General features: G+C 40.2%; 2 protein-coding genes and 1 pseudogene across 2 annotated transcripts; 1 reads left to right on the top strand and 2 right to left on the bottom strand.

Moving 5' to 3' along the window:
* Positions 1-12,835: 12,835 nt before the first annotated feature.
* Positions 12,836-15,783, bottom strand: LOC146641756 (uncharacterized). Its single transcript, XM_085397498.1, has 4 exons — positions 15,420-15,783; positions 14,470-14,604; positions 13,030-13,127; positions 12,836-12,934 (listed from the first exon to the last, which is right to left on the bottom strand). Exons 1-4 carry the CDS (start codon positions 15,781-15,783, stop codon positions 12,836-12,838), a joined length of 696 nt encoding a protein of 231 aa, XP_085253624.1.
* Positions 15,784-28,218: 12,435 nt separating this feature from the next.
* Positions 28,219-36,359, top strand: LOC146641755 (uncharacterized). Its single transcript, XM_085397998.1, has 5 exons — positions 28,219-28,577; positions 28,765-31,225; positions 32,153-32,954; positions 33,045-36,041; positions 36,229-36,359. Exons 2-4 carry the CDS (start codon positions 29,581-29,583, stop codon positions 35,617-35,619), a joined length of 5,022 nt encoding a protein of 1,673 aa, XP_085254124.1. The 5' UTR covers positions 28,219-28,577; positions 28,765-29,580; the 3' UTR covers positions 35,620-36,041; positions 36,229-36,359.
* Positions 36,360-58,233: 21,874 nt separating this feature from the next.
* Positions 58,234-64,401, bottom strand: LOC146641754 (uncharacterized; annotated as a pseudogene).
* Positions 64,402-65,187: the final 786 nt, after the last annotated feature.

The following is a 65,187-nucleotide window of genomic DNA, read 5'->3' as shown; positions in this document are numbered from 1 at the left end:
AGTGTCCTTGTTTGAATCGGGGGGGGATAAAGCAATTTGTGTAAAGTGCTTTGAGTGCTCAGAGTAGAAAGTGCCATAAAAGAATCAGTCCACTTACCATTATTTTCTGTTTAGTTAGTTTGAAAGTCATGTTTTCTTACATTAGTTGAATTTTATTGTTTGTTTCGGTTTGTTAAAAAAAACCTCAGGGTTAGTTTACTTCGGGCAGGAGCACTGGGGAGGCCCTATAGTATCTGCTCCATTTCTTTTTCTTCTTCTTCTTATTGCAGCAAATTAATCACTGTTTTGAATAGTGAACATCCTTAAAAACTGCTGAAATTTTGCACGTGTCAAGTTGGGTTTTTTACACATATGTTATGCAAAAAGGATCTACAGCACTACCGACACATATTTTGAGGAAAGGAAAAATCAAAAAATGTCCATTTTCTAACACTGGAAAATAACTCAAAATGTTAGAAATATTCCAGTGTTAGAAAATCAGCACTGCTCAGTGTTAGTCTTTGTTAATCTTCAAAACTGACTAGGTTACTTTTATCATCATCATCATCATCATCATCATTGTTTATTTGTATAGCACTTTAAGAACACACCAGGCAGACCAAAGTGCTGAACAACACAGATCAAAACAACAACCAAATTAAAAATACCATAAAATCATTACAAACAATAAAATAAATAAGAAGGTGTCAGTTTCCTACAGAGTTAAAAGCCAGGGAATAAAAATAGGTTTTCAATCTGGACTTAAAGACCTGCACTGATGACGCTTGTCTAATTTGGAGGGGAAGGTTATTCCAGAGCATCGGAGCCGCAATTGAAAAGGCACGGTCTCCTCTGCATTTCAGCCGCGACTTAGGGACCGACAGCAGCAGCTGCTCAGCTGAACGGAGCGAGCGAGGAGGAACATGTGGCTTCAGCAAGTCAGATAAGTACACAGGAGCCAGACCATTTAAAGATTTAAAAACCAATAAAAGGACCTTAAAACGAACCCTAAAATCAATGGGAAGCCAATGCAAGGAAGCCAGAACCGGAGTGATGTGATCGAATTTCCTACTACCGGTTAAAAATCGCGCCGCCGCGTTTTGCACTAACTGCAGGCGTGACAAGGTGCCCGACCCGACCCCTATTAAAAGGGAATTACAATAGTCCAGACGTGAGGTGATAAAAGCATGAATAAGAGTTTCCAAATTGGGTTTGGAAAGGAAAGGCTTAACCTTCGACAGGCGTCTGAGGTGATAAAAAGCTGATTTTACCACCCCACTTACATGACCTTCAAAAGTAAGCGCAGAATCAAGTTTAACACCAAGATTAGTGACTGAACTTTTCAGATGAGAGGTCAAATCACCAAAATCAACATCTGGAGAATCAGTAGAGCGATGTGGGCGACCATTAAAATTCAAAAAATTATTTGCCATCCATAATTTAATATCGCTGAGACAGTCAAGCAGTGATTGACATGGGGAGGTATCCAAATGACTAAAAGGTAAGTAAAGCTGACAGTCATCGGCATACAAATGAAATGACACTCCGTGTTTACGAAAAATCGCACCAAGGGGGAGTAAATACAGCGAGAAAAGTAATGGCCCAAGGATAGATCCCTGGGGCACACCCCAAAGCAGAGGGGCCACAGAGGAAGCGGCCAGCCCCAGCTTGACACAAAGACTCCTTTCGGAAAGATATGATTTTATCCATGACAATGCCAGATCAGAAATTCCCACACAGTGATGTAAGCGGGAGATCAGCAGGTCGTGGTCCACTGTGTCAAATGCAGCTGTCATATCCAATAAGACAAGCACAGCATATTTACCACGATCAGTAGCAACAAGAATGTCATTCATAACTTTAACAAGAGCTGTCTCCGTACTGTGAAAGGGCTTTAAACCAGATTGGAAAATTTCAGACAATTGCGAGTCGCTCAAATAATCCAACAGTTGGGTATGTACAATCCTCTCCAAGATCTTGCTTAAAAAGGGAAGTTTGGAGATAGGTCTAAAATTTGACATAGTAGAACTATCAAGGCCAGGTTTCTTAAGTAAGGGGTGTATGACTGCATGTTTAAACCCACTAGGAACTTGACCGGTTAACAGACTAGTATTGATAATTTTCAGGATATAAGGTCCAATGATGGGAAATACTTTTTGGAGAAAGCGGGGAGTAACAACATCATTTGGGGAGCCACAGGGCTTAGCATGCAGCACCAACTCCTCTAAGTCACGCAGAGAAATCGGTGCAAAAGCAGGGAATAAGCTTGAGCAAGGAGCATGCATGGCCGGATCAACAATAGGTGGAATCAGAGGCCTCAGGCTAGCAATCTTGTCCACAAAAAAGGTGATAAACTTATTGCACATAGCCTCAGAGGATGGCAAAAGGTTGTAACCCTCCAAGTTAAGTACAGAATTAATCGTATTGTATAAAACACGAGGGTTATGAGAGTTGGCCGAAATAAGTTGAGAAAAGTAGGAGTGTTTATCGGCCTTAACTGCCCTCTGATAAGTTTTCCAACTAATCTTTAGGGCTTCCAGGGAGACATGCAATCTGTCTTTTTTCCACTGTCTTTCACATTTCCTACATTGTCTTCTAATAGCTCGGGTATGATCTGTTAACCAAGGACTAGTCTTAGATTTACATTTTCTTACTCTCAAAGGGGCAACAACATCAAGCACAGATTTACAAGCAAAGTAAATCACATTTAAATTTAAACACATAACACTGTCAAAGGTGTTAATTTAACACTCAACAGTGTTGTATTTAACACTCAGAGGTGTGGACCCATATAGACACTCTCCAGTGTTAATTTAACACTGGAGATTTTGCTGTGTACCGTGTACATTATAACACACCATAATAGACCCATTTCTGTAATATACTCACATATCTATATTATTGCTAATATATATTGTAATATATCTATATCACTAAAGCACTTCTGGATGGATGCAAACTGCATTTCGTTGCCCTGTACCTGTGCATGTGCAATGACAATAAAGTTGAATTCTATTCTATTCTTTTCTATCTGTGCAGTCTGCAATTTTGTTGAAGAAAGATGTTGAATCTATTTAATATTTCTTGAAAAATAATTGATTTCTGTGCATTTTTTTTCACACTGCATCAAATTAAGGTTGATTACGTCGATTAAGCATCATGAGGTGGAGCGTGAGGGGTGGTTCCCTATTTTTTATTTATTTATTTTTGTTGTTGCTGGGAGTTGGAACCCTATTAGTTAGGTTGCTTAATATTTACGCTAAGTACTCTTTACTCTTTAAAGTAATAGCTTTAGTGTAGTTGTTTTAAACTTGAGTATGAACTTTTACAAAATGCAGCAAGATATTAAAAAAAAAACAGTTAAAAAACACTATATCGGATTCATATCGGTATCGGCAGATATCCAAATTTATGATATCGGACATAAAAAAGTGGTATCGTGCCATCTCTAGTTAGTAATAGAGGTTTGCTTTCCAAGAGCCTCTTTAGCTTGTGGCACCATGTTAGCATTAGCCAACTCCTTCCAACAAGTTACATGGACACACTGTGAACTGTTGACTACCCTGATCCAGCTGAAGTCTTAGGACAGTTAAGTTCAGTGCTAGTTTTTACTGAGCTTTCAAGCCCCTTTTTTGCTTACGGTTAAATTGGTGGTTTGAGCTACATAAGTAAGAAAAATAAGTTTTCCTTAAAAGTTCCACGAAGTCCTGCTGCTCTTAGCATTCAGTCAGGTTGTTTGTGGGAATTGTTACGTGAAGCATCAAATTGGCAACTACTAGATGTGTTTCACAGTTTTCACATTTTTAGGCTAAGGTTAAAGAATTTGTCTCTGCATTTGTTAATAAAGTAAAAAAGAGATCAAATGAATTACTTCAAATATTTCCAACCTGGGTGTGCTCAGAGTTAGGGATGCAGAATTTTTGGTTACAGTTGGTAAAATAAAAGCGGGAAGTAACATGTGTACATGGATGATTTTGTCAAAGTGACATCAGATTTTAGCAGTGTTGGGTGTTATGCCTTACTGCAATCAGATTATGTCTCATGCAGTAACTGTGGTGCTCAGGGGGTCAGTGCCAGGGAGAGAGGTGAGGCCAGGTGACGATCTGGTTAATGAGGCGTCCCTTTTCATATAGTGAAGCCGGAGACGGAGACTGGAGCAGGAGGTGTCTGTGCTGAGACCAGCTGTAAATGGAGAGACACTACCTGTGAGAAGTGGCAATAAAAGTCATAAACGTGACAGTGTGTTGGGTCCAGTTTTACAGTTTTTGAAGAGAGAGAGAACCGTCCGCCTCCTCATCTTTGAAGGGGCCCACAGACAACTTTAAATTAGTGTACTAATGTTAAAAAAACTATTCATTCCAAGGTGAATGAATAGTTTTCTACGTACTGTATAATGGACTCTTGGTTTATGTTTATAAAAAGCTCAGACTGTTACTAGACAACCCCAATCCCCACCTAGAAACTTCAGTTAAGGAGGTGATTAAATGGATGAAAATGAGACATTGGGCAATAAAAGTAGTGTGTGTATTTAGTTAGACAACATATGACATTCATATGACAGTCTGCCCGTGTAATTGGACCAAGGCTGTACAGGCAAAACTAAGTCTCCATCTGAGGATTTAGGAGGATTCAGTTGCATGATGACATCTCTCACCTCTGGGTTAAAAAGCAGACGCAAGTTTTCTCACCTCATGTCAGCGATGACACCTGCTGATTCATGCATGAAAAAAACAAAGTGAAGAGTATTTGGCTTTAAATTTTCAGCCACTTTGAATTAATTACACTAAAGAAACCCCCAAAACAATAAAACCAAACCTAGAATTTAGTAAAAAACATGACCACATACAGATTAAAAATGAAGATTAAATGAGTTCAGTGCCAACGCTAACCAGTTTAGAACAGATTGCATCTGTCAGTAGCCTCCTTCAGGGCTGAGGGGGAAAGAGGATGTGGTTTCACAATGTTTCTTGTGAAGTCACACTCGGCTCTCTGTCAGATGTTTTTTTTTTTCTTTTTTTAAATGCCAACTGTGTATAAAAAAATGACCCTCAGTTCACTCACAAAGATGTTTGCTGACTTTTAGCACTCAGTGATTATCATAGTCTATCTATGAAATGCTGCTTTTCCTGGTTGGAACGCTTCACAATCAAATGATAGTATTAGAAGAACCACCTCCTTATTTTACTAAAACAATTTTTTTAATGTTTTAATATTATTACCGTTATCAGTATCACTATTATTAATACTTCTACTAGCATGCCAAGTAAAACTCCCGTTAGGATCCTGTTTGAGCATTTCAGTAAATATTTCACTTGCACAAAATTACTTTTAAAGTCCTTTATGGTGCACTGTGTTTATGCTGTATACTCATTTTTAGAGCTGCATTTGCATATTTCAAATAGTTACATTTAAATGTGATAAGTTTAAAAAAACAGATCATTTTAAGAAGATTTTTATCAGCTTTAGTCAAAGAAATGCTGTGAAAACAAAGTGCTCTGCAGCTTTATTCTATGATGTTGAAGTCATTGTATATTTTCATCAGTGTGACCACAGTGTTGATTCACAGCTCTCTGAAATAAGAACACAAAAGCATTACTGCAGTCAAAGGCTGAAAAATCCCACCTGGTAACTATTAAACCGTCTATCACCTGACCGCACCGCAGCTTTTGTAACTCACACTCATACAGTGCAGGTCAAAGGTGGCACAACAATGTCTGCTGTTCGTCACATGAAAACCTCTCCATCTTTGCTGCTGTGATGTTTTCTTTTTCCATCCAGTTTGCAGTAAACGTGTAATAATGCCAAACTCATGGACTCGGTTTATATGCAGATGACAATGCTGTTGATATTTGGGTTTTAACAAGGATACAATAAATGAAACACACATTTTTAACATTGCATCCTTTACACGATATATCCATTATCTCTGCACAGCCTTTGTATATGGAAAGTAGAATATAATGCTGTAAAAACATGCAGTCTTTCCGTCTCAGCAAAAATATCACACAACTGCTGGAATGCTTGAAGTCTGTGAGGGCTTACATGTTAATTTTATTTTAGGTGATTTTATTTTTGTCAACAGAACAGGCAGTTCATCCTCCCACCACTTGACCACAATGTTGCTCTCATCGAAACATCAAAGCACTTTCCTTCACAGTTTAACTGAAGAAATAAGTGAAAACTTATTTATCCAGAGATGAGCTTTTTACTCCCACCGCCTGACCACAGCACAATCAGTATTAAATACCCTCCTACAGCAAATAAAGTCATCATAAATAAAGGAACCACTGTAGAAAAGAACCCGGGCTCCAACAACTGAGAAGTCTAAAATTAGTCACATCTTCAATCATTTTGGCTTAGCTGGTAATGCATCACCATGCACTACCAGCTAGTATAATAGAAACATAAAACTTTTGACCCTGTTTAGTATAGCATACAAACTTCCCACTTATGAAATGCAGAAGTGTCTACACAGACATGTGTTTCACAGCAAAGAAACACATCTTCAGCATGAACATCATGGTAATTTCGGGCTTTTATTGACTTAAATGACTGAAAAGATTTAAGTGAGCGTATGCATAGATTTGAAATTGTGTACACCGAGGCCCAGATTTCCAGTAATGTAAATTAAAATTAACATTAACACTAGGCCTGCCACGATTAGTTGACTGGACACGATTACATCGACGACTAATTCAATAGTCGACGATCAGAGGTGGGTTGAGTATCCAAAAATTGTACTCAAGTAAGAGTAGCATTACTTTAAAATATCATTACTCAAGTAAAAGTGAAAAGTAGACGTTTTTGGAGACGTCTGTTACCCACCAGCTCGATAGTTAGCCGGGGTTCGAGGCTCACTAGAGCCGGTGAGAACAGTGAACTCCCAGCATATCTTTATCAGATCCCCGCAGTCTTTCGCTACTCAGGTTAAACATGATATCTAAGTCACTTAGATAACTTTAATAAAAAAATTTATTGTTTGGCTTTTTTCAGTGATTTATTTGTTCCTGAGTAAATCAGGTTGACTGAGATTAAAGTTTTAGTTTTCACACAGCTGAGTAAATGTCAAACAGAAAACGGATTAAACAGAAGTGTGAGATGGTAGAGAACTTACTCCAGTGTCCTGTAATATTTTAGATAGCAAGGAGCAGACGGCTGAGTTTATTAAACTCCACTGAGACAATCTGCAAATTTCATTCAAAGTTTAATAAACTATCATCTTGTCTTTATTTTTAGTTACCTTAAACACTAAGCTAATGATAGTTATATAAGAGCACATGCATGCTGGTGCAATAAGCTGTACATTTTATGGCCAATGGACAATGGATCTGATCAGTCGACTAATTACAAGAATAATCGGTGACTAGTCGACTATCAAAATAATCGTTTGTTTCAGCCCTAATTAACAGCGAAAAAGACGGTGGCAGAAGCAATGCAAAGATCATGACAAGCCACAGTTACATACCAAGTGCTCAATTCTCAGAGTTATCGGCCAGTAGGAGCGTTCTGTAGCTACAGCCTCTGTACCCGTTCACATGGGGAGCAAAATAACAATGTCCAAGTAATCGATGGAGGGAAGGCTTCTAAGAAAATAATCTGCAGGTGATCCATACAAAGCACGACTAGCATCAATCAATATAGCCAATTAAGACCAAGGAGCACCAGGTATGTGACTCTTACCAGTGAAAGCTAGGGAAGTCAGGTGACCTGAGACATGGATGTGTACGGCAACAGGTAAGCAAGTGAGGGTGCTTAGATAGCCTAACAACATGACCAAATAATACCACTGGGCACCAACCAGCAATTACCTCTGGGTGTTTGTTCTTAGCAAAGCTGAACAACATTTTTGTGAGGTGGGGGTGTAATTTTTAACAATTTTTGAACAAAGTTGAACATGAGAAAAGCAAATTAAACTCTCAAAGTTTAAAATATTAAATTTACTAAAGAGGAAAATATATTGGTTTCCTATCTAGGACTTTTGAAGCTTGATCGTAAAGACTTTTTGTTAGATTTTAATGTTGTAGTACTCACCTGGGACCAGCAGGAGATAGAAATAGTTTATATATGATAGTATTCAGGCACATGAATAGTCTTTCTTAGTGAAGTCAATGACGAAATTGCAGAAAGGTAACTATTACATTTAAGTGTATTACCCATCTTTTTAATGTGTCTCTTGAAGTTCAGCATAAGATCTAAAGCAGCACTTAAATATTTAACTTGATCAACATAGTTGATTGATTGATTGATTGATTGAATCTTTATTTTGAACATGTTGAAAAAGTATAAAAAAAATAGAATTAAAAGAGACAAATGAACAAAGCAAACAAAAGGAAAACGAGCAACCACAACTCCAAATAACGTCCATGTTCAAAAAGGAGCAGGAAGAAGCATAAGCTTATTTAATCCCACCCCTTTTCCACTATCTAGTATCAATAGACTACAGAAATACCTCCTTGCAATTACATTATATGTTATGTGTAATTTTTTTTTTTTTTTTTTTTTTTAAATATATACACATATATGTTTCTATCTATCCATACATACGTATATACACACATACGCACATATACACATTTTCAATAACCCCATTAACACCTCAAGGATACACAGCCTACAATTATATATATATATCCATACCAACAAACCCGTGCATGCGCGCACACATGAAAATATTAGACAAGAACACCCTATCAAATCTCTACCTTTTCCCTGTACCCTGTAAAAACCATATCCTTAAACCGCTTTTTAAACTGCGCCATGCTTGGACATTGCTTCATATCTTTACTTAGTCTGTTCCACAGCTTCACTCCACACACAGAGATGCAAAAACTTTTTAATGTTGTACAGATACGAGGATGTTTTAAATTTAATTCCCCCCTCAAATTGTATCCCCGTTCCTTTTTAGAAAACATTTTTAGAATATTGTCAGGAAGCAGGTTATTTATTGCTTTATATATAATTTGTGCTGTGAGAAAATGAACCAGATCTGTGAATTTTAGAATTTTTGATTTTAAGAATAGTGGATTTGTATGATCTCTGTAACCAGTTTTATGGATTATCCTTTTTTGTAATATAAAGATTGATGATAGCGAACATTTGTAAGTATTGCCCCAAACCTCTGCACAGTAATTCAAATACGGTGCAATCAGGGAACAATAGAGAATGTGGAGTGATTTGTGGTCCAGAATGTGTTTTACTTTACTCAAGATTGAGACACTTCTTGAAATTTTGTTATGTATATGATTTATATGAGACTTCCAGTTTAATTTATCATCTATAATCACACCAAGAAACTTATGTTCAAGTACTCTTTCAATTTCCACACCATCTACATGAATCTGCACTTGTGCATTTCTAAGGGAATTCCCAAATAAGATAATTTTAGTTTTACTTAGATTTAGCGAGTTTATTTTATAATTGTTTACATTGATGTTTTGGAAAGACCTGTGCTGATGTCCTCTTGTATGTGTGTGAATCAAGGATAAGCCAAGATGAAACCTTTTCTACAATATGAGTTTCCTGGCTACTTATTCACCATCACACGTTAAGATGACTGTGTCATCAGCATACAAGCTAATTTCCTCACACACCATTGGAAGGTGTTTAATACTCAGTACAAGGCAATCCAGTTGTACAGACTCAGTGCCATCAGCTAAATATGATTGAAATATATGATATACTGCCTAGACACACACAGCCCCTGCTCCCCAAAGGATGGAGTGGCTCCCACATTAAGATGGTAGAATCTGGAAAACATGGACACAGACAACCACATCGCAGCTGAACAAATGGCTGAGAGGGAAGCACTCCTCTGTAAAGCCCATGAAGTGGCCAACCAATCTCTCAAAACTGAAGTTTCCCAGTTTTGAAAGAAAATCATTTCATATCACCATCGTTGATACCTCAAAGGGGGGATGCTAAAGTGCACCAAGAACTAAATTAAATACCCATGGAAGAAATGAGGGCGCAGACCTGCAAATTTTAAGCCACTGGCTTGACTCATGCATAATTCACCCCACCAGCCCAGGTAAACCTGGGGAAAAGAGCATTTTCGTTTTAGGGGCCAAGCCATTAGTCCAAAATCTGTAGGGAAGGGGTGGAACAGCCTCTAACTTGCTAGAGACAGGAGATCCCTTTGACTTCAAGAGTTCCAACAACATTTCATCCCACTGGGATTACTGAAAACCATAGCATGTGCAGCCAAAGAGGAAAAGTCAAGATCAGCCTCATCTCTTTTGTCTGGATGTGGAGGAGGCCCAGCTGTAGGAGAGTGAATGGAGGGAAAATGTAGAGGAGAGAGAATAAAGACGAGGGAAACAGTTAGTAAGCTAACCCACTCATAGCTTAATAATAGATGTTTCTCTCTGCATAGGAATGTGTAACAAAGTGGATAAATAGTCTCAATATGATAAATAATTAAACATGTTAAATGTTAAAGTTATCACAGTAGAGAGACTCAGCAAACATGGTTTATTTGGAAGGATTAGAAAAGAATTAACGGTTCACAGACTGCAGAATTTCCTTTATTATTATTATTTATTTATATCCGCATTATTTATATATATTTTTTTTATCTTGGAAGCGTGGCAAGGAGAAAGTCTCTGCTCTCTAAAAGGAGCACAGCAGTAGGGTGTAGGTTTGCAAAGTAGCATCTGAACAAACCACCTGCATGTTTTCGCCTCATCTCTTCTCATATAGGTGAACAAGGACACCTCTGGTTGTTCCACTCAGCAGACACTAGGGGTTTCTTGTGAGTTTTTCACTGGTGGGAGGTGGGAAGGGATTAACATAGTCATAATATCTGAAAACAGGAAATTGGTTTTCTACAGAGGAGCAACAATGAAAACGTTTTTTGCAGTTTATCACCTGTGGTCATTTTCAGAAAGTGTGATTAAAGTTCTGATTCGTTTTTAAGTCAAGTCTGACCAACAAACACCCACACAGCCCCCAAGAAGCAGAACTTTATGAAACTATTTGAAAAAAAAAAAAAACACCAAACGGATTTGGTTTCTCTTTATTGGTGTTGTTACGTTTAATGTGTTAACACTAAACTTGACAGTACATGTAATTAAAGTACATTAAAGTACACTTTCTACTCCAAAACAAGAAAACACTGAATGTAAGAAAAACAAAGGAAAAGCAACCTGACAGTCACAGTGTTGTTTTAAAACACTTCTAACACTGGAGGGAACTTCCACTTGAGGCTACAACTTCTGAATGCCTAAACTGAAGACAAACGCGTCAATCAAACAAAAAATCTTCACAGTTACTGGAATACATGTTCATTCCTCAACAGTGTAGTTTCACAGATCAAATGAATAATGCCACACATATGTAGAAATGTATTTTAAATGTTCTGAAGCAAACAAAGCACCATTCTGAAAAAGGTTTGGAAGCTGGGTCTGTCACGGCTGAGCAGCTGGTGTGTTTGCAGTGTGGACCTAAACACACCGGCTGCTCAGCCATGAAAGTGAAAAATGTAAATAACAACAGGATGCAATGATTTGCAAAGACCTCAAAGTCAATTTATTGTTAACAATACTCTAAAAATAACACAAGCAGAGATGCTCAGACCTCCCACCTCTCCTGGCCACCTAGCTCTTTTGGGTTCAGGAGCCTCAGCACACCTCGAAGGTGTCCAGGAGCAATCCTTGTTAGATGCTCAAACTACTACTAGGGGCAGGGATAGCTCAGTAGGTAAAGTGGTCACCCCATGATCGGAAGGTCGGCGGTTCGAATCCATTTAACGGCTACCCTGAGGTACCCCTGAGCAAGGTACCGTCCCTGCACACTGCTCCCCGGGCGCCTGCTTAGTGGGCTGCCCACTGCTTCACTGAGTGAATGGGTCAAATGCAGAGAAAAACAAGTAATTTCCCCATGGGGATCAATAAAGTATCCATTATTATTATTATTACCTCAGACAGCTCAGTGCAATGTGGAGGAGCAGCATCTCTACTCCGAGTCATTCACTGACTGTATCTTGAAGGGAAACCCTGACACCCTCTGAAGGAAGACTATTTGGGTCTTGTCAATCTCTTGGTTACCACCTGGAGCTTGTGAGGGTAGAAATGTAAAACTTAACATTTTTTTAAATTGGTTTTACAATTCCCACACTTACATAAAGAGCCCTAAATGAATGATCTCCAGGCCGTTCATCTCAACTTCTTGTTAAACACTCAGCTGCTTGCAGTCTTCAATACCAAGCTCAAAATGTATTAATCGCCCCTCACAGACTAAATGGGGGCACAGAGGCTTTGGAGCTGGGACTCTTTTGTTATGATTGTTTTTGAGTTCAGTTTTTTTCTATTCTGAACATGCAGTTTTGTTTGTTTGGTGCAATTAGCTCAGTTTTTTAAATTATATTTTATAGATATTTTCATAATTTTTACTTTTTTCCAGCTTGCTGTTTCATGATGCCTGTTAAAGCCAATCTTTAAATAAACTTGACTTACTTAAGCTTTGAATGTGTTCAGAATAGCATAAACAACCAGACAGCTAAAAAAAAAAAACCTGTTAAACAGATGCAAACAGAGACAGAACAAATAAATATTTAAAGGTTTTAACAACAGCTTTGAATTCTGGCATATCCACCTTAAATACTAAACCACCTTAAAGCAGGTTTGGCTAAAGGTTGTCACATCTTTGGGTCCATCTGAGCTCAGAAGCAGGGCAGATTGTTTCTGACTGAAATTAATCTCACTGCATTTCTGATGTTTGTCAAGTTTGTGGATTTTTGCGACAGGAAGAAAGAAATCCTCCCACAAGCAGAGGAGCAGAAAGTCCTGAGACATCAGACTGACCTCTGTCCACAAAATCTGAATCCACCAGGTATCATCCACCTGTCCAGGTGTGTCCATCAGCTTTGAGGCAGTGACAGCTGAGGAACCTGCAGTTTGTAGTAAATGCTCTCTGTAGCAGGAGCAGCAGACAGAGGGGGGAGCTTGATCTCCTCGTACTGAAACACAACAGCAGCACTGAGTACAGGACAAAGTAGCACTGAAGGAGAACAATGAGCATGAGCTGCAGGGTCACCTGTACACTTTGAGTTACCTGTGGAGCCTCCAGCCTCTCACTGGTCCCAGCTGGAGGGAGGTTTGCCTGATACTTGCTGATTCTCCTCTTCAGAGACAGTGATACACAACTCAGACCTGCCAACAGACCATCAGAGGAGTCACTTCACCATCACATTCACATCAGCACTCATCACATACAACACATTTCTCCACTGTGCAGAGAAACCTTTCAACATCTGGCACAGCAGAAGCACAGCTGAAACATCTGGGAGAACACAAAGAGAGGAAGTTGAGTTTTTAAACTGTGACTGGAAGCTGCTGCAGGTCTGAACTACACTCTGATCAGAAACAAGTATGAGCTCTAATTCACAGTAACACTGATCTCTTTCTACACAAACAGCAAACTGCTGCTCTGCTTGGAAGGTGAAACTCTAAAAGAACATGAGCTTATATCTCACACTCTAAATAAAAGACAAGAAAAACATTCAAAAGTTAAACTTTCAGCCTTCAGGAAGTCCAGTTAGCTCCTCCTCCCCCAATATGTGACACCTGTCTGTAAAAGCTCCTTCCTCTGACTCTCTGTCAGCCAGCAGGCTCTGCAGGGCCTCAGTGTCCCCACACACATTATTACTTCTTTCATCCATTGTTATTAAAATATTTAAACCTTATTTTTTGATTTTTATGAGATCTCTGCAGCTCCACCTTTAATATGAACATGTGGTCATGCATTTAAGAACAATAAGAAAAGCATAATAAGTATTTCACTAGCTGGGCCCACGACCGCATTTTAGGTTTGACAGCGTTTTACTAGGTAAAGCAGGTGAATGCTTGGACATGAATTGAGCTGCGGTTCGGGGAACACCTCGAAGGGGACGGGCGACGGCTCCCGGGCCTGGCAGGTTCCCAATGTAATAAATAAAAGTGAAGAAGTTAAAGAATTGAAAAGAAGAAGGAGGGTGGGAGACGTAAACGAGAATGACAGCTTGCAGAACTGGGGGAACCTATGAGAACCGGAAGAAGCGTGTTTGGAGGCGTGGTCCCGCTCCTGAAATTCTGATACACTCCATTACAACAGGTCTTTAATTTAGGCCCCACAAAACTACCACTAAAGAACAATTTTAGATGATTGTGGTTTATATTAGTTTGTACTAATCATCAGAGCTGCAGCTGTGAAATACTGATACTACTGTAATTTTTTCACTAATTCATTTTTTTACATAACACATCGGCATCCATACATCAAGGACACTACTGATTATGAGTGATGACAATAATAGTCTAGCTAAATCTTTTGCAGATCTTTAACTTGAGCTCAAACATGTTTCAAAAAATAGCTTCATTACTTCTCTGAAACGCGATCTGATGGTCACACGTCTGCACCTCTAAATGCACCACGATGTTGCACGCTGTGGAGGTGTGCTGATATTAATAGAAGAGCAGAGAGACCACAAAGATTTAGAGAAAGAAACAGACTCACAGATTACCACAAGAACGAGTGCAGCATTCAGGCTCAGAGAGATGAAAACGACACGATCACTCTGCAATGCATTCTTGTTAGATTGCTGGTCTGGGCGGTTACTGTCAGTGACTGTGACAGATGTTGCAGACACAGCTGGAGAGAGAGACAGATTGCCAAAGAAATGAATGAGTGTATGAAGAAACTCTTAAAGAAGCAAACTGAGCTGACATCTGAGGCTTTTTCAGATGATTAGTTTAAGATGTTTGTGATCTGCATTTTAAAAGTTTGAGATTAAGTTGTGAACTGGCCCAGCCATCAACACCTTTTAACAAATTGGTTCCTTTGAAGCCTCAAAGTGTGGACGATTGTCGGGCTGTGTGTTACACAAAGGTACAAAGTTACTGTAAGAAGCTGCCTTGAGTTTCAGTGACGACCTCTCAGACACTGACTAAAGGAACAAAATTGACCTGGTTGTAAGAACACAGAGTTCTGCATAACATTTGAAGCCTGTTTATTTTCAAAGGTCTAGACCGATCTGACACTTAAAACAGTCGGGGTGGCTGTAGCTCAGCAGGTCACCTGCTGATTATAAGGTTGGTTCGATCCCTGAAACTGAAACACAGAATGTAACTAGGAAAACACGAGGAAGACACTTGTTTTTAGGAACTACATGATGTTGTCTTTCAGTCTCAGACATGCTTGTTAGTCTCACAGTTGTTCTTGTGTAAGATTTTTTTTCAGGTTTACAAGACAGAGCATGATCACAGGAAATAAGATCCTGGCCTTAACGGGTCAAAAATGGACAATTTGTTGTTATCCAGACACACTGATTCTATTTAATGACGTCTTCCTTTAGCTGACAGATGTATGTAGCCAAACTATGTGAAACTTCAGGTGTGAAATTTGGACATATTTCTGCTTCTGTAGTTTTCAGCATTACAGTAAAAACCCCCAAAACTTTTACTAACCTGAGACGAGGCTGAAAGTCTCCACAAACTGAGTGCTGCCTCCTCTCTTGATGCCACAGAAGTAAAGCCTGCAGTCCTCTGCTGTCAAGTTTTTAATCACGAGTTTGTTTTGCAGGATTGAAAATTTAGTTTCAAAATCAGGAGAGCAGTAGGTAGAGCCTGCTGAGGAAAAACTGCGGCTGATACATGCTCTGAACTGACTGTGGATCTCCATGTACCAGTGGATCTCTGATGTCTGATTGGAGCAGGTTAGAGTGACATTGGTCCCCAGCTCGTCTCTGACCTCGGTCACGTTCTCGGCCTCTGCACAGAGCAGAACCACCAACAGGATCATCCACAGGAGAACCATGATCAGCTTCAGCATTCACAACAAGATGGAGTCGTCTGAAAGCAGCTCAGCTCTGATGGACTCTGACACAGAAGTGCTCTACACTTCCTACTTGACATGGTGACTTTGGGCAGTGGCATGTCTGATAAAGAAAACCCACAAACACCTTACATCTCTCACAGGATGTTAAACTTTATCGCCTCTGGCTAGCACTTTGCCCTTTGGGTTAAAAGAGACTTTAAATTTAAACAGGTTGTAACAGGTTCTAACAGCTTCCTTCTGCTGTTCTGGTTTAATAACAAGAGCGAGGCTATTTTATTTTCAATATATCTGTGCAAGAAATGAACCAACAAATCATAAAACCATCCTAATAGGTTTCAGCTTCTTATTACTGCTGTGAAGAAGAAACGCTCAGTGCATCGTGGAAATCCCACAGCAGCCTGGGCCTATTGCAGAGTAGGGGAGGGTTCAGGGTCACCTGATCCAGCCTTACATGCTATAGATCCATATAAAAAGGAACGTTTTAAGCCTATCTTTAATAGGTGTTTGTCTCCTCTATCCAAACTGTAAACTGCTAGTGAGAAAGAAAAGTGTGAAGAACACTGAAGGGTCCTTAATCACCAGAAACGATTAACACTTTCCTGTGACTATTTTCCTGCTTGAAATCCAATATCTCCCTCTGCTGGTACTGATGTTACCAGTACCAGCAGTACCAGCAGATTACTGTAACTTCAGCATGTGTGTGTATTTGATGTTTTGTGGAGGCTAACCTTGAAATGCACATGGTAGATTGGTATGTCTGGTGCACCTCTTGCCCTGATACTGATTTGAATAAACATTTAATCAGAAGTTCACTGGGGGTCAATTCTTGACTCGTCAATTTTTTCATTGCTCTAAATTGATACTGTCAAGAAGAATCAAAATAAAGCCTGCCACTCTAATGCAGAAGATACACAGTTGTATTCATATTTGCTGATCCAAACAGTCAGAGAGATTCATATTAATCATCCCTGTCTCAGAAGCACAGTGAGCAAGTCAGGAATCTTGGCCTTATTTTGGACTAAGATCTGGATTTTTACAAAAAACATCAACAAAGTTACCAGAACTGTTTTCTATAATGTACAAGTCTGATCTGAAAAGGGCTCTGAGAAATTGGGAAAACTGTGATGCTCTATTTCAGGATTCAGCAGCAGCAGCAGTATGTGTAGGCACTAAGAAAGAGCTTCCACAAACATGGAAATCTGACCATACTACTCCAGCTGTCTGCTGACCTGAGTCCACACATCTACTCATACACTTAGAAACAGACTCAAAACCCTTTAGTTATCATAGGCTTACACATAATAACTGTCTGCTTTTGTGCGCGCATGTGTGTGTGTGTGTATGCTAATTTGTATTGCTTTTACTTCTTTGTTTTTTATTTACAGTGAGACACTGTGGACCTATATAGTTTCTTATGTTTTTATCTCTTGGTGCAGACATTACATGTAATTCAATTTGCTCTGTAAATAAATTTGGCATGTGCATTTTTTTGGTTGGTTTAAACTTGGTTTAGCTGATATAAAGGGTTAATGGAGAGAATTTTGTAAAGGAGCTACGGTGCATCGCTATCCAGTGCAGATGTACTCAGCAGGAGAACTCAAGACAAGACTGCTCAATGAAGTTCCACCATTAATTAATGCTTCAATCATAAATACTATATCTATTAAGGGGCTATGTGCCACGGTAGTTAAAGCTGGCAATAATTAAATAATTTCTTAAAATGCCATCACTTTGAAACAGCCATCTTGGCTAATTACAGGCCAATCTTTAACCTTACTTTCATCTCAAAATGTCTTGAAAGAGTAGTTATAAAACTGCTTACTGAGTTTTAATCAGGTTTCAGAGCTCATCACAGTACACAAACAGCTTTAGTGAAGGTTAACAACTAGTGGCAAGCCATCGCTGTCCCTCGTTGCTTTGGAGAAGCTCAGGGGGAAGAGATGGAGGAAGGTGTAAGGTCTCTGGTACAGGACTTGCGCTTGGCTAATTTTGCAAAACTCTTCACACAAATAAGAAAACCTGTCACCCAATAATCAAAACATTGTAGTTCTCTTGCAAAAGCAAACACAGCTAGATTAACTCTTCACACCTTCGTAAAAATGGTGTTTCCGTATCAAACAGTACACACAAGCCATCATCTACTAAGCACACAATGCGCCAACTGCACACTGATGGTATGAATACAAAACACATCTGGCTTTTGCTTTCTCTGTGCACAAGGTAGGCTATGTCAGTTTGAGCTCATACTTCTGTCATAGATCCATAAGCATAGAGGGATCCAAACTTCAAGTTCTGGTGTTTATTCAAACACATCAAAACAAAAACAAGTGTTTATTTCCAAGTCTAGGATTATTTGCAATCACCATAATGACTATATGGGTTACTTGGTCTGCAGTGAACATGCTTCCTCTGCCCCCAGCATCTGGTCATCTAGCAATTCTGTAAAGTAACAATTTCAGTATTTTTACATCAATGGTATCGGTGTGTTTCTCATTGGCATATGGAAGTGCTACAAATCTTTGTGACTGTACTAACCGATTCTCATTTCAAGATGTCCTTATGGTGCTTGCTACAGTGTAGCGGCTCGAGTTAGGCTGGACCCGTTGGCCAGCTACCCTCAGGGTCATTCCACGGTTGATTACATGGTCCACTATCGTAGCTCTGATGTCATCAGCAATTCTATTTCTTACTCTTCCTACCCTTCCTCTCCCCCCTCCTCATCTTCCTCTCCCCCCTCCTCGTCTTCCTCTTGCTCCTCCTTGTCCTTGTCGTCCTCTTCGTCCTACTTCTTCACCTCCACGTCCTCTTCTTCGGCCTCCTCTACTTCTCACTCTTTCTGCTCCCTCCATTGTACTCCGCACACACAGCTTACCTGTATTATAGTGCTTAGGCTGATTGCAAAGTGAACTAATTATCTAAAAAAGTTTTCACATGTGAAAGTGTGCCAGACAGTTGGCAAATTAGTGTTAATGATAGCCATACATGTGTATACTTTTGCTAGGAGTGTGTTGGAAATTTGGTAATTGAGTGTTGTGCAGTGAATTGTGCCTACAGTTTTGCAAAGTGTGTGTTACAAAATTGCAAACTGAGTGCAAAGCAGTTTTTGTGCTTTTAGTTTTGCAAACTCAGTGAGTAGTTTTGCTATAAGTCTGAATAGTTTTAGAGATTGTGCTACAGGAATCACAGTTAGGGTTTAAGCATTCAGAAAAAACTGTAACTGCACAAGTAGTGCTGGTCATAGCTGCTGGCTACCTGTGTAAGGCTGTCATGGGTCTGTAGCTCTGTCACCGTTTTAGTGAACATATTTAGTTTTAAAGTACGTTTCCGGGCTTTTCCTGCCTTTCTGGGGGGATTATATTTCACTAAAAAACGATCTAATATGCATGTCCACATAATTATGCATTATTATAATATTTTAAAAAACACACGCTGTATTTTAAAAAACATACATTCCCATACGGAAAAGAAATAGTAAAAACTTATATGTGATTACTCATGAAAGTGGCCACTTTCATGAGTAAATCATATAAGGCTTACATGATTTACGCATGAAAGTGGCCACTTTCGCATTACTTTCATACATTGTTTTAGTAAGTATCCAAAACATACAAGTTTCATTATATAATTTTTCAAGGGATCTTATATGTGTTTTCACTCTTGTATGTTTTTCATACAAGTTTCACACAAGACAGATACAAACTTTATAAGATTTATATATATCTTTTCCATATGGGTTAAGAAGCAGATTATATTAGATTTATATTTTAAATAAGACAAAATTTGGATTTTACAGCAGTAAAATTATTGTATCTGTTTAAAAATGTAATAAGCTTTGCCCCTGCACAGAGTGGATAGTGAAACAAATGGAATCACCATAATGACATTATTTCATATTTATTACTTCCCCCTCCTCATTGCTTTATTATTGTAGCTCTAGTAATAAATAATAATGTAAGGATTCTGGATCAGCACAGTGATGCCCATAGTATATACAGTATTCTGAAGAAGGTCTAAAATGTCCCTGTGTGTGCATGTGTGTGTTTTATGTATATGGTATATTTTAAATTATTACTCATGATATAACATTGTCCAGACATGCCTGGTAAGGACATGAGCAGGAAACAGTAGGAGCTGTGTGAGGCTACTAAAGGCTACTAAATGTCATCATTTTATTATAGATTAAGTGCAAGAGTTGTTAGGTGTGGATAATTAGATTATAGTTTATTGCAATAGCAAGTTGTGCCTTGTTCTCAGATAGACAGCAAGTGGAGAGTGATATATGAAATGATGGGATGGAAGGAAGAAGAGAAGCAAAGAGTGATTCACAGGCAGAGCTTAAATTATTTCTCACAGTTTTTTGTGTCCTTATGGTTCCAAGCGCTGTCACCAATCTTTGCATTTTGTTATTAATCTCATGACACTTGTTTAATCAGCTACCATCTCTCCTATGGACTTTTTAATGTCTACAGTCTCAGATCAGCACAGCCCTCCAGCACTATCAGCAGCAGGAGCAGCAGGAGCAGCAGCAACCCCTCAACAGCAACGTTGTACTGTGGCTGTAGCTCAGGTGGCAGAGCAGGTCAGCCACTAATCAGAAGGTCGGTGGTTCGATCCCAGGCTGCCTCCTGGCAGCATGCCAAATATCCTTGGGCAAGATACTAACCCCATGTTTGGCTACTGGTGGTGGTCAGAGGGCCCGGTGGCGCCAATGTCCGGCAGCCTTGCCTCTGTCAGTGCGCCCCAGGGTGGCTGTGGCTACAATGTAGCTTGCTATCGCCTGTGTGTGAATGGGTGAATGACTGAATGTAGTGTAAAGCGCTTTGGGGTCCTTAAGGACTAGAAAAGCGCTACACAAATGCAGGCCATTTACCCACTTACCCATCAGGTAAAACATTGGCTATGTTTGCTTTGCCTTGTTGCCCATATTAGATTCTTGGTGAATGTGTGTTGTTGTTATTCAGCCTGGTTCAATGTGCCCCTTTTTAACTTTGAGCACCCGCCCCTTTAAACCTCTCTGCACGGCCCTGATCCTGAAGTGAATTTTAAACAGGATGAAGAACACGAATATATGTTAATTCTTTTGGTTATGTGATAAGAGAATTTCTTATTATTTCTTTCCTGATTTTAGGACATACATGTAACTGCTCACAGGTGCTGGAATATCTTACCTCTCATATAACCTGAGGCAATTTCTAACACTGAGATGGTGCAAAACATTATTATAAATATGACGGAGAACTTTACAGTCATTAATTTTTCAAAGTTGAGTTCAGGCCCTGATGCTGTCAGGAGGTTTTTATGGCATGTTTTTGGAGTGAGCGGATTCTGATGAGCTGTTTTTTTCTTGGAAACTTTGTATGTTTACCACATGAAACCTTTTCCTTTATTTCCCACCTTGGTTTTTACATTTTGTAGCTTTGAATCTTTCCAGTTCTTAGCAAACTTAACCAAGACATGCATCACACTTTTTAGAGCAATTTTCCAAAATTAAAAACTTTTACTTACCTGAGACGAGGAAGAAAGTCTCCAAAAACTGAATGCTGCCTCCTCTCTTGATGCCACAAAAGTAAAGCCTGCAGTCCTCTGCTGTATAGTTTTTAATCACAAGTTTGTTTCCCAGGATTGAAAATTTGGTTTCAAAACCAGGAGAGTAGTAGATAGAGCCTGCTGAAGAAAAACTGCGGCCGATACCTGCTCTGAACCGACTGTGGATCTCCATGTACCAGTATGGGTCTGCTGTCTGATTGGAGCAGGTTAGCGTGACATTAGTCCCCAGCTCTCCTCTGACCTTGGTCACGTTCTCGGCCTCTGCACAGAGCAGAACCACCAACAGGATCATCCACAGGAGAACCATGATCAGCTTCAGGATCCACAACAAGACGGAGTCGTCTGAAAGCAGCTCAGCTCTGATGGGACTGACGATAAAATGTTCTACACTTCCTGTTTCACATGGTTCCCCTTTAGCTGATGTGATGTCTAATAAGATACCACAAATACCAAGAAACTTACAGGAAGTAAAACTTGTTCATGTCCAATCTGCAGATTGAGTTCATACACTTTCGTTCATACACTTCCAGCTGCTTTCTGTTGATGATTGATGAATTTTAATCACAGTCCTGCGGTAGTAAAGAGCTGTTTTTGTTTGGCTGTAACCAGTGTTGGGGAAGTTACTTTGAAAAAGTAATTAATTAGAGCTACTAGTTATTTCTTCAAAAAAGTAACTGAGTTAGTAACTGAGTTACAATATTCTAAAAGTAATTAATTACTTGAAAAGTAACTATTCAATTCAATTCAATAAAACTTTATTGATCCTGAAGGTTGACCCGGAAGGAAATTGTTTGTTTTTTTAAAGTATTGCGTTACTTTAAAAAAATGTTTAACCCTCTGGGGTCCAGGGTATAATTGGCCATTTTTAACTACTTTTGATTTTCCCTCCATATTTTACCTTTAAAAACTATTTACTTTGCCTTGTTTGTTATCATCCTTTTCAGCACAACCTCACGTGTCTGAATTTACAGTTACATTTTCATTTTGACATATCTTTATTAACACAATTGATCTGAAATCAGACAAAAAACATAAAATCAGAGTAGAAAAAGTGATATTTTTTACTGTAACAACCACAAACATGTTTAATGAATCATATTTCATAACTTTAAATGCAAATATAAATTGTCAATTTTAAAATCCTATGCACAAGTTTTGCAAACAACAAAGTTATTTGCATCCATTTACCTTTTACCTTGATTTTTTAAATAATCATTTCAAACCATTTACAGAACAATCAGCTGTTCTGCATTCAATAAGATGGCACACAAAAAATTTGTGCCACTCCAAAAAAAACTTTTTGTCCACTATATGTCACAGTCTGGCGAGGGCAGACTGTAGGTGTTAGCAAAAGGACCCAAACGCAACTCCATAAACTGAACGTGGCGTAGATTTAACAGAAAATAAGCCGTTTATTGAGGCCAGCAAAAGGGGAGTACAAACAGCAGGACACAGGTGAACACTAAGCCATAGCCTAAACTGGGTGAACTAAAGCTAAACATGAAAAACCTTAAACATAGTGAACTGACATAGAATGCTGAAGTGAGGGCATGGATGAGCAGACGACCTGACAAATGACATGCAAAAACAGAGGACTTAAATACACACATGAGGTGATCAGGGGAAGTGGAGACACATGAGGAAACAGCTGACTAACATGAACCTAATGACAGGAGCAGTGAAGCTAAATACAAAGAACCAAGAACACACGACTCCTTCCAAAATAAAACAGGAAACATAATGAAACGCAGACATGACAACCAGAATTTGACAACGTAAGACACAGACATGAAACACATGAAGAGCAGGGGAGACTTAACATGGGTTGGAAACACGAGGGGGAATTAATAAGAACTAAAATCACCTAGGCATGGTAACAAATGAACTTAGAAAACCTGAAGGGCTTAACATAAACTATAAACATCAAAATGAACTAAAACTCAAAACACTGGGTCATAAGACCCAGGACCGTGACACTATAAAGGAGAACATCACAGCCTGATACCTGCAGGTCTGACAGCAGCAGGTGTATCACTCCTGTTTCTACCAGCAGTCGCCTCATTGTTCTGACACACAACACAAAACTATCCACAACACTACACACTAACTACACACTACAAACACGCTAAACGTCACAAATCTCTCACATCTCAAAACTCGCTCTCTCTTTTTCTGCTGTCTTTCTCTCTCTCTCTCTCTCTCTCTCTCACCATCACTCCTAAAACTTCCCCTGTTTTTTTGGGGGGGATTTTTTTGCTCATAAGCAGAGAGTGTGCACTAGCTCTGTCCTTAGACAGTAAACGTGACGAAACTATTGGGGAAAAAACGCCGCGTATATATTGTTTATCATGACTCTGGTTTTACGTGGCCTATCAACACAATTTAAAAACTGGTATATATCACCTTGTTGCTTTGTCTTTAAGTGGTCATGTGATTGGCTTACCACGACTCAGTCAAAAAGCAGCACTCATGCGATTGTTTTGCCCCCTCAGCTCCAGGTGTTGCGCCAAAAAGGGATCGTATTACCGTCCGCGGGAGCGCGCGCAGCTGCTTAAAGCTGTAGCGTCCAGATTACTTACAGCTACTTCCGCGCAACTGATATAAGATGTGGTAAACTGAACACAGCTTCAACTGTCTGTTTGTTGAAAAATAGTAACAGACCGCATTTTCTTGTTAGTAACTGTAACGGCGTTGTAATGATAGGAATAGTAATTTATTAGATTACTCGTTACTGAAAAAAGTAACGCCATTAGTAACGCCGTTACTTGTAATGCCGTTATTCCCATCACTAGCTGTAACACTCTACAGCAGGGGTGTCAAACTAGTGCGCATGCGCCAACCAGCGTGCAGCCTGTTACAGTCGCTCCTGCTTTTCTCTTAGTTTAGCTCTTTTTTCTTACGTATTCTTTTTTTTTTCTGACTTGTATTTTCCTCCGTTTTCTATCTCTTACTCAATCATGTGGATTGAGAGAGTTTTTGTTCTTCTGGTGGCCGTGGAACTGTTACTTTTATCATGGAACGGGACCGCGGCACATCTCCTACACGCACGGACTGTTTACTCCAGAGATCAGCTGATCGCCCTGATGCCGGCCGGCTCGCTGGCCAGGCCCGCAGAAGTGCCCGCAGAAGTACCAGCTGAAATTTGGAGGAAAACACATCGGGGATGCAGAGGTCAAGGACAGAAGAGAAGAAAAAAGGTGACGGTGAGACAGCGGAGGCTCGAAGCGAGGAGGAGGTTTAAACCGTGTCTGCCGTCTATCGTGATGGGAAATGTGCGATCGTTGGCAAGTAAAATCGACGAGCTCTCAGCACTGGTACGGAGTCAGAGGGAATACCGAGAGTGTAGCCTGATGTGTTTCACCGAATCATGGCTGCACCAGGTCATTCCCGATGAGAATGCTTCCGTGGAAGGCTTCCACACTGTTCGGGCGGACAGGGACAGCATCGCTAGCGGTAAGCGTAAAGGAGGTGGTCTTGCTGTTTTAGTTAACAACCGGTGGTGTAACCCTGCCAACATAACAATCAAAGAAAGGATTTGTTGCCCGGACACTGAACTGTGTGCTGTTGGACTCAGGCCGTATTATTTACCCAGGGAATTCTCTCACGTCATCTTGGTGGCTGTTTATGTTCCCCCCTCTGCTAACCCCACAGCTGCATGTGACACTATCCACTCTGCCATAGCTCGGCTACAGACTCAGCACCCGAGTGCCTTTATTGTGATCTCGGGTGACTTCAACCATGTATCACTGGACAATACACTACCAACATTCAAACAATATGTGGACTGTCCCACCAGGGGAGAGAAAACTTTAGACTTACTGTATGCTAACGTCAAGGATGCATACAGCTCCTCCTCCCTCCCCCCACTTGGTAGGTCAGATCATAACCTGATTCACCTCACCCCCCGCTATGTGCCAATTGTGAGGAGGGAACCTGTGACCACCAGGACTGTCAGGAGGTGGTCAGAGGAGGCAATAGCGGAACTACAGGGCTGTTTCGAGGTGACCGACTGGGAAACACTCTGTGAGCCTCACGCCGAGGACATCAATGGGCTTACTGAGTGTATCACAGACTACATAACTTTCTGCACCGACTCCATTGTTCCAGCTCAGACTGTTCATTGTTACCCAAATAACAAGCCGTGGGTGACTAAGGACATCAAAGCCCTCCTCAACAACAAGAAGAGGGCTTTCAGAGGGGGCAACAAAGAGGAGGTGAGGAAGGTCCAGGTGTTACTAAAGGACAAGATCAGAGAGGCTAAGGACAATTACAGGAGGAAGCTGGAGTGGAAACTCCAGCAGAACAGCATGAGAGAGGTGTGGAGGGGCATGAAGACCATCACTGGATTCAGGCCAACCAACAGCAGGGGAGCTGAGGGAGGTGAGAATAGAGCCGACGAGTTGAATCTGTTTTTCAATAGATTCGACACCACAGTGTCTGCTCCCACCCCCACAACCTCACCTGCAGTCAGCCTGGAATCCAGAACCACACCACTGTGCCAGCCTCTCTCTTCACATGTTGCCTCCTGTGAGATTCCTGACACCCCTCCCCCACCCATCACCTTCACTCAATACCAGGTTGAGATGCAAATGAGGAGACTTCACTCAGGCAAGTCTGCTGGACCAGATGGAGTGAGTCCCCTTGTCCTCAAGGCCTGTGCCCCCCAGCTGTGTGGAGTCTTTCATAAACTGTTTATGCTGAGTCTGAGTCTGCAGAGGGTCCCGGTGATGTGGAAGACATCATGCCTCGTCCCTGTACCAAAGACGCCTCGTCCCAGTGGCCCCCAGGATTACAGGCCCGTGGCACTGACCTCCCACATCATGAAGACCCTGGAAAGGCTCATCCTGGACCAGCTGCGACCCATAGTAAGACCACATCTGGATCCCCTTCAGTTCGCTTATCAGCCTCGTCTCGGAACAGAGGACGCCATCATCTACCTGCTCAATCGTGTCTACACCCATCTGGACCAGCCGGCGAGCACTGTGAGGGTCATGTTTTTTGACTTTTCCAGTGCTTTCAACACCATCAGGCCGACCCTCCTGGGTGATAAGTTAGCAGCGATGCAGGTGGATGCTTCTCTGGTGTCCTGGATTGTTGATTACCTGACAGGAAGACCACAATATGTACGTCTCCCACAGTGTGTGTCTGACAAGGTGATTAGCAACACAGGGGACTGTCCTCTCCCCCTTCCTCTTCACCCTCTACACCACAGACTTCAGCCACTGCACAGAGACCTGCCATCTTCAGAAGTTTTCTGATGACTCTGCGGTGGTTGGATGCATCAGCAGGGATGATGAGACAGAGTACCGGGCTGTGGTCGACTCCTTTGTCACGTGGTGTGAGCAGAATCATCTGCAGCTCAACGTGGCAAAGACCAAGGAACTGATCGTGGACTTCAGGAAGACCAGGAAACACTTGACCCCTGTTTCAATCCAGGGGGTCAGTGTTGACATTGTGGAGGACTATAAATACCTTGGAGTACACATTGACAATAAACTGGACTGGGCTAAAAACACCACAGCACTTTACAGGAAGGGCCAGAGTCGTCTCTATTTTTTGAGGCGACTGAGGTCCTTCAACATCTGCCAGAAAATGCTGAGGATTTTCTATGAGTCTGTGGTGGCCAGTGCGATCCTCTATGCTGTTGCATGCTGGGGGAGCAGGCTGAGGGTCGCAGATGCCAACAGACTTAATAAACTGATCCGTAAGGCCAGCAATGTTGTGGGGATGGAGCTGGACTCCCTCAAGGTGGTGTCGGAGAGGCGGATGCTGTCCAAGATAAAGACAATGTTGGATAACACCTCCCACCCACTCCATGACATGTTGGTCAGTCACAGGAGCTCGTTCAGTGAGAGACTGAGATTACCGAAAAGCACCACTGAACGACACAGGAAATCATTCCTGCCTGTGGCCATCTCCCTGTACAACGCATCCACTTAACACACTGTTTGCTGCTACAACTACACGTTTCTTTTCCAAATATTTATTTATAAGTGACTTATGTATGTATGTATGTATATATATGTATATATTGTACTATTCTTAGTTAGCGTATTGTCTGTCTTGTCTTAATGTTGGTTTAAAATGGAGCACTGTAACAAAAAATAATTTCCCCCAGGGATCAATAAAGTATTCTGATTCTGATTCTGATTCTGAAACTCAATTGCACAGGGGGCCAAAACTCAAAGCACACTTTAGGTTGGGGGCCAAACAAGATAAACATTTATTGAACACACTAAAACAATGTTTTTTAAACATAAATATGAATAAAAACAGACAGGAATATTATTACAGATTAAATAAACTTAAAAAAAACATTTTTAATATTTTGCTCTTCATAAAAATATATCCTGTCAAAATTATGCAAGTTAGAAATATGAACATGCTGCCAAAACCCCAGAAAAAAAATAAATGAAAGCATATACAAGGTTGGAGCCGCATGTAGACGGAGCTGGGGCATTGCTTCAGGAATGGAACTAATAAACTGTGCGGGCCGTTCAGTGTCGTACTTTCCCTTGAGTGTATCATTACACTGCAGCTCCATCTGAATCTGCACAGGTGCAGTTCAGCAAAGTCCGCTGACTTGGTTCAACATTAGTTGGCAACACGGAAAGTGAGGCAGGTTGCACTGGTGCATTTGTGACAGCTTCACTTGAAATGCCTTCACTGCATCATACATGTCATGTCCATGAACTGACAGATTTCCTTGCTGATCTCAAAAACTCGATTGAGAATTTTTCCCCAACTCAGCCAACAGACCTCTGTATGATAAGGAATGTCGGCAAACTCTGAATCTATTTCCCACATAAAAGACTGAAATTGACGATGATTTAAACTTTTAGCTCAGATAAAATTTGCGTTACGGTGATTGTAGCTGCCGTCATAGGCAACTCTCGCATTTAAGTTCATTTTATTAGATATGTAAGGTTGAAACAATTAGTAGTTGAAATATTAAGAAATAAATCAATAGTAATTCATGTTTTGTTCATTGGATTTATATGTTTAAATGTGTTATTTTTACTAATTGTGCAATTAGATAGGAACCTTTTCTATAGTTCCGTCTGTTGTTGCTAAGAGGGTATTTTTGGCTGGCACACTCAGCAAGCTAATTGAGACGAGCCACGAGGTTTGCACGTCCACAGTAAGATAGTAAATAGTAAGATAAATAAAAGAGTGCCTTTTTTGGACCTCCCCACGATGTAAGGATTAAAGTTTTATTCCCTTTGAGTGAGGCCAATGAGGTAAATGTTTTCTTTTGTTTATTTTCGTTGTATGTAAATATGCTAGTGTTGCGTGATATTCTAGTGCAATTACCGCAGTGTGAGGTGTAATGTGTATTTTATTGATTGTTTTGTTGGAATGTTTCGCCATATATAATGCTTAGGGGCTTTATTAAGAATATTCATTTAAGTTTGTATTTCTTTTTAGTTCTGACGGCATTGTATCGGCTGTGGTTGGACATCATTACAAGTTAAGGCATGTCGAAGAATCCTCCTGTCCGAAATAAATGTCAGTTAAAACACAAGGAACAAGTTGAGCTTTATTACGACTCGAGGGGAGTAACAGTCAGAACTCAGCCTGCTTCGTGCTGGAGGAGAGAGAAGGAGAAAGAGGTCTGCCGCAGCGGAGCCGAGCGGGAGCGGAGCTGAGCCGAGTGGGAGCGGAGCGGAGCTGAGCCGAGCCGACAGCGCGCCGGGTCACGTGATTAAGCTCGCGTCTCTCTCAAGCATCAAAGACGCTCAAACACACACACAGACATCTCATAAAGCAACCAGAGTCCAGCGGTGCAGCTTGGTTAAGCTACAAAGAAGTAACACGTTTATACAAGTTAAATGTGGAGAGTAGATTTCTTTAGCTCATCTTAAAGGGACTCCGTCAAGCAATGAAAGTGGAAGTGTGGTGGTTTGGAGTAAAAGTTTAAGCTCATGTTATTGTTGTTTATGCTAAGTAACTGTAATTAAGGTACGTTTAAGTTGATTATAAGGGTTTGCTTATTTTTAAGACTGCATTAGATATTTAAAGGTCACATTATAGTATTTTGTTTGACATTGAAGGTTATTTTCTGTTTTACTACAAGTGAAGAGCAATTTACTATTTTGGTTTAAGAGTTTGTGACATATGTTTAAGTTGACTCTTTAAAGTAAAGCAATTTAAGGTCCTAGGTGCTTCATAAGGTGACTATTCACGTATTTAAGTTGACCTAGGTGACTTGAGTGTAGTACAATACCTTTGACTGTCTGTGACATGGAGCAAGAAGGCTGTGACACTGAAGCTGTGGAGCAGCAAGAAGCTTTTGAAGAGCAAGAAAGTTTGCCAGAACCATGCACAAGTAAAGCTACTAAAGAAGGAAGTTTGAGGAAAAGTCAAAGAGTTAAGAAGTTCACTGAAAGGGGCCAAGCACTACATGATGAAAAGGTGAACAAGCTTCAAGCTCGCTTCAAAGTCAGTTATGAAATGTGGAAAGTTGTTGCAAAACAAGGCAAAAAGGCACTTGAAGAACCTGTTAGTGCAAAACTTAAAGAGCTTATCGGCCGAGTTGAACATACCTCGGCAGAAGTGAAACAAGTTTATGATGAACTGCGCAATCATGAAACTCCTGATGCAGACACTCGCCGCAGAGTGGACACCTGTGATGCGGTTTCTCAAAAGATGATAAAGCTAGCTCAAGAAAAATTAGCAGCAGAAGAAGACGAAGAACTTTCTGAGAGATTGGTTCACTGGAGTGATATAGGATCAGCATTCAATTCTGCCGCCTCTCAAAGATCCAAAGGTTCGAATAGCAGGCAATCAAGAAGCTCAAGTAAGTTGTCTGTAAAGAGGCAAGAAGCAGCTGCAGAGCTTGCGGCTACTGAAGCAACTCTGAAGATTATGGAGGAATTGGAAAGTGAAAGAAAGGCACTTGAAATCCTTGAAGCAGAGAATGCTGAGAAACAGAAGGCCTTAGAGCAAAAGCGAAGAGAGCTTGAAAGGCTAGAAACAGTAAAGAGAATGAATGCTGCTAAAGCACGTTTGAAAGTGTACAATGACGAAGGAAGCTCAGATGAAGAAATATCAGACCTTCTGCACGAAAGGAGCAAACGGAGAAATGTCACAGCTAAACCGATGAATCAGTTTGCACATTCGCAACTTAATGCAAATGCAGAGCCGTTTGATATGCCACAAGCCAACTTAAGGTCACAACCAAGAGAAAGCAAACAGGAAGATAGTACCACAACATTGGCCCAAGCTCTAGCTGAGTCCATTCACATAAGTCGCCTACCAGTACCAGAACCTACAGTCTTCAACGGAGATCCTCTCAAGTACAAGGATTGGAAAATGTCGTTTCAAATGCTGATAGACAGAAAGAACATCCCAGTGAATGAAAAGATTTACTATCTTCACAAGTATGTTGGAGGACCGGCGAGAAAGGCTGTTGAGAGTTATTTTCTGTTGGGAACAGAGCGTGCTTATTACTCAGCATGGAACATTTTGGAGGAAAGATATGGAAGTTCATTTGTAATCACCAAAGCTTTCAGAGATAAGTTGACATCATGGCCAAGGATTGGGAACAAGGATAGCGTTGAACTTCGAGAATTTTCAGATTTTCTCAGAGGATGTGAAGCGGCCATGCTTCAGGTTAAAGGTCTTGAAGTTTTGAATGACTGCAATGAGAATCAGAGAATGCTAAGCAAGCTACCTGATTGGTTGTCAGCAAGATGGAATCGAAAGGTCATTGAAATTGAAGAACAAGATGGTTCTTTTCCAACATTTAGCCACTTTGTTGACTTCATTGCGAGAGAAGCCAAGATTGCGTGCAATCCAGTAACATCGCTTCATGCACTCAAAGCAGGTGACTCAGAGAAAATGAAATCTTTCAAGACAAGAAGTGTTGGAGCAAAGGTGCTAGTGAGTACTGCAGAAGAGACGTCCAACACAAAAAAATGTGTGTTTTGTGAAAACTCAAATCATAGCATTCACACATGTAGGAAGTTTATGGACAAGGTCTTGAGTGAAAGAGTCAAATTTGTGCAAACTAAGGGACTGTGCTTTGGATGTCTAGGCTTTGGACACCAATCAAAGAAATGTGAAAGGAGAAAGATGTGTGACACATGTAAAGGGAAACACCCGACATGTTTGCATGAGGAACGAGACAAAACCTCAAAGAAAAGGAAAGAAAAGGAAAGTGACAAGGAACCACAAATGAAAGAGATGGAAGGCAATAAAGAGAGTAGAGAAACCAAACCCAAGGAAGCACCAAGTGAAGCAATATCAAACCGTGTGATTCAAAGTGACAGAAGTAATCTCACATCTACAATCATTCCAGTTTGGTTATCCACAACAAGCAATCCTGAACATGAGATTCTTCTCTATGCTCTTCTTGATAGCCAAAGTGACACGACATTCGTCTTGAAGGAAAAGGCAGATGCTCTGGATGCAGAGAAGGAATGTGTGCAGTTAAAGCTCTCGACAATGTCTTCTAAAGACACTTTAGTACCAAGTCAAAGGCTGTCTGGGTTACAGGTCAGAGGTTTCTCTTCTTCAAGGAGAATTCCTCTTCCTGTGACATACACAAGAGAGTTTATTCCTGCGAATTTGAGTCATATTCCCACACAAAGGACAGCAAGAGCGTGGCCACACTTAGAGCACCTGGCTGAAGAAATCGCTCCACTGATTGAATGTGACGTAGGCCTGCTCATTGGTTACAATTGTTCACAAGTGTTGGTACCCAGAGAAGTTGTGGCGGGAAAAGATAATGAACCTTTTGCCCAAAGAACAGACCTTGGCTGGACAATAGTTGGAGGAGCTAATCCATGTGTTGACTATGGGGATGCCATAGGATGTAGCCACAAGATCATTGTCAAGGAAGTGACACCCAATCAGTCAGCTGAGCAGTTGGTCAAAGAAGTGCAATACGTCTGTCGCACACAAGTCAAAGAGGTGGTCACATCTGCAGATGTAATTAAAGTGCTCGAGTCCGACTTCAATGAAAGAAAGGTGGAAGATTCACACTTCTCACAAGAAGATTTAAGGTTCATCTCCATAATGGAAGAAGGAGTGAAGATGAAAGCAGATGGACACTGTGAGTTACCTTTGCCATTTAAGGAAGACAGACCAGGTCTGGCAAACAACCGGAGCTGTGCAGAACACAGACTCAAAAATTTGAAGAGAAGATTTGAGAAGGACAAGCAATACCACAAAGACTACACAGAGTTCATGAGAGAGACTATAGAGCGTGGTGATGCAGAAAGAGTTCCCTCTGTAGACCTGGACAAAGGCCCTGCCTGGTACATTCCACACCATGGAGTGTATCATCCTCAAAAGCCTGGCAAAATAAGAGTGGTGTTTGATTGTTCAGCAAAGTACGGAGGGGTGTCCTTGAACGACTACCTGCTTACAGGGCCAGAGTTAACCAACTCTCTAGTGGGGGTTCTGTGCCGATTTCGGAAAGGTCCAGTTGCAGTGATGTGCGACATTGAGCGCATGTTTCATCAATTCAGAGTCAGAGAAGAAGATCAAAATTACTTTCGCTTCTTGTGGTGGGACAATGGAGACTTCAACTCTACTCCATCTGTCTATCGCATGCGCGTACACTTGTTTGGAGCTGCTTCTTCCCCTGCCTGTGCGAACTTTGGTCTCAAGTATATTGCTGCACAAGGTCAAGGCAAGTTCAGTGAAGCTACCATAAGATTCATTGAGTGAAATTTTTATGTGGACGATGGTCTTATCAGTTTCCACTCAGAAGAAGAGGCAATTCGTTTGGTGAAGGAAGCAAAGGAACTTTGCAGCACAGGAGGCTTGCGACTTCACAAGTTTGTTTCAAACAGTAAGCAAGTGCTTAATTCACTACCGGAAGAAGATTGTGCAGAAACAGTAAGAAAGGACTTGTCACTGGGCGAGCAACAAATTGAAAGAGCCCTAGGTGTCAAATGGTGCATCGACTCGGATTATTTCCAGTTTCGAGTAGTTGTGAACGAGCAGCCACTTTCCAGAAGAGGAGTGTTGTCCACAGTAGCCTCTATTTACGATCCACTTGGCTTTGTGGCACCTTTTGTTCTACTTGGGAAGCAGATACTACAGCAAATGTGTCGAGAGAAAGCAGATTGGGACGAACCACTCACAAGCGATCTGAAGTCACGGTGGGAGTCCTGGTTGTTGGATCTAAAAAATCTAGCAGATGTCAAAATTGACAGATGTTACGTGCCAAAAGATTTTCAAACAGTTCAGAAGTACGAGCTTCACCATTTCTCAGACGCAAGTGTTTCAGGGTATGGTGTTTGTACGTACCTGAGAGCTGTCAGTGAAGCAGGACAAGTCCACTGCGCTCTTGTCTTTGCCAAGTCCAGAGTAGCACCCACGAAGGTTACTACGGTGCCACGATTGGAGCTGTCTGCAGCAGTTGTAGCAGTGCGGATTAGTGACATGCTCAAAGCAGAGTTGGAGCTAGAAGATGCTCAAGAATTCTTCTGGACAGATTCTCAAGTTGTCTTGGGATATATCAACAACGATGCGAGACGTTTCCATGTTTTCGTTGCAAATCGCATTCAGCGTATTAAGGAAAGCACTCAACCGATGCAATGGAAGTTTGTGGTATCAGATCTCAATCCAGCAGACCATGCCTCGCGCGGACTGAAGGCCAAAGACCTCATTACCTCCAACTGGTTTAGTGGTCCAAGTTTTCTTTGGCAAGAGAAACTTCCCCACGAAGAAGTCACGGTGGGGAAACTTGATGCAGAGGATCCAGAAGTACGCAAAGTTGTTGTACTCCATACAACTACAGAAACAAATTCTTTGGCAGAACGTTTTCTGAAATTCTCCAGTTGGTCAAGGTTGGTCAAAGCTATGGCAAGACTTCTCAGATTTGTGAAAGAGTTTAAGGGCTTGGAAAGGAGAAGCAATAAAGCCACTAACCTTGAAGAAAGGACAGAAGCCGAGCTTAAAGTCATATCCATTGTACAAAGATCAATCTTCTGCAAGGAAATCAAGGCACTTCAAACGCGAAAGGATCTACCCAAGGACAGAACAAATAGACTCTATCGACTCGATCCCTTCCTGGATGAGAAGGGTGTTCTTAGAGTGGGAGGTAGATTAGAGCGTTCTACATTGCAGCCACACGTCAAGCACCCGGTCATCTTACCAAAGACTTGCCATATCGCAAAGTTACTGATTGATCACTATCATCAGCGGGTGAAACATCAAGGACGGGGCATGACGATAAATGAGCTGAGATCGAACGGAATATGGATACTAGGATGCAGTCAAGCAGTATCATCCTTTATCTACAACTGTATTAAGTGCAGGAAATTCAGACGTCGAGAAGAAGATCAAAAGATGGCAAACCTACCAAGTGAGAGAATGGAGACCACCCCTCCCTTCACGTATTGTGGGATGGATTGTTTCGGCCCATTCTACATTAAAGAAGGAAGAAAAGAACTGAAGCGTTACGGGCTTCTGTTTACCTGTCTATGCTCTCGTGCGGTGCACATAGAGCTACTTGATGATATGTCAACCGACGCTTTTCTAAACTCACTGCGTTCTTTCATCGCTTTGCGTGGGAATGTACGTCAGTTGCAATCAGATCAAGGCACCAATTTTGTTGGAGCCAGACGTGAGTTTCTGGAAGCAGTAAAGGAAATGGATCAGGAAAGTTTGAAACAGCTAGGCTGTGAGTTTGTGATGAATCCTCCCTCTGCCAGTCATATGGGTGGAGCCTGGGAAAGGCAAATTCGTACGATCCGAAGTGTATTGACAACCATTCTGGATCAGTCATCCAGATCATTGGACAGTTCATCTCTAAGAACCTATCTTTATGAAGTGATGGCGATAGTTAACAGCAGACCTATCACCCCACATTTACTCAACGATCCTACTGGACCTCAGCCACTTACACCTAATCTTCTGTTGACCATGAAGTCGTCAGTAATACTGCCACCACCAGGAGACTTTGTAAAGGAGGATTTGTATCTTCGCAAAAGATGGCGTAGAGTCCAGTACTTGGCCAATGAATTTTGGCACAGATGGAAGAAAGAGTACTTATTGAGCCTACAACAAAGACAAAAGTGGCACAAAACAAACAGAAATGCAAAGATCAATGACATAGTGATCGTACAAGATGACCAAGCATCAAGAAACGACTGGAAGTTGGCCAAAGTTGTTGCCATACACCCGAGTGAAGATGGATGTATACGCAAAGTACAACTGTTAATGAGTGACTCATTGTTAGATGACCATGGAAAGAGACTGAGTAAACCAGTTCTACTTGACAGACCTATACACAAGACTGTGACACTATTAGAAGCAGATTAGTTTACATTTCATAAGTTCATAGGTGGAAATCACAAGTGATTTGGTGGGAGTGTAGCTGCCGTCATAGGCAACTCTCGCATTTAAGTTCATTTTATTAGATATGTAAGGTTGAAACAATTAGTAGTTGAAATATTAAGAAATAAATCAATAGTAATTCATGTTTTGTTCATTGGATTTATATGTTTAAATGTGTTATTTTTACTAATTGTGCAATTAGATAGGAACCTTTTCTATAGTTCCGTCTGTTGTTGCTAAGAGGGTATTTTTGGCTGGCACACTCAGCAAGCTAATTGAGACGAGCCACGAGGTTTGCACGTCCACAGTAAGATAGTAAATAGTAAGATAAATAAAAGAGTGCCTTTTTTGGACCTCCCCACGATGTAAGGATTAAAGTTTTATTCCCTTTGAGTGAGGCCAATGAGGTAAATGTTTTCTTTTGTTTATTTTCGTTGTATGTAAATATGCTAGTGTTGCGTGATATTCTAGTGCAATTACCGCAGTGTGAGGTGTAATGTGTATTTTATTGATTGTTTTGTTGGAATGTTTCGCCATATATAATGCTTAGGGGCTTTATTAAGAATATTCATTTAAGTTTGTATTTCTTTTTAGTTCTGACGGCATTGTATCGGCTGTGGTTGGACATCATTACAAGTTAAGGCATGTCGAAGAATCCTCCTGTCCGAAATAAATGTCAGTTAAAACACAAGGAACAAGTTGAGCTTTATTACGACTCGAGGGGAGTAACAGTGATCATTACATGCTCCATTTTTAGGACTTTACCACACAGCCTTTCCTGGTGTATGATCACTGTTGGGGAGTAATGGAATACATGTACTGCCGTTACGTATTTAAAATACAAAATATGAGTAACTGTATTCTGTTACAGTTACCGTTTAAAAAGGTGGTATTTAGAATACAGTTACTTTGCTGAAATAAATGGATTACACTGCGGTACTTTCCTGTTTCATTTTGTCGCGGGTCAGGACTGTTTGGGTTTTGTTTGACAGCTACGTTCTGTTGTTCCAGGCGGCAGCGTTACGGTTGCCATGGTTACAGGGTGACGCTCTCTCTGCGACTGTGTGTTTCCTGGGTGAGAGAGCGCCTTTTTGTTGTTGTTGTGCTAAGCTAACAGGCAGAATGCTACAGGCATAGCCCTAAAGAATGTAGCCTCATGGGCAGTGTAGTCCGTGCTGCAGGAAGAATGGACTGCCATACACGTTATGTGTCTGTGAGCGCGAGGAGGGAGAAAAAGGAGAGTGGAAAACGTTAGCTGGAAGCATGTAAATATAATAATAACCACTGCAGCCAAGAAGAGTGCCTGACGAGCCCAGTTGTAAGTAAGCTATTAAGACTCGACTGTACGCTGTGTTCGTGTTTTCCTCCGAAACAATAAGTTCCGTTGGAGCAGCCTTTCAACGCCTCTCTCTGTCTCTGGTAAGCAAAGTTGACCCAGACAACAAAGTAAAGCTATTTTTCGGCTACGAGCCCAACACGGAACCCGACGTATTAGCCAGAGGTCCCTTTACTACGGTTCAGAGCCGCGGACCTTCAGCAATAGTAATAAATCACACAGCAATAGTACATTCACGTAGTTGTAAAAAGCATGATAATATATTAAGTAATCCAAAGTATTCAGAATACGTTACTCTCATTGAGTAACGTAACGGATTACATTACAAAATACATTTTGGGGCATGTATTCTGTCGAATACATTTTAAAAGTAACCTTCCCAACACTGTGTATGATGCAGTGATATGCTGATAACTCACCGGTACATTTCTCCTCCTGCATCTTTACTCACATCCTGCTGACTAGTCCGCTCTTTTCACCACAAAACACCGGCGCTCCATATGTTGTAAGTCCAACAAGTTTGTCCCTGGGCAGTTTCATGTCCGTTACACTTTGACATACGTTTTAAAAAATGTCTTTTCCTGTCGTTGTCCCGTGCATCGATTTAATGTTCAATATTTCCTCTCCACGGATGAAGATGGCCAGCTGTGCAATGTCCATCATGTCTGTATTTTCATCCACAGCAAGAGAGTATGCAATAAAGTTTTTGCTTCTTTCACACAACTGTGTTCTTAAATCAGTGGCCATCTCACAAACCCGATCAGCAATCGTATTTCTCCTCAGGCTCACATTTGCCAAAATCAGCGTGTTGTCTGGACACAAGACATCGCACACCTTCATCATGCAGCTCTTCAGAGTGGTACCGGTGTTGTGCCAAAAAGTGATTTTCGGTATTTGCCAAAGACTGATTGCTCGTATTTAAACTGCTATAAGTAGCTTGTTGGGCTATAATATGTGAAACATATGTCAAATGCATCCCTTATGGATGACATAAAGTCATCTTGAGCCACGAACAACATTCGTGTAACAAGGTAGAAGCCGCAATCAGTTTTTGTCAGTGACTTTTATATAACCTTTATGCAGTTAAAAAAAAGTCATTAACATTAAAAATGTCTTTTGTAAGAGTAAGTTGGCCAAGAGGACAGCAGAAATGGCAGCAAATATTACAATAGTTCAGTAAAAATATTTTAAGTGGGGATAAAGGACTGGATTGGTTATAATGTAAGTACAATAACACAGAGTTGTAAAGATACTTGAAAAACGGATAATTTTTTTATTCTCAATATAACCCCTTTGTAAACCCTGTTCACCGAAGTCTATTTACGAACATACGTAAAGATATTACACATAAAAAATACACAGAAATATTGGAAATCAGTTTTTGGCAGACAATCACTTTTTTGGCACAACACCAGGCTGATTTGGCTGTCTCCCCTGCTACAATAAAACTTGCTTTCACAACAGCTTCACTTTGTGATTTTGCTCTGGTGAAAAAAGTCTGCTGAAATGTCAGATTCTTCTTTAGCTCTTCTACTTTCTGTAGTTTCTGCTCTGCATTTAGGTTTATCAGCTTATCCTGACGTTTTGTCTTGTAGTGCCATCTTAAATTAAATTCCTTAATTACAGCCACATTAGCTCCACTAATAAGACACACGGGTTTACCAGCAATGTCTGTAAACATATATTCAGTCCCCCACTGGCACTGAAAGGCTCTGTTTTCAGAATCAGCTTTTCTCTCCACCATTGTGAGCGGCTAGCTTCGCAATAACAGAAGTTTGACTTGATTGACGCGGGGAATGTTCTCAATTAGCCTAGCGTTCAGCAAGGAGGCTGCAGTGCTGCATTATGGGATCTGTAGTTTGTATATTATTAGCGCCTCATATCGCCGGGCCGTGCATAACAATAATAGTACATCTATATAAAATGATCTCACGGGCCGGATATAAATGTACGCCAGGCCGGATGTGGCCCGCGGGCTTTGACTTTGACACATGGGCTCTACAGTTTCCTAATCCATCATTTATATTTTGTAGCATTTCACTTTTACAGTGTTATAATTTGCAGACAGACTATGGACCCACGTCGCCTCCAGCCAGGGACAAAAAGTTCCAACCATCATCAAACCATCCAACTTGGATCATTTGGATGAAAAGCAATTGAATTAATTAAATCAAGTAAATGGCCTGTATTTGTATAGCGCTTTACTAGTCCCTAAGGACCCCAAAGCGCTTTACACATTCAGTCATCCACCCATTCACACACTGGTGATGGCAAGCTACATTGTAGCCACAGCCACCCTGGGGCGCACTGACAGAGGCGAGGCTGCCGGACGCTGGTGCCACCGGGCCCTCTGACCACCACCAGTAGGCAACGGGTGAAGTGTCTTGCCCAAGGACACAACGACCGAGACTGTCCGGCAACCTTCCAATTACAAGGCGAACTCCCAACTCTTGAGCCACGATCGCCCCCCTTATAGTAGTTATTGTAAGATACAGGGCACAGTTTACTAAAAGTTTAAAAGCTCATCTGTAACTCGTCTAAATTTACAGTGTGGTTACAGATGTGTAATCTATTTTTTTTTAATTGACCTCTGACCTGAGTGGAGGCAATTAAAACAATACAACAGGTTGTGGTTCGGTCGCCCCAAAACATTCTACACTTAAGTCAACTCAATACATGATTGACCCGATTTGTTACAAGACAGTCTTCTTCTATATCGATACACTGCTCCCAGCTCTGCTGATATGTTTAGAAGTTCTCTTCTGAGTGCTTGGACCTGTTTACTGGATCTCCTCCCTTTAACTAGAACCAGGTGAGCTGGGCTGCTGGAGGTGCTCAAGATTTCTCAAAGCAAAAGTACCTGATAGTAAAACTTGGGGTTGATGATCTGACTGATGAGATCCTGCCTTCAGGTTTGGACACTGGAGACTTTGACAGAAGCTGCCGACTGGTCTCTGAGTCATAGTCATTATCATAATGATGCTCCATGTGAAACATGGAGTGTGAAATAAGTGTGAAAACAGATATAAGATCCCTTGAAAAATTATATAATGAAACTTGTATGTTTTGGATACTTACTAAAACAATGTATGAAAGTAATGCGAAAGTGGCCACTTTCATGCGTAAATCATGTAAGCCTTATATGATTTACTCATGAAAGTGGCCACTTTCATGAGTAATCACATATAAGTTTTTACTAACTCTTTTCCGTATGGGAATGTATGTTTTTTAAAATACAGCGTGTTTTTTAAAATATTATAATAATGCATAATTATGTGGACATGCATATTAGATCGTTTTTTAGTGAAATATAATCCCCCCAGAAAGGCAGGACAAGCCCGGAAACGTACTTTAAAACTAAATATGTTCACTAAAACGGTGACAGAGCTACAGACTCATGACAGCCATACACAGGTAGTGTGGGGATGAACAGAAAAGTATTTGACCAGCATAATATAATCTGCAGTATGATCATTGCTTTAACAATGTAACAGATAGCTTTAAGATGGCCTTAAGATGTTTATGATGATGTTAACTTTGTATTTCAGGTGCAGTTATAACTATTTTATACATATTGCATATCTGTGCTTATTTGAGTTGATGTTCAGGTTCATTAATGGTTTTGAGCTTCATCTAGTGAGAGTGTCTAGGTGATACATGCTGAGGGAAAACTAGAACATAGAAGGAATTGCAATACATGCTTACAAAACACTTATATCAGGTCATTTTATATTAAGGTTTTAGTAGAGGTTCTTGGTTAAAACATTTATTTAGTAGAAGACATACACATAGTCTCAGTGAGCCTCTGGTCTGGTAAAAGGTCAGAAGTGCGAGAGGTGACATCGAGGCTGAGTGAGGTCGTGACACACACACTTTTAGTTAGATTTATTTAGAGGAGAGATTAGTTATGTCTAGACAAAAAAGAGGAACAATTCACTTTAAGATAAGAACGGAAAGTACCAGCCGTAAAAATAGAAGATGATCTTCTAGGTGAAAAGTCATTCTGGTGTTGATCTGATCTATGTATAAAATGTATCGGTGACGCATGAAGGGGCGTCAGTAAACAAACCCTGATGTTATAAAATAATTGTTTGTGCTTTAGTAAGTCGAAGATCAATTGCTGTTTTCCAGTGATCTTCCCACGTGTGAATTAAAATCTTCGTTTGACTTCACCCGGCCGGACCAGTGTGGTTATTTTTCGATCACCTCTTGTACCCTTCCTCAATTCTTGAATCCTAACATTTGGGGGCTCGTCCGGGATTTACGGCAGCTATGACCAGCACTACTTGTGCAGTTAATAAAAGGACAGGTAATGTTTGTCGCGCTGTTGCACACACAGCACGCTCGTTTGTTTCAGTTCGTCAGTTGCAACAAGACAACTTACCAACGTGTACGTAATAAGCTAATACTCCTGTGTGCTACACACTACAGTGTACGCTGTACACCTACTTACTGGTTTTGTCGCATCAGTCTGTGTCTCTGAGTTAACTTGTGTTTCTCCTACAGCTCCGGACCACCAAAAATGCGCGTGCTCTTTGTGAGCTCGTTCCCGGCTCGTAACCAGCGCGTTCTGCCGTCAAGGGCGATCATTGGTTAAATGTGATCATGTGACTGATGCAAGCCAGATCCTTATATTTAGCAAAACTGTGATTAATAGTTAAATATTATTGTTGAGGGGCACAGACAGGACTCCGCACGCACACACACATTAAAATAATAATAATATTTTTTTAAAAAGTTGCCTCAACAAAAGGGCACTTTGGGCACCCATCAGGAAAGGGGCGGGTGCTCAAGCCCCTCTAGCCCCCCCTCTGCACGTGCCTGCCGTACGTGTGCTTTTAATTTGATAACATGGCTGTCAAGTGACAGTCTGTCCATGTGATTTGCAGTAAAATAAACACTCCTGATAATTTGGGATGATTCTGTTTTAAGTGAATTTCTCTGGCCTTTGAGTTCTCTCATCTCATATAATATTGGTCTTTGGTTTTAAATTTTAAACCAAAGTTGTAACAGAATTACACCAAAGAAACAAAAAAATATATCATTAAGTTTTTTGTGACTAAATACACCTTAAAAATAGAGATAAAATGAGTTCAGCAAGAATGCTGACTAAAACAGACTTCATCAGATAACTTCTCTCCTGTAGCCCCCTTCAGAGCTGAGAGGGAAATAGGATGTGGTTTCAGAGTGAGACATTTTTTGTTTTTGTTTTTGATGCAAACTTCTCTGTGGTTATAAAAACTTCGCTAAATGGGAAGTCTAAAAGCTTCTGAAGCCTCTCCGTGACTCATAATTAAAAATAAATGACCTTCGTTTATCCATCCATTCGCTTCCGCTTATCCTTTTCTGGGTCGCAGGGCCAACACACAGGGACAGACAACCATTCGCGCTCACATTCACACTCACATTCACACCTAGTGGCAATTTGGATTATCCAATTAACCTATCCCCACAAGCTGCATGTCTTTGGACGGTGGGAGGAAGCCGGAGTATCCGGAGTGAACCCACGCAAACACGGGGAGAACATGCAAACTCCACACAGAAAGACCCCGGCCTGATGGTGGAATTGAACTCAGGACCTTCTTGCTGTGCGGCAAAAGTGCTAACCAACGTGCCACCGTGCTGCCCACCTTTGTTTAATTTATAAACATCTGTAAAATGCTGCTTTTACTGTGTGGAACTCTTTTACAGTGAAATATGTCTTCTATGACTGCACAGTGACACACACACACAGGACTACTACACACTCTGCGTTATTTCACACTACATATGAATATTTGATTACATACTTGCAAAAAATAGTAAATGTAATTACATTTAAATGGTTCATATGCTGTACTGATGCTGTTTATTTATTTTTAGAGCTTTGTTTCCGGCTTTAAATGAATCTTTAAATTAAATGAGTAAAAAAAAATCAGATCAATGCATCTTAACAAGATTATCTTAACTAAAAGCAGAATCTAACTTGTTAATGGAAGTATGGACATGAATGCAGGTAAAAACACTGAACGATGCTGACATTCAACTTAAAAAAAAAAAAAAAAATGAAGTTAGTGCCAAAAACCTCCAGTTCCTCTAACGGCCACTTGAGGCCGACTCCTAAAGGGAGTCAATCCCTATAGACACCATATTTTTGGTGTTAACATGGCTGTATCCCAATTCAGGGTCTGCAGCCTTAAAGTACGCAGCCTTAACGGTCCACAAGGGCCGCGTACTCAAAGACCGCTAAGGCTGGAAGTGCGAGGCTTGTGAAATGGGACATCATCATCCGTCACGCTGCCCGGGTTGCCTAGCAACCATGATACTAACAGTGGAAACGTTTTATACAGCTTTGTTTGACAGAAATGAAGGAGAACATATTTTGTCCATTTGTTTGTTTGTTTGTACAGGAGCTTTGATTTGATAAGTATCTGAGGTTGAGACCACAGGACAGTAAAACATGATAATTGGGCTTCATTTCTGTACTGAACAGTCATTTAAGATTAGCTAGTAAATAACAATTAGCTGATGTTGTTCATGAGACTAAAGTCATATCACTTTGGTAATGTAAATATAATATGGCCAATATTGAAGTTATTATTTCAATCAGTATTAGTTATTACAGCAGTGAATGAACTCTGTTTGAAATACTGAGCTTCAGTAAAGATTCAAGCTGCATTTATTTATATTTCCTGTCACCTTAAATCTTCACCCAAAGACAGGTTCCCTTGACACTGTATAAATAACTGTGTTATATATAAGAGACAAATATTGTTCTTTTAATATGTTGGCATTACTAAATTTCTCTCAGTGCTTACTTTAAATATCCATAAAATCATTACATTCTCTGTAAGATTAAGGTCAACTATTGAACGGCGTATATTTTAAAGTAAAGGCTTTAAAACCAAGTTAGTACAAACATCATTGTTGTCACATAACTTTGCCAACATGTGGCCAACAGTGATGTTTTAATGTTCTTCATTATTAAACATTTGCACATAAATAAGTGACAGAATCATCAGTACTTACTTTTAAAAGTTTACTCTTCGGCCGCCCCTCTTCCGACGTTTTTTTTCGGGAAAATTATCCACGCCCACTGCCGCACTATGCATTCTGGGATATGTTAGACCACGAAGTCTACACCGACCCATCCTTAAAATTCAGGGAAATGAAGGACGCATTTGAGGGCCGCATTTCGAGCAGCCTTTGAATTGGGACAGCCTTCGTCGCTGTGATGTAATCGGCCTTAAAATGCGGCCTTTAAGGCTGCAGACCCTGAATTGGGATACAGCCCATGTGTAGTGATCAAAACCACACTCAAACTGCCAAGGGCCTTTATACTAATTGTACAAACTTTGAGCACAAAGGTTCTTACATGAATGAGCCCAGAATGAACAGGACCAGGGGTCAGGTATCAGCCAGGATATATTAAAGTTTGTTCTTGTCTTTTAAAATAATAAAGAGGATTTGCAATAAAACTAACACATTACGATAGAAGGTCACTAACGACCAACATCATACATCACTTTGAGCTGCAAGTAAACCTGAGAACACCACTGGTGTTTTGTACAAGGTGCTCATTGGCCACGGCACATGATGATCACTTCCTGCAGTGTGAGGAAGATTGAAAACTGAATCCATTTTGGAGTCTTCAGAGAGAATGAAGCCAACTCAAATAAATAAAGGAACCCCTTTACAAAAGAAATAAGATGGATGGGGAGGTTACTTTAAGGAACTGACATAAGGCTCAGCAAAAAGGGAAATCAGTGATACAGCCTTCTTTGAAAAAGTCATGTAGGCAGGACTGTTCACCTTAGTTGTTCTGACAGCCTTTTTTGAGCAGGCTTTGTCTGAGAGCAGACATGACATCTGTCGGTTTCAAAAACTGACTCAAAGATAAACAAGAGAAAAATCTTAAGAACAACAAGAGTTTTCACAGGGTCTGGTTCACAATCCAGAAACACTTCGGGATCAGATCCATGATCACAAAAAACCAGTCTGCACATACAGTACAGAGCAACGAACAAAATAGTTCTTAACAATTGTTTCTAAATAAAATAAGATCTCATTAAGTTTTCAAAATCAAATACACTGTTGTTTTAACATTGTTTCAGTTTCTATGAATTAAATGTGTATTGCTTTATAGTATTACAATCAAATATATTTATACATCCCTTTTTAAGGCACGTGTAATCAAATCATGAAATGTTTGTAACTTAATTAGTTTTAAACAACTTATTTAGATGAATTAACCCATAACTGAAATGACAAAGTGCAGAAAAGGCAATGACTACTGTAACTCACTCTTATCTGGCCTGCCACAAAAATCCATCAGCAAGCTTCAACGTAGGTCTGGGCGATATATCGAGTTTTTAAATATAATGATATATTTTTGTACAAGATATGAGATGTGACAATATTGTTTATATTGATATAGTCTATGTTACCTTATAATTATACTTCTGGAGCCGCAGGTTTGCCTCTCTTTCGTCCACTTTTGTCTCTATGCAACGTTACTCTGCCTCGCCTCTCTCCTTCACTGAACACAACTCCCCCTCCCCCACCGCTTCACCTGCAGCCAACGACAAGATGGACACGGCAGCTATCAAAGAGGAGCTGGTTGGCAAAAAGAAAACATTTGGAGATTACTATTTTAGTGCTGCAGCGTTACTGTCATTAAAATGACGTTAACACCATAACTGTATTAACGCGGCAAATCTCCGTTTAACGAGTTACCGCGGATCACCCCGTGTGTGGGGCTGCACAGCGTCGACGCGTTAGCGGTTGGCTCCTTAACGTGTTGACGCCGTGCAGCTAGCACTACTAGTATTTTCACCATTTACAACAGCGCCATAAAGTGCAAAATGAAGAGTGTGTGAAACTGTGTGCTGTATCCCAGACCACGTTTTACATTGAGATTTAAAAATCTAGTTGGTATTGCCAATACCAACTAGATTTTTAAATTGGTATTATTGGTATTATTGGTATGGCGAATCACACAGCAATAGTACATTCATGTAGTTGTAAAAAGCATGATAATATATTAAGTAATCCAAAGTATTCAGAATACGTTACACTCATTGAGTAACGTAACGGAATACGTTACAAATTTTTGGCGCATGCATTCTGTAATCTGTAGTGGAATACATTTTAAAAGTAAAGTTCCCAACACTGGACACAACCGTCACTTCTGTAATGTCCAGGAAAGCTGTCCCATTAAAAAAAAAAACGGCTTGTGCGCACAGTAGCAGTTCCTTTATTTTGGTTGTTTTGGCACCACTGTAACATGCCTGTGTCACAAATGCAGCTTGACATTCACCCACTTTCTCGGAGTCTGTTGTTACAGGGAAGTGAAAGTTTATTGCATTTATGCAATTATGTTCTGTCCCGACAGCTTTTTAACACGACAGCATGATTAGCATGATCTCAGTTGCCATGGCCCCTGAACCCACTGCAGCTTCTCATTGGTCACTCCACCCGACAGCTTACCACTTGGACTTTACATGATAAATTACCTAGGTCTGTAATGTATTCATTTCTGAGTGTTATTTCTCTCTATTTGCTCTTTTCATGGTTGAGCTTCATGTTCATGCAGGTCTTGAACACCAAGAACATCCAAGCTCTGCATACTTGTGTCTGTGTTCACAGGTTTCTTTCATACTCGGAATCTTTATATGACATTATAAATATAGATTATGGAGTCATCAACAAAGTCTTTCACAGAGTAGAAAACCTTTTTTTTTAAAAAGCAAACAAACAAACAAATAAAATATCTAATTTTGGTTTATGTTACTGTGAGAGACTGATGACCCTGGTGGCCCTGAGTTGAATAAGTAGAGGAAAATAGATGGATGTGTCAGTAATTTTGACAGCTTTTCCAGATTTTTGCTGCCCCTCTCCCAACATTTTTGTCATGTACTGTGTGTGGAAGGCAGGATCGGACCCAGAAAGGATTTAACCCTCCTCTCGTGTTAGGGTCGGCACCGACCCATTTTAAATTTCAAATGCATAAAAAAATCACATACATTTGTTTATTGTATCAAGGCTTTTTGACTTTGTCAGGAACCTCTATTTCTACAAAATAAAATAAAAAAAATTATTTTCACTAAATTATAAAATGCCCTAGTTGAAATTATGACCTTTGTGTTGTTAGGGTCGGTTTCGACCCAGGTATAATATTATGAGTATAAAGCAATAATTAAAGCCAAAACTGAAATCATAAGTGCACTGTCAGCTAAAACACTTACAGCAAGCGCCTCTCCTAATCATATGAGCTTTAGGGGATTCTTATTTTGCATGTTTTTTGCAGTATACCTGCACAAAAACAAAACAAAATAAACACGGGCATGTGAGGTGAATTCACTATTTGAGTGGCCATTTGACTTCCAGAGTGCACATTTACAATTTGCAGCATACAAAAAATGAGAAGAAGATTCACAGTGAGCTAAGTTCTGGATCATATTTTTGGTGAAAATGAAGGAGAGGACACAGAGCAGCATAGCGATTCAGATGGGCAGGTTTCTAAGGAGGAAGACAATGTGGACTATCATCCAGAAGACACAGACACATCTGATCAGAGGTGGAGGTCGCTGGTGCTGAAGCTACTCCTGCTGAAAGATTCAAGTCCAAAAATGGTAAGATCTTTTGGAGCTCAGTACCTCATGATGTACATGGCAGGGCAGCTGCTGCAAATGTCATCAAAATGACCCCTGGAATCACAAGGTTTGCTCTGACCAAAGTCAGTGACATCAAGAGATGTTTTGAGATATTTATGCCATTGTCACTAGAAAGAATCATCATTACTATGATAAACCTTGAAGGAAAAAAAGTCAATGGCGACATGATGAGGAATACCTGGATGCTTTCATTGTTCTTGCTGGAGTGTACAGATGCTGCAATGAGGCCACTGATCGTCTATGGGATGCATCGACAGGCAGAAACATTTTCTGGGCAACGATGTCACTTCACACATTTGATATCATTTTGATTCAAGAGTCCTCAGATTTGACAACAGAGAGACCAGACCGAGGTCTGACAAACTTGCTCCCATCAGGGATGTCTGGGAGAGATGGGTGCAGCTTCTTCCACTGATGTTCATCCCAGGGCCAGTGACAGTGGATGAATGTCTTGTCCACTTTTTGAGGAAAATGCCCCTTCCGGCAATATATACCCAGTAAGCAAGGGAAAAACGGCAGAAAAATCTGGGAAGCCTGTGATGCAAAAACCAACTATGCCTGGAATGTACAGATTTTCACAGTCAAAGCTGCGAGTGGCACCCCTGAGAAGAAACAATGAAAATGTGTGGTCCTCCATATGACCACTGGACTGCAGGATCACAATATCAGCTGTGATATTTTATTTTATTTTTTACCAGATATGACCTTGGACAAGAACTTCACAAAGGAAACTGAGGTGAAGCTGTATCATTGGGAAGTGATAAAAAGCCCACAATTACCCACGGCTATAACCAAAACAAAGGAGGAGAGGACTTTTTCTTTTTTTCAGTTTATATTAAAGGTCTACTGCTGAAAAAAAACAAACTTTTTTTGTCTTTTCTTGATGTAAATGTCTATGGGTCGAAATTGACCCGTAACACCATCGATGTCATTTTAGTTATTAATCTTAAAATGAAAAAAATCAATAAAACAGATTTATTTAAGAGATGTGTCCTATACCCCTCAGTAATACTCAGGTAACACAGAAACCTTTTATTTATTAATATGATTCTCTTGAGGTTAATTTTACAATTTTTTTTAAATTGAAATCGAGGGGTATAGTGACAAAAAAAGACCCAGAGGCCCACACCAAAAGTATTAAAACCAACATTTTCATGGATAAGGAAGCCTAACAAGGTAACCAAGAGATGAGAAACAAATTGGATGATAACTTATTGTTTTTAGTATATTTTATAGCTGATTTAATTCACGGGTCAAAACCGACCCGCTAACATAAGAGATGATAACAGAAAGCTAACACGAGAGGAAGGTTAAACATAAAAAAACCCCTCAGCTTTATTGCTGGCACACGTTAATACAGAACTACATTGGAAAACCGAGGAACAGAACTATGAACAGCACACAGCTGGCTATGTCAGGGACCTGGGTCTGAGGGACCCAGGATCCATGAGCAGTTGGTGATTTATATTATAATATATCACACTGTGCTGCTGTTCCTGTTGTCCACGCTTGTGTATATAGGCAAGTGGGTGCGGCTGTGACAGGCACCTTCAGGCGTGGTGGGTGTGGCCCTGCCAGGTGACTGGCCACACCTGAAGATTGAGGGCACTAGGGAGCGGACACACGGAGCACAGACACTTGGAGAATACACGGAGTGGGAGTCAGGGATGCACATGGATTCATTGTTGTGTGGATTGTCTTTACGTCACTGTAAATAAACACACTGTATTCATCAAAGAGTCCATCGTTTCGGTCCTCCATCCTCACATCCCCACGGTCTGCCACGTAGACCGTGACAGGCTACGAGGGAGATCACGACAATGAGCATAAGAAGACGCAGACACTAAATATAACAGGGAAACACGGCAAAGAGGAAACACCGCTGGCACTAATTACACTGACAAAACAGGGAAGAGCAAGAGCAAAACAGAACATGATCCACACCAGACAGAACAGACAAATGTACAGGGTGGGCCATTTATATGGATACACCGTAATAAAATGGGAATGGTTGGTGATATTAAAGTCCTGTTTGTGGCACATTAGTATATGTGAAGGGGCAAACTCCTCAAGATGGGTGGTGACCATGGTGGCCATTTAGAAGTCGGCCATCTTGTGTACAACTTTTGTTTTTTCAATAGGAAGAGGGCCATGTGACACATCAAACTTATTGGTAATGTCACAAGAAAAACAATGGTGTGCTTGGTTTCAACGTAACATCATGGCTCTCGTCACTAAGTATTTAAGTCAATACCTGATATAATATCAAAATATGCAATTGAAAATTTCTTTTTAAATACTTTTTAAGTGATTAAAATTGTGTCCAGAGTTTTTGTCAACACCGTCAGATTTTTTTAAAAGTACAAAAAAATCAGGAATTATTGTGGGTAGTGTAGGAGTGTTTAGCTTATTTTAGAGTTTAGAAATGTGTTAACATAGAATGTAGAACTATTGTAGAGACATTGACACTGCCCTCAATATAATAAAGGCTTCACTGTGTCGTGAACTTAGGAGTAGATTGTAGGAGACCCCTCCCCCACTTGAACTGTGAAAGTAAAACAGAGAGGAGTTAATGCTGAGTGGAAATTTCCCAGAGGATGTTTGGGTGGGGGTCTCAACATTTGTAACTGGATAACTGTGGTCTGGAAGGGAGATGGGTTTTATGACCTAGGGAGTTACCTACACCCACAGTGTTTTAACTGTCACGCACACACATCCACACGCACACTCACTCATGTGCACTCACACATACACACAGGTATGCGTACACAGTCACACACGAGCACTTACATAGACACGTGGGAACACGCACATGTAGGCATTCATGTGCTTGTACATAGACACAGACACAGAGTTTTTTCAGCACACCGTAGGGGGTTTTATACGGTGGCCCCTAGAGACAAAGCACGTACAAACTCCAAAACACATGCAAAATCCAAAACACTTGCAAACTAAAAAACACATGCAAACTCCAAAACACGTACAAGGTTCAAGGTTCTTTATTTGTCACATGTAGCCTGACACGCTCCTTGACATGTGCAAAAATTGGGGGGGGGGGGGGGGGGGGGGGGGGGTGTAGAGGAAGAACATTATATATATATACACACTGGGTGAATGTGCAGTAGTAGCAGCAAGCAGGTGAATTCTGTACATTAATATGAATAGACATCTGACTATTTTACAGGATAGACAATATAAACATATTTAAAATTAAAGGAATTTGAAGTGTACATTGTGCCTTGGTTTAGAGTGTTTGGAGGAGAGTCCTGTCTCAGTCAATTATAGATGATGTGAGAGGTGTGTGTGTTTAGGGCACGGATGGCTTGGGGATAGAAGCTCCTCTTGAGTCTCTCTGTCCTTGCCCGGAAGATGCGGAACCTTCTACCAGATTGCAGAAGTTGGAACAGTTTGTTGCCAGGATGGGACGGGTCCTTCAGTATCTGCGCTGCTCTAATCCGGCATCTCCTGGTGTAGGTGTCCTGAAGCGGGGGGAGAGCAATCCTGCAGCAGCGTTCTGCTGTACGGATCACTCTCTGGAGCGCTTTTTGGTCCTTCACACAGCTGTTCCCAAACCACGATGTCATGTTCTGTGTGAGAATGCTCTCCACAGCGCCTGTATAGAAAATCCTGAGGATCTTTGGAGAGACCCTGAACTTCCTCAGTTGTCGTAGGTGATACAGGCGCTGCCTAGCCTTTTTGGTCTGGACCTGAATGTGGGCAGCCCATGTCAGGTCTGAGAAGATGTGGACACCAAGATACTTGAAGGACTGCACCCTCTCCACTGGAGCTCCATTGATGATAATGGGCTTGTAGCCTTCTGAAGTCCACCACCAGCTCCTTGGTCTTGCTGACGTTCAGCTGGAGGTGGTTGTCCTGGCGCCACGATGCCAGATTCTTCACTTCATTCATGTAGGCCGCCTCATCGTTGTTGGAGATGGCACCCAACACCACTGTGTCGTCAGCAAACTTCACAATGGTGTTGGAGCCATGGGTGGCCACACAGTCTGAAGTGTAGAGGGAGTAGAGCAGTGGTGAGAGGACACATCCCTGAGGTGCTCCTGTGTTGATGGTGATGCTGTTGGAGAAGCAGTACTCCAAAACACTTGCAAAATCCAAAACACTTGCAAACTAAAAAACACATGCAAATTCCAAAACACGTACAAATTCCAAAACACTTTCAAAATCCAAAACACATGCAAATTCCAAAACACGTACAAATTCCAAAACACATGCAAAATCCAAAACACGTACAAATTCCAAAACACTTGCAAAATCCAAAACACGTACAAATTCCAAAACACTTGCAAAATCCAAAAACACATGCAAATTCCAAAACATAACGGAAGTGCTCCAGGACGCTAGGGGCAGTGTTCAGCTCGATTTGCAAAATAAACGGCAAGTTTGTCTGTATGGGACTGATATCCGTCGCGCTTCCCAGGTTGCCTAGCAACCATGATACTAACCGCTGGAAACGTGTCATACAACTTGGTTTGACAGAAATGAGGGAGAACATATTTTGTTCATTTGTTTGTTTGTTTCTACAAGAGCTTTGTGTGATTTGATAAGTATCTGAAGCTGAGACCACAGGACAGTAAAACATGATTTTTGGGCTTCATTTCTGTACTGAACAGTTATTTCAAGATTAGTTAGTAAATAACAATTAGCTGATGTTGTTCATGAGACTAAAGTCATATCACTTTGGTAATGTAAATATAATATGGCCAATATTATAGTTATTATATTAATCATTATTAGCTATTACAGCAGTGAACATGAACTCTGTGTCAAATACTGAGCTTCAGTACAGATTCAAGTTGCAGTTATTTACATGTCTTATCACCTTAAATCTTCACTCAAAGACAAGTATCTTTGACAGTGCATATATAGGTGTATCATATATAAGAGACAAATGTTGTTCCTTCATGTTGGCATTACTAAATTTGGCTCATTGCTTACATATATTTATAAAAAGAAAATGTACAAGCTGTGATAACTGTTTCTGATAAAATGAAGAGTAGACTGATATATGAAATATTCCTTTATTGGGTGAGAAAATCAGACCATGTCATAACTGCTTTAAGTCATACAGAATAGATATCAGAGCCTTAAACAGGCTGGCTTCTGCTAAATGGGTCAAACGGGGCAGAAAGTATACAAACACATAACATCCTTATAGAATATGATGTAACACTATAGATCAACTTACCTCAGAATATATAAAGCATATAAACAATTACAGCAATATGATGCAACAAACACAGCAGTGCTACTAATCCAAAATACTCAAAGCTTCATAGAACTGAAACAAACATTTATTTTTAGGTCCATTCTGCTGCTGATACATACTTTAGGTTTCTGAATATTACACTTGTTGCTGCCTTTCATAGTGTGTAACTTGAAGGCCCTGAGTACTTTCTCCCACACTGCAAACACTGGAATGATAAAATTATTTGAGCATTACCTAATAAGACCGATTCAGGACAGACAATTAGTGATTCTAAACTTTTCTAGCAGTCCTTCACAAACAGGGAACAGTCTGTCTATTCTCTCCATCTGTCAGCTGCTGCTGGCTCTTCCTCCTCCTCTTCCTCACACACTGCTGAGTTTGTCCTGGTGGATCATCAGGGGTGCAAAGCCTCACAGATGATGTGCAGCAGTGGGTCCCTCAGTCTGTCCTCACTCTGGACACTTGCAGTTGTCACACATGGAAATCAAATGTGTGATAAGCTGCAGGATTCAAACACAAGTGTAACTTATAAATACATGTTCATACTTTTATTACACAATCAGAGAGAAAGAAAAAGAGAGAGAGTGCAGGACAGACAGACAGGTGGCAGTCTCAGGTGTATACACTGCTACAAAACAGCACAAGAGAAGGAGGATTTAGTGTTTGTGTTATTACGAAACAAGAGGAGTTCCCAGATGGTACAGTGGACACATGTGTGACTCCTGTGATTAAAGCATCTTTCTTTCAGCTTAACGAGTGAACCGTCAGCTCGTTCAAACACACGTTAAAGTCCGTTTGGCTCGACACCACCGAACAGAGGCAGCAATTTAACATAGCTAACATTAACAGTGCCGTGAATCCTGCTTGTGCCGTGATATTCAGGACTGCAAACCGAGCAGCATCACTGACTTTCAGCTTGTTGTGTTTGTGGATATATGACTGACTTTAATTATCCACAAAATCATCACATTCTCTGTAAGATTAAGGTCGACTATATATATATGCAATAGACTCAATACTTGAAATGTGCAATTCACTTGTATTTTTATTTTTATTCCTATTTATTCTATTTATCCCCTTCGTATATTTTATTTATATTGTCTCTGTATTTATATATATGTGTGTGTGTATAACTCTGTAACTTCTGTCGGTGCTGTGCTTTTTTGGAAATCGAATTTCCCAGAGGAACCCACCCGAGGGATTAATAAAGTTCTATCTAATCTAATCTAATCTAATCTAATATTTTTTTTTTAAAGTAAAGGCTTTAAAACCAAGTTAATTCTGAAAGTACAGACATCGCTAATGTCACATAACTTTCCCGACATGTGGCCAACAATAATGGTTTAATGTTCTTCATTAAAAAAATATTTGCGCATAAATAAGTGACATAATATTCAGTACTTACTTCTGAAAGTTTACTCTTCCTCCGCTCCGCTTCCACCATTTTTTTTCAGCAAAATTATCCACACCGCACTATGAAGTCTGGGATATGTTGGGCCATGAAGGCTACACCGACCCATCCTTAAAATTCAGGGAAATTATGGACGCATTTGAGGGCCGCATTTCGAGCAGCCTTTGAATTGGGAAAGCCTTCTCTTGTCGCTGTGACGTAATCGGCCTTAAAATGCGGCCTTTAAGGCTGCAAACCCCAAATCCGGTCATTGGTACTTCCTGGCTTGTGTAGTTACTAGGTAACAAAAGCTCAACACTGCCCCTAGCGTCCTGGAGCACTTCTGTTGTGTTTTGGAATTTGCAAGTGTTTTTGAGTTTGCAAGTGTTTTGGATTTTGCAAGTGTTTTGGAATTTGTACGTGTTTTGGAATTTGCATATGTTTTTGAGTTTGCAAGTGTTTTGGAATTTGCATGTGTTTTTGAGTTTGCAAGTGTTTTGGATTTTGCAAGTGTTTTGGAATTTGTACGTGTTTTGGAATTTGTACGCGTTTTGGATTTTGCAAGTGTTTTGGAGTTTGTACGTGTTTTGGAATTTGTACGTGTTTTGGAATTTGCAAGTGTTTTGGAGTTTGTACGTGTTTTGGAATTTGTACGTGTTTTGGATTTTGCAAGTGTTTTGGAGTTTGTACGTGTTTTGGAATTTGTACGTGTTTTGGATTTTGCAAGTGTTTTGGAGTTTGTACGTGTTTTGGAATTTGCATGTGTTTTTTAGTTTGCAAGTGTTTTGGAGTTTGTACGTGTTTTGGAGTTTGCATGTGTTTTTTAGTTTGCAAGTGTTTTGGATTTTGCAAGTGTTTTGGAGTTGGTACGTGTTTTGGAGTTTGCATGTGTTTTTTAGTTTGCAAGTGTTTTGGAGTTTGTACGTGTTTTGGAGTTTGCATGTGTTTTTTAGTTTGCAAGTGTTTTGGATTTTGCAAGTGTTTTGGAGTTTGTACGTGTTTTGGAGTTTGCATGTGTTTTTTAGTTAGCAAGTGTTTTGGAGTTTGCATGTGTTTTGGAATTTGCAAGTGTTTTGGAGTTTGTACGTGCTTTGTCTCTAGGGGCCACCGTAGTTTTATGACGGGGACAGCCTCTATAAAGCTGGCTGTAACGAACAAAGGGGTGAAGATTTGGAGAGGGACACCGGCCTTGTCTTCCCTTCTAGAAGTGCATGCTTAAATGAGGATAAATGAAGAAGAGTAAAGATAAATGAAGATTAGTAAAAGATGAGTAAATGAAGATGAGTAAAGATGAATAAAGACTTTGTGAAAATGACTACGGAGTCCGGTGCCATCTCTGGATGCTCGAGGAATAAAAAGAACCGAGGTAAAACTGATTTCACAACAGTAGCTTACACTCTGAGGACCCCTGTACCACTTCCTGTTTGATACACATGCCACGAGGTCACTGCTGTGACACTTTGTTTTTATTTCATTTATTGCACACCTTTCTAATAAAACTCTGTGTTACAACCATAGTGCATCAACACCAAAGTCGATGTAATCCAAGATTAAAATTTTTTTTTTGTAAAAACAGCCTCATTTAGGTAGATTGTAGAGGCCATAAGCAAATGATGAAAAACAAGATGGCTTCTGTCAGAAAAACACGTGTTTTGAGAGAAAGTCGGGTATTTTGTCAACACCATCAGGATTTTTATCTGACGGCGTTGACCCTTTTTCTAATGGTGTTGACAAATGTCACAAAAGTGCGCTATTCACCATTTATATTAAGTTATTTTTTACTAATATTTCAATCATATTACTTCTTGTGTATTTTACTGATATTTCTGCTTCACAGATGTGTCAAATATTATCAAATTTGCCTTATCTTGAATCTCATTGTTTATGTATACATTATTAATCCTGTAGGAAAGTGCTTAGTCCTCTGCATTTAACCCATTCACTCAGTGATGCAGTGGGCAGCTACCAATCCAGGATAGCCTCTGTTCGTTGGATTTGAACGCTCAACCTTTCGATCATGTGGCATCTACTGAGCTAGCTGTGCCCCGAGAGCTGTTCTTTAAGTGATGATGTATGAATCCTGCTTTCGGGCCCAAACTACTCTGCGTTTATTAAGCATGTTGTGCTGTTAAAATGTTTTAATGCTTTTTATCTTGTTGTATTACATCTGAACAAGCCCCTAAAAACAGTCAGTGATCACTGTCAGCCTAACCATCGGGAACCCTCACGATAACTTTTATCAAGTGGAAAAAAGTTAGCATTCATCCTCCAGCTTCACTGTGTTTATGTTATGCTAACACAGCTGTGTCGCCAGCGGTCATGTAGCACATCACTATATACCAGCTGGCCCAACTTCAGTAACCTGACAATAGTCACTGCTGTTTAGTTTTCTGTCTCCATTTATGTTGGAAGTGGTAGCAGAGCTGGTATATCATGTTCAGGTGGAAACAAGCAATCTAACTTTAACGCTGTTAAATTTCATATATTCTGTTTTCATGGATGCCTGGATGTTACACCTGGTAGAGCAGCCACACTGATCATTTTATTAAAGATGAAAGAATTTAGACAGTTTGTAACTCTCAGTGATGCCGCAGAGTTCCTTTGAATTTGGGATCTGCAGCGGAGTTTGGACCTGGAAATGGCTAATGACATCAAACTTAATGGCCGGATAGCATCTCTATTGCTTATGCATAATTGTGTTGTGAATATTCATCCTTAATCTGTGAAAAAGCATAAGGTTCAGAAAAATTATAGTAATTACAAAATGGTACATTTCAGGCTAGAATAGCAAAGAGGAACACCAGTGATCTGAAAGCAAGAGAAAAAAGTCAGAAGAGAAGGTTTTGGAAACAAGCACAGAGAGACAAAAGGAGAGAAAGTCCAGCAAGGTCTAAACACACAACCACAGAGAACTTTAGGAATCAAGGAGTAGTAGACAGCTACTTGCTGCTGAACTATTGTAGAACTTGACATGTGCAAAAACAGAATTGTTATGACGTGTCTTGTGATATTACAAAGGTTGTTAAGGTTTAATTGTCATTTTGAAAGAAATAATATCTTGTTTTCTACTAGTGTGTCAACACCATCAGATTTGTGTCACCACCGTCAGCACGTTGTCAACTCCATAATATGGAGTTTTTGTTTATTTTTCTCTTTTGGAGAACCATATAGTTTCCTCCCTCATAATCTTCCAATAAAAATACGTAATTTTCTCAATAAATGTGTAATTTCCATGCTGCTTAATATGACTGTTTCTTATACAGATTAAATACAAGCTTCTGAAAATATGTATGACTGTAACTCTAATAATAAAAAGCCAAAACAATCTAACTTTTAAATGTGGTATAATTACTTTGAAAACATATGTGCATAAACAATAGAATAGAGAAGCTGCTAATAGTTTAAAGAGCTGAAACAACTTAATTTAAAATATATATTTTTGCATTTCTTTGTGTCTGACGGTGTTGACAAAAACCTTGTACTTCTGCAAAAACATAAATTATTAAAAAGGGAGATTGTACCAAAACATGGTGAGACAGCCAAAACTTAACAATTATATGTAAATATGTTTTTGAAAAATCAAAAAATATATTTTAGAAAATTAAAACCTGTTTTGTCCCTAATCTCAGGAATCACTGGTAACTAAAACTGATAAAGAATACAGACAGAGGATTCAAATAAATATGAAATGTTGGACTGTTTTTTTACAGGTTTTCACAGAAGCTTTGACTTGACGCTTATCTACCTTAAATCCTAAAACACCTTAAAGCAGGATAAACTGGTTTAACCTTAAAGGTCACATTCATTTGAATCTGACTCAAATGGTCTTACAGCATTTTCTTGATGTCCTGTTGTCCAAGAAGCTAACAGTTGACATGAAGAAAGAAATCCTCCAATGAGCAGAGGAGCAGCAAGATCTCAGTCATCAGACTGACCTCTGTCCACAAAATCTGAATCCACCAGGTATCATCCACCTGTCCAGGTGTGTCCATCAGCTTTGAGGCAATGTGAAGGGAAGAAGCTGAACCTGAGAGTAAACACTCTCAGCAGGAGCAGATCGACAGGGGAGCTTGATCTCCTCGTACTGAAACACAACAGCAGCACTGAGTACAGAACAAAGTAGCACTGAAGGAGAACAATGAGCATGAGCTGCAGGGTCACTTGTACACTTTGAGTTACCTGTGGAGCCTCCAGCCTCTCACTGGTCCCAGCTGGAGGGAGGTTTGCCTGATACTTGCTGATTCTCCTCTTCAGAGACAGTGATACACAACTCAGACCTGCCAACAGACCGTCAGAGGAGTCACTTCACCTTCACACTCACATCAGCACTCATCACATACAACACATTTCTCCGCTGTGCAGAGAAATCTTCCAACATCTGGGACAACACCTGGACAACAGAAGCACTGCTGAAGCCTGCTGGGGCAGTGAGCAGTACGTTTGTGCTGTACTGTCTGTACAGCGTCGGCTTTCAGCCCCCATGGATTACATCTACGTACTTTGGTAATATGTGAGTAACATAAAGAATGTTGTGGGCCAACTTTAAAAATACTTATTTCCACAAATGTACAACTATAAAACTACCTCACATACTTGCAGCTTATGTGTAAAAGTTACAGTATGAACCTGCACTAAATGTTTTATAAGCTGGATGAATATAAACTACAGAAGCCTGAATCCACATAGTAAGAAGCGCTGCTGGAAGGAGAGGGTTACAAGATGAGTTGACATCTATTATAAAAATAAGAGGTTGGTTCAAAGCAAGCTTGACAGCTGGCAGAACACAAAGAGAGGAAGTTGTTTTTAAACTGTGACTGGAAGGTCTGAACTAAACTCTGATCAGAAACAAGTATGAGCAACACTGATCTCTTTCCACACAAGCAACACCAGCTGCAACACAGCTTTGAAGGTGAAACTCTAAAAGGACATGAACTTATATCTCACACTCAAAATAAAAGACAAGAACTACATGCAAAAGTGAAACTTGTACAGTTAAAATTTTCACTTTGAATATGAACATCTGATGTTCCGATTGTTTATTTTGGTAAGAATGATTAAACCCCATAGTTTTATTTTATTTAATGTCCTGCTTGAATATTCAGAATGAGTTTAAGCAAGTGAATTATGCTAGCCATGATAAGCTAACATTTAATAAACAATATTAAGAAATTAAACAATACTTTTTCTTCAAATAAGTCATACATTTCTTCATATTTGTAACATTTATTCACTGTCTGTGTTTTAGCTAGTAGTAACATCACTTATTTGCTCTTACACATTTGCTAGTCTTGCTAGCTGCGCCGTTTGGGTGTTGTTCAAGTCTCAACATGTTTTAACATTCATTCTGTCCATGATTAAGACTGAAGGTTTATTTTGACAGTGTCTGCCATCTATAATCCCGTTTTCAGTCAGGTTTCACAATGAGCTCACCCAAAACTCTGGCTGATTGGGACCCACACCCGTTTTCAGGTGAAACGTCTTCAAGCAACTTTAAGAATTCCAGACGCCTTTCTTTGAAAGCTCTTTTAACTCAAAATCTGACTCTAATTCGACGTTAGATCTCTGACAGGGAGACAAGCTAATGTAATGGCTACTCAGAAGGCAGCTGTGACAAAAATACATTTTTCACAGTGTAAAACAAGATAGACCCCAAACATCCAGTCTGCATAACAACCTGGGATGCAATAGGTTTTGCATTCTTTGTGTTTAAGAAAAAGTTGTATGTCATTATGCCATATGCATGAAAAAAATTTTTTTTCTTTTTTTGTCATATCAGGAATACTTCCTGATTCTACACTGTAGCAGGTTTCTGACAGAAACTAAGTATTTATGAGTACTGTTGTGGAAATTTTAACAATACACCTTCAGCCCCATCCTTTAAACCTTTTCCCTCACAGAGAGAATTATGACCTTGTTTTCTGCTTGGCCGTCACCCAAGGACACATATACAAGAAGATACATCCCTGATAAGCAAAAGGAGTCTCACTATCTATTTAACGTATTCCATGAACTAACAATAGCCTCACTGCGTGCGCATATATGTGTGATAGAGCATAAGGCCCATTTCTAGTGCACATGCATACAACTAGGTGAGAAAGTGATATTACTATTACTAAAGTGATTTAGCACACACATTTGAGATTATTTAGATTCAAATGGGTTATTTTAGTATAGTTAGTAATTTCGTAAAGTTTTTATTTTTTAGTATAACCTGGGCGATAATGTACATTTGGATAATTCAGTTTTTTGATTTGGAACAACTTAAAAGTTTGACTTTTAAAACTGAGTCAGAGAGATTTGAATTCTTTATTTGAAAGAAGCTGAACGATTTGAGTAAGATTGTTTGACTTAAAAAATTTAAGTCAAACTTAATTAAATTAGGTATAAACCTAATTTAATTACTTGTTACCAACTGAACATTAACTAATCAGTTGGATCAATTATTCTCTTTTTTCAGTGTACTAATTTTCAGACCTGCATTTGTGAAATATTTATTTCATTTTTTCTTACTAATTTAGTTCTAATATGAAACATATTGTAGACACCTGCATGCAGACACCACTGACTGTGAGTGATGAGAAAAATAATCTAGCTTAAAGTTTTGCAGATTTTTGACTTTACCTCCAAAATAGTTTTGTAACTACTCTGAAACCAAACCAATTTTTTTAGAGAGCACTTTTAAATACCCAGCACAGGACCAAAGTGCTGTACAGAAAATAAGTTAAAAAACAATAGAACAACAGAAAAGAGCAAAAATAAATAAATAAATACACATAATACATAAAAATTTAAACAGCCCTATATTAAAAAAGAAAACAAGATAAAACAGCATAGAATCAACTAAAAACAACTAAAAACTTAAAATAAAAACCAACATCTCACGTGGTGTCAAAGGCCAGGGTAAAGAGGTGGGTTTTCAGGAGTGACTTAAAAACAGATGGGGAAGTGGCCTGTCTCATCTCTAAAGGAAGATCGTTCCACAGTTTTGGAGCTGCTACAGCAAAAGCACGATCTTTTACGCCCAGTCCTGGGTACATTCAGGAGCAGCTGATCCGCTGACCTGAGAGAGCGGGTGGGTGTATAAGGCTGCACCATCAGAGAGATAAGATGGGGCTAGGCCATGGAGAGCTTTAAAAGCAAATAAAAGAATTTTAAAATGAATCCTAAGAGAAATGGGCAGCCAGTGAAGTGAAGCTAAAATAGGGGAAATGTGCTAAAACTTTCGAGTGCCAGTTAAAAGACGAGCTGCAGCATTTTGCACCATCTGTAGATGACTAATATATGATGCGCTGACCCCAATATAAAGTGCATTACAGTAATCCAGCCGAGTGCTAACAAAGGCGTGGATCACTGTCTCAAAGTGCTGCCGTGAAAGAATTGGCTTTATTTTTGCCAGCTGCCTGAGCTGAAAGAAGCCAGATTTTACCACTGCCTTAATTTGATTATCAAACTTCAGCTCACAGTGCACTTTGACCCCCAGGTTTGTAGCAGTTGGCTTAACATACTGAGCCAAAGAATCTAAATACACTCTGGGGGTCTCAGTGGGGCGACCAAAAACCATCACCTCGGTCTTTTATTTTATTATTGAATTTTAAAAAGTTAACAGACATCCAAGCCTTAATGTCATCGAGACACTGAAGTAATGGCTGTGTGCGGTATGTGCCTTTTTTCTTTAGAGTGACATAGATCTGTCATCAGCATAAAAGTGGAAAGCAATATCGTGCTTTCTCAGGGCAGAAACGTGATCTGATGGTTACATCTATGCACCTCTAAATGCACCACGATGCTGCACACTGCGGAGGTGTGCTGATATTAATAAAACAGCAAACCACAATGTGAAAAAAGGACAGACTCACAGATTACCACAAAAACAAGTGCAGCATTCAAGCTCAGAGAGATAGAGACGGCATGATCACTCTGCTGGTTTTTGCTCTTATGTTCAGCTCTTGGATCTGAAAGAAGAAAATGGACACAGGTTGAGAAATAGGTTAAAGAGTGTTTGAAGAAACATGTCTTACACGTTTAAGGACTTTGGGGCTGATTAGTTGAAGCAGTTTGTGATCTACATTTCAAGAAAAGTTTGAGAATGAAGTTGTGAACTGGCCCAGCCGTCAACACTTTTTAACAAACTGGTTTCTTTGAAGCCTCAAAGTGTGGACGGCTGTCAGTTTCACAAAGGTACAAAGTTACTGTAAAAAGCTGCCTTCAGTTTAAGCATCTTAGACTTTTGAAGTCTGTTTATTTTCAAAGCTTTGGACCCTCGTGAGTGTGAAAATAGTTTTAGTTACAGCTGATTTAAATAAATGAGAAAAAAAATCATGCTCACATGATAAAGGATTTAAGTTGCCTGTGAAACAGCAGAGTAGGACTAGAAAGCAACACTTAAAACTCAAAACAGCTGGAGGGTTACAAAGTAAACATAACAAGGGCTGGGGACTTATTACCATTGGCAACATCCTTTAATGATATTGCTATAGAGCTTCGGTCAATCTTTCACCAGATGATCCCACTGAACCCTGTGCTGTTTGTTCTGGGTCTATCTATAGTTGGCCTCTCTGTCTTTGTACAAATGCTTTTGTTATGTAAACCTTTACATTTAGCGAGGCGATGTGTACTGTTTCAGTGGATTCAGAGACAGCCTCCCACTGTTACACAATGGTACAGAGAAACATTCAGAGTGTTGCCAATGGAGCGCCTTAGTGCCATTATAAAGGGCAATTATGATGCATTCTGTAGGATATGGCGGCCTTTGCTTGATCTCCAACCTCATGACCTTACTGTGCTAATACATAAAGGGAGATCACATTTTGTTTTTAAACATAATAATTAATGTCTGTATTCCCTTTTTTTTCCTTTTCTTTCTTTCCGTTGACTTTAAATGTGGAGCACTCGACATATTTTGACTCAGAGATGTACATTTGTAACTCATATACCTGTATTTGTTTTTTTTCTTTCTCTTCTTCTTGTTTGTATTTGGCTGTGCTGATTTGTTGCTATTTGTATTGTTCAAAAATAAATAAATCATTGTTTAAAAAAATATAACAAAGGCAAGGAACGAATAAAAAAAAACGAAGTGACGCACAGAATCTAACTAGGAACACACAAAGAGGACACTTTTTAAAGAAACTACATGATGTTTTCAGTTTGAGTCTCAAGACTTCATAAGCTATTATTTTTACTAAATACAGCATGAGCATGACAGGGACACCCTGCCAACGGGTCACTGGTGGAAGAAAAGATGTTGCAGATAAGTGTTCATATCCAGAAACACGACAATGAGGTGGAACCAGTGGACATATACTGTGTCCACTCAGAACAGGGAGGTATTTGGTGTAGTCTTTGGTTTCCACCAGTGTGCTAAAACTAGAAGCTGCCTTTAACCACGAGGTCACTGCCTGACGTGAACACCTCTAACAGCAGGACTCTGAGACCACATCCTATGCCGCAGACAGTGAGCTGTTATTAATACAATGATCCTGATCTGCACCAACATTTAACGACTTCTTCCTTTGACTGAAAACAGAACTTTGATTAAGCTGAACTTGTGAGATTTAGCTTTGGACTCATTCATACATATACGTTAGTGCAAACTTTTTTCCCAGAGTGCACTTGGGACCTCCAAACAAACAAGACTGAGTGGAAAAACAACATGCAGCACCCTGAGGCCTCACTCAGGATTCACAGATAAAATAACTAAGAACATTTTTAACATTCATTTATTTAAGGTGGTATGATGGCTGTGAGGGGCCATGTTTCTGTAGTTTTCAGCATTAAAGTAAAAAACCTTCTACTTACCTGAGATGACGTGGAAACTCTCCACAAACTGAATGCTGCCTCCTCTCTTGATGCCACAGAAGTAAAGCCTGCAGTCCTCTGCTGTCACGTTTTTAATCACAAGTTTGCTTCCCAGGATTGAGAATTTGGTTTCAAAACCAGGAGAGTAGTAGGTAGAGTCTGCTGAAGAAAAACTGCGGCCGATACCTGCTCTGAACTGACTGTAGATCTTCATGTACCAGTATGGGTCTGATGTCTGATTGGAGCAGGTTAGAGTGACATTGGTCCCCAGCTCTCCTCTGACCTCGGTCACGTTCTCGGCCTGTGCACAGAGCAGAAGCACCAACAGGATCATCCACAGGAGAACCATGATCAGCTTCAGCATCCACAACAAGACGGAGTCGTCTGAAAGCAGCTCTGATGGACTCTGATAGAGAACTCCTCTACACTTCCTACTTCAGGTGCTGTTGCTCACAAACCACTAATACCAAGTAACTCTACAGGAAGTGAAACTTGTTCACCTTCAGCCAGAAATCTGCATCAGAAATTTTATACAGTAACTCTAAAGGAAGGTTGACCGTTAAACTTAGACGACAGTGATGTCTTTAAAGTACAGAGGAGCAGAGAATGTACTGACTCATGATCATGTAGTACTAGTAGTAAATGTTGCAGTAGAAATAAAAAAACAGGATTCAAATTGTTGAAACAAATCAAAAGCATAACCAAATAGCATCCTTACTTTAACATGTCTGAGCTGAAAAAGTGGCTCCGTCTTGTGTCTCTAACCAGTTACTGCGTACTTTTATACTGCAGTCTGTACTACAGATACTTCTTATTCTCTCTCTAACAGCGGTGAAGCTTCAACTACAGTATGTAGCAGTAGCCTGTGTACTACTACATGACTGCAACATGCACTACGCCCTCTGGCAGTACTGCTTTTATTACAACTGTTTCTCCTTCATTTGCACTACAGCTGTCATCTATATTTAGTTTATACTTCTCTGTTTCCTTTTACTTCATTTTCTACTGTACTTTCTAGTTTTCTATTGTTCTACTGTAAAACGATGGGTAATAACTTTTGTTATGAGCAGAATTACTACCTCATTACTGCCCCTACTGTCAGCACTGATACTGCAAACTTAACCCTGAAACTGGGTCAGACTGTCTGTCC

The sequence above is a fragment of the Rhamphochromis longiceps genome, linkage group LG23 (genome assembly GCF_057381845.1).
Source record: "Rhamphochromis longiceps isolate RC_006_pf linkage group LG23, R_longiceps_female_GT1.1, whole genome shotgun sequence".
In the NCBI taxonomy this organism is placed as follows: Eukaryota; Metazoa; Chordata; class Actinopteri; order Cichliformes; family Cichlidae; genus Rhamphochromis; species Rhamphochromis longiceps.
The sequence above is the reverse complement of the archived record's forward strand: the minus strand, read 5'-3'. Positions and strand labels throughout refer to the sequence as shown.

Excerpts from the sequence above, each read along its gene's own strand:
- LOC146641755 (XM_085397998.1), top strand. The coding sequence starts at position 29,581 with ATGGAGCAAGAAGGCTGTGACACTGAAGCTGTGGAGCAGCAAGAAGCT. Across the intron at positions 31,226-32,152 it reads TGGAGCAAAGGTGCTAGTGA|GATGTAGCCACAAGATCATT; the intron begins GTACTGCAGAAG and ends GGGATGCCATAG. Across the intron at positions 32,955-33,044 it reads TGTGCGAACTTTGGTCTCAA|TTTCCACTCAGAAGAAGAGG; the intron begins GTATATTGCTGC and ends TGGTCTTATCAG.
- LOC146641756 (XM_085397498.1), bottom strand. The coding sequence starts at position 15,783 with ATGCTGAAGCTGATCATGGTTCTCCTGTGGATGATCCTGTTGGTGGTT. Across the intron at positions 13,128-14,469 it reads ACTCGTTCTTGTGGTAATCT|GTCTGAGTTGTGTATCACTG; the intron begins GTGAGTCTGTTT and ends GTCTGTTGGCAG. Across the intron at positions 12,935-13,029 it reads AGAGGCTGGAGGCTCCACAG|TACGAGGAGATCAAGCTCCC; the intron begins GTAACTCAAAGT and ends GTTGTGTTTCAG.